This window comes from Helianthus annuus, chromosome 4, assembly GCF_002127325.2.
Source record: "Helianthus annuus cultivar XRQ/B chromosome 4, HanXRQr2.0-SUNRISE, whole genome shotgun sequence".
NCBI classification, from domain to species: Eukaryota; Viridiplantae; Streptophyta; class Magnoliopsida; order Asterales; family Asteraceae; genus Helianthus; species Helianthus annuus.
In genome coordinates this window covers 11,983,222-12,044,221 of record NC_035436.2, presented here as the reverse complement: position 1 = coordinate 12,044,221, position 61,000 = coordinate 11,983,222, and the positions used below count along the sequence as shown (strand labels likewise).

The 61,000-nt window shown below is 36.0% G+C and overlaps 2 protein-coding genes and 3 long non-coding RNA genes across 6 annotated transcripts; 3 read left to right on the top strand and 2 right to left on the bottom strand.

The window, feature by feature from the left end:
- Window positions 1-1,197: 1,197 nt before the first annotated feature.
- On the bottom strand, window positions 1,198-4,375 carry LOC110934388. Its single transcript, XR_002588291.2, has 7 exons — window positions 4,063-4,375; window positions 3,585-3,797; window positions 3,135-3,275; window positions 2,969-3,035; window positions 2,356-2,461; window positions 1,436-1,532; window positions 1,198-1,351 (listed from the first exon to the last, which is right to left on the bottom strand). It is a non-coding gene; the product is annotated as an uncharacterized LOC110934388 (long non-coding RNA).
- A 1,763-nt stretch (window positions 4,376-6,138) lies between these two features.
- Window positions 6,139-13,574, bottom strand: LOC110935780 (deSI-like protein At4g17486). Its single transcript, XM_022178131.2, has 4 exons — window positions 13,294-13,574; window positions 12,340-12,570; window positions 6,802-6,858; window positions 6,139-6,512 (listed from the first exon to the last, which is right to left on the bottom strand). Exons 1-4 carry the CDS (start codon window positions 13,430-13,432, stop codon window positions 6,253-6,255), a joined length of 687 nt encoding a protein of 228 aa, XP_022033823.1. The 5' UTR covers window positions 13,433-13,574; the 3' UTR covers window positions 6,139-6,252.
- On the top strand, window positions 6,865-12,272 carry LOC118491715. The gene is made up of 2 exons (XR_004892081.1): window positions 6,865-8,168; window positions 10,357-12,272. It is a non-coding gene; the product is annotated as an uncharacterized LOC118491715 (long non-coding RNA).
- Window positions 13,575-27,532: 13,958 nt separating the features above from the next.
- On the top strand, window positions 27,533-28,897 carry LOC110934390. Of its 2 annotated transcripts, XR_002588293.2 has the most exons (6): window positions 27,533-27,864; window positions 28,055-28,106; window positions 28,182-28,260; window positions 28,432-28,507; window positions 28,595-28,689; window positions 28,768-28,897. It is a non-coding gene; the product is annotated as an uncharacterized LOC110934390 (long non-coding RNA). The 2 variants fall into 2 exon arrangements; XR_002588292.2 differs by having other exon boundaries at window positions 27,533-28,106.
- A 13,841-nt stretch (window positions 28,898-42,738) lies between these two features.
- Window positions 42,739-44,438, top strand: LOC110935781 (deSI-like protein At4g17486). The gene is made up of 3 exons (XM_022178132.2): window positions 42,739-42,984; window positions 43,703-43,990; window positions 44,129-44,438. The coding sequence occupies exons 1-3, from the start codon at window positions 42,846-42,848 to the stop codon at window positions 44,356-44,358; spliced, it is 657 nt and encodes a 218-aa protein (XP_022033824.1). The 5' UTR covers window positions 42,739-42,845; the 3' UTR covers window positions 44,359-44,438.
- The last annotated feature ends 16,562 nt before the right edge of the window (window positions 44,439-61,000 follow it).

Below are 61,000 nucleotides of genomic sequence, written 5' to 3'. Positions count from 1 at the left end.
CTTTAAGTTGTATTCAAATTCTATGAAGTACGTATGTCCATAAACAGTTTATATTGTCTTTTTGGGTAAACAGATAAATTGTATGTGATTGATATATTAACCGATAATCTATGTTTATAGTTGTCTTTTAGCTATAATAGATAATACGTTTTGGTACAATATCTATGCACGTATCTACATGTTCTATTAATATGTGTTATGCATGCTTGTCTAAGAAACGACTCGTGTTTGCAGCTCTCATTTTTAATGAGAGTACTAAATTCTTTGTTAATAACATTATTCTCTTAACATCTGTTTACTAACCTTTGTAATTTCTGTTGACTGACCTTTTTAACATAGGTTAACTAACATGCATATCTGTTTATTATCTATCTATCTGGCAAGCTCTGTTGGTGATAATGGATAACATTTTTTAGGAAAGTCTGTTGGAAAGCAATAGAAGTTTTTAACAGTTAATAGACAACAGTAGTTTGCTATCAACATAATGGAATTGTTGTTGAATAAACCTATTGATCATTAATTTATATCAATTATGTAAGTCTGCAGTAATTAGTTTTTTACTCTCTGTCAATATGAGCTATGCATGGTTTTCTAAGAAACGACTCGTGTTTGCACACGGGTCTTACCGCTAGTCTACTATAATAAAAGAAACCAACTTTTTGACACGTGTCATTCATTGAAGGCATCCTCAAATATATATTTATTTTATATTAACTAAATAAATAAATAATAAATTAATATTAAATCTTATCATACTTTAATTAAATATTATCATCAAATCTAAATTGTTAATTTAATATATTTTTAAAACAAATATCTCTTTCCTACTTATCTTATATTAAATATATAAATAATAAATTAATACTAAATGTTATCCTAATTTATTAAAAACTAGATGGAGCCCCCGCGGGCGTTGCCGCGCGGGCCATCATGATTAACAACTTACACCGTCATGTGAATGTTTAGGACTAAATAAGCTTTCAATAACTGTGTCTAGTTTTTTTGGCTGCTCGCCTCACATGTTTTATTGCGCCCAAATGAGATGAGGTGCTCGTCTCTCCTCACCCGCAAGCAGCTCACCTTGTGTGCGTTCAAGGGGCCTATGCTGCACCTTGGTTTACCTAAGCAAGCTACTACTAAATAAGCAGTGTACATAACACAATTAGTATAAGAAGCTATAACTGAAGACATCAGATCAAATAAAAACATTAAATAGCCTACCATAATTTAAGGTACATGGAAAACATGTGATTGAACAGATTCATCATCAAATTCATAGCCTTTCGCAAAAATCAAGACATCATAGAGAACACCTTAGAACCCAAGCCTGGTTCTGCGCTTTGTACCGTACCTGAGTTAAAGTAAACAACTCGTTAGCTGTTAATAAAGATGGTATCTTTCTTTAAAATCAAGACTGTTACAAAACAAATTTCACCGGATGGTATTGTCGGTTGACATACGAATCTAGCGAGAGCAATGGGCTTGTTCTCCTTCGCGAGCTTCTTCTTGATCATGAATGTCTAGTGGAGCGGCTGAATTAAAATAAAGACATGAACAAAACATCACTACTTGTTTCGTGATCATGTGTTATTAGTAATCCTTTCAAGACTCTGCTTATGCCACCTAAAAAAACATAACATGGTATAATTTAAGGTTCAAGTAATTAATCACAGAATGGTGTCTTGAGTTTCAGCTCATTTTTTTGCAGCCTCAAACTCGCTAGTTATAGAACCACTACCAAAAAGTCAAAACAAATAATTGTACATAGAGGTAAAAATATAAAAAGTTTATTAGAGTAGTAAGACGATTGGATTGGGCGGGTTGGGAACAGATGAAAATGGGTTCTGGGTTGAAAAAATTTATTGTTATGTGCAGAGTTGAAAATTGCAGGGTCGGTTCGGGTTAACCCATACATAGTTTTCGGTCCATGTTATGACTACAAAAACAATAGTATTGCAATAATACTCTGAAAACAAAGTAAATAGGTCAAAATCTAAAATGGGTACAATTGGCGATTCTATACACCCCCTCAAAAATAAGGAAATTATGTTAATATATAAATTTCAATGGGAATAGTTGACAATAGCATAGTTATTAAAGCGACGCGCCTAGGCGCAAATAAAACCCCGGGCCCAACAAATCGCCCTGAGCGCGCCTCATGCCTTTAATAACTATGCTTCAAGTCATAGTTATTAAAGCGAGCGCCCAGGGGCGCCTAGCCGCAAACAAAGCCCCGGGCCCAACAAATCGCCCTGAGTGCACCTCGTGCCTTTAATAACTATGGACAATAGCTTAATCATTGAAGTAATATACTAAAATGGTATAGGGAGAATGTGGTCATAAAACTCAAAATACCTTCTCCTCTTGTCCTGCATATGATCACCAAATGGACATTTTGTACTTGGTAGCAATAGAGTTGGATTAATGTATGTTCCTGATGTGAACCCTAGTTGAAGCACACCTGTTATTAAAAGAAATTTAGAAACATAAGGGAATTGAATGTGAAAATAGACTAAACAGTTTACGAAGGTAAGTTTTATGGTTATATATATTAACAACAACTTTATCATATAAACAAATCACCATGTCTGCTGCCATGTGTTTTCCAGCCACTGTTCCGCATTCTTGATTAACTTATTTAAGTACAACACTAATGTTAGCTAATAAATTCACAAAAAATGGGTTTACACACATGGCTTACGTATTTGTGGGTTTACACACATGGCTTACATATTTGCGGCCAACAAAAAACCTAACTGTGTATATAATAATTACACTTACACACATGAGTCTCTGTTTTAACCTTTTATTTGTACATGAAGTATCAACTCGTTTGACAGTTAACATAATAAGGCCACTTATAAACTTTCTAAGACTAAATGCATCAATGATAGAATAGTTTTTTCACTAACCCTTTCATGGACATTAATATTGCAATAACTGGTGACGGTTTTGTGTTATAACGTACCTGTTGAAGGAAGAAGCGATTTGCTCCATACAGTAGCTTCGACAAATTGATCATCAGTCACAAATCCCTAAAATCACCAAAAGTTATATCGTTCAAATTTTCCTTACCAGATTTCTCAATCTGAATGTTCTCGTATTCACCCGAAAACGAAACAAAAGGATCTTACCTCGAACCGGCTCGTAGTTGCCGAGTCAGAAATCAAGCATCGCCGGAGGAGCCTTCTGTCGTCACCGGAATCATCATCAGAATCCAATCCGCCGTCGCCGGAGGTGGCGGCTAGGTCTCCAGACCACTATAATCAGCCTCGCTAACAAAAAAGCAAAACACGGAGGGTGGTTGGCTTAAGTGATTTGGATTAATAAATGGTTACAATAAGTTGGTCGAATATATATGACAGCCTGATGGTCAGATGCATGCATATTATGGACTATCAAATTAGTATCAAAGACAGGTGGCGGCTGTGGACCTTCGTCCCAAACCTAGCATTTAGACTTAGTAACAAAACGAAGGACAAATAATATATTTAATGACAAATTGCAAGTGTATACAGATCTAAACACCCATGATTCATATGAACGAAAAGCAAGCTGCAACCAAAAAGATTTATGTAGCATACCTTCCTCCAAGAATAAGGGCAACTTTTCTTCGTCATCTGAGGTTCGAAAGTACGTTAATAAAATTTGCGAAAGGCGGGTGAAGCTGGTCTACCCTTGAATGCTACGGTTGTGTAGCCTGTTATCTTCACCACCGCGGCGATGTCGCCGCCCAAGAACCACCGCGTCGGAACCCTAACTTTCGGCTCAGCCGCCTACTCTGTAACGATGTCCTCCTATAATCAACAATTCGACACCATAATATAAAATTAACTGTATGATTCAAATGTAAGGGCCAAGCACACTGATACCACTTCATATATCACAAAATCTAGTTAAAAACGCCCAATCTTTTTGATTAATTGACTTACCAACTAAAACAAACAAACAAAACATGTATATCCTCTCCAGATTGAAGAACAAAAACGTTAAAATATCAAATAACATATCAGATCCACGAACAAAATTTGAAAAAAAAAACGATATCTTTAGCCTACGAACCTGTAAGTGCATTCAGATTTGAGTATTGGTAAACTATACAACAAAAAAGACCAAATCAGGTTAGCGGTGGTGAATAGAATGCAATTGGGGTTTAGAGCAACTTTCGGTGGCACAACAGCGACCCGTGGTGTTTTCTGGTGAAACCCTAGCCACCGCTGGCGTCATATGGTATAATAATGGTCTAGCCGGAGAAGAAAACGGTGTCGCTTTGATTCCTCGTCGTGTTCGTCGGCAACGATGGACGTTTCTTTAGCGTGTTGACAGAGAGAATAGAAAGGGCCAGAGGAAGAAAAGATGATGTGGTGTTTTGGGGAAGAAGGAGAGATATGCAGTGTTTGGCACGTTTGTGAAGCAGAATCACATATCCAAATTTTTTTTGAAAAACACCCAAAGCTATGGGTACAACTCATCTAAGCTCAATATTGTTGCTAATTTATAGGTTTTAATATAACATTTTTATTATTTGGTATACAAAATTATACTTATTCAACTTGTGTAAAATGCGAGGTTTTTAAAAATTTAACTTTTATTATTTACTATACAAAGTTACATTTGTATAACCCGTGTAATACACGAAGTTTTTAAAAATATAACTTTTTATCATTTGTTATGTAAAATTAGATTTATTCAACACGTGTAATACACGGAGTTTTTAAGGATATAATTTTTTTTATTATTTGGTAGATTTTCCAACCCGACTATACCAAGGGTTTTTTAAAGATACGACGTTTTTAGTATTTAATATACAAAATTACATTTATTTAATCTGTGTAATACACATGGTTTTAAAGATATAACTGTTTTTTAGATCTATTCAACACATGTAATATACAGGGTTTTTAAGAGTGTAATTTTTTTCTCATTTGGTAGATTTATTCAAGCAGATTATACACGGGTTTTTAAAAGATACGACGTTTTTAATATTTAGTATACAAAATTACATTTATTTAATCCGTGTAATACACATGGTTTTTAAAGATATAACTTTTTTTATTATCTGATATATAAAATTACATTTATTTAACCCGTACAATATGCGAGTTACATAAAGATATAACTTTTTATTATTATTTAATATAAAAGTTACTATATTAAAAGAGAGACTACGATGTGACATTAATTAAAATCTTTTATTAGAATTTAGATATACATTTTCTTTAATTGTCATTTGTGGTGGTAATTGAAAAGTTGAATACTTGATGACCTCTATTACTCCATATACATTATCTTAATACGTAAAACACAATAACATAAAACTACAATTACTTTATGTACATCACTATAAAACTTATCTATCATTTCACTTTTATTTGTTTAGCGAGCGAGTCGAGCCATAGAAGTTTTGGCTCATAATCGAAGTCAAAAGAGTTGATTTGGCTTGGCTCGGTCATTTTTGAAGTTAAATAGAAAGATACATATTTTATTTAGATACAAAAGTTATAAAAAGATTTAATACGAGTCAGATGAGCAACACTTCGAGTTTAAATTGATGTAAAACTCATAATATTAATGTCAACTATTTATATGGGTTATAAATTTCAAAATTAAGTTCAACTTTACCAAGTTAAGCATGCATTCTATGCTACACGAGCAAGTTTACATTGACTCAAACTCGACTCATTGAAACACCATATCTCATATATTCATAATTGTAGAATATTCACATTTCATCCATCGAATCTTTCCCCTCTTTAAGTTTTAATTTTTTTTTTTTCTAAAAACACACTACATCTAATCTCCTATTTCTTTTCCCCAAACTTAAATTTTAAAAAGTTGCTATAGTAACTATTTATATATAAAAATTTAAAAACTACTATTCATCATGTATCAAATTCTTGTGAATGTATAAAAACGGAAAATATTCATCATCTATCAAATTATTGTGAGTTTATAGAAACAGAAAATATGATAAAATAAGTGTATACGATAAAGAAGAAAACGGTGGATGAGTTCATGTGAAAGGTTTATTTAAAATAAGATCAATTTTTGAAAAGTATGGTTTTTAGTTAAATTACACCTATGAATCATATTTTACAACCTAAATACCAATTTAATAAAATGCGATAGCTCATCTTAATGTCAGGTTTAATGATTGTTATTCTAGTTCTCCCATTCTTGTTACAACAAATTTATTAGTTTTTTCCTTTTTTATTTTTATATGAACAAATGTCATTCCCTAATTTGATACGTTTAAGATGAAGAAGAATATTGAAGAAAAGGTGAAGACGGAGGAACAAAACTTCTGGTTCCAAAGCTTCTAGTCAGATAAACCGGAGTTGACTCCAACGTTGACTTCTCCGACGATGATGAAGAATTCGAAGATGAAGTTACACTACTCGAACGCCTCATCAGTTTCTCCTTCATTTCATATTCATCACACGTCTTATTACTTCCTTTTCCAACTTTACACGAACTTATACTCGCTGGAATTAAGCAATTGCACAATAAACCTAATAAACGCCAGTAAAATGTTAGGAATCTTATCAGCCGTAATTTTAAATTTTCTAATTAACATTTTTATAAAGAAATGGTGTGTTTAGCAAATCTGATAATTTGGTATGTGCATGATTACTGAAACTCGTTTGGTTTATGTGGAGTCTGTGGAAAAAATAGACTCCGCATAAACCAAAATATATTAAAAAAATCACTGAAAAACCAAATTATTAACGCTAACTCCACTATTTTCTAAAAAAAAGTATTAAAACTCCGAAACTAATAAAAAACAAATTGGTGACTTACCGATTCTCGCGAGACGATTAATCCAACTCGGTATAGGATTTCCGGTGAGTCTGATACTGTTGAAATGATATGTTTATGGGCTCTCATTCTATTGGGTTCAGCCATATATTTTGGGCCTCTTGTTACTAATTTGTTTCATATTGCTAGTTTGTTGCAACAGTTTTTGATGTGTTGGATATTTTGGAGGGTGTAAAGTGGTAGTATCAGGGGTTGAAATGGGCATCTTCCAATTCTTATGGTTCTTTGTGTAACCTTTCAAGTGCAGCCATATATAAGAGTTCTCTCTCTCATTCGGTTATTAATTCACTACAGAAATCATTATCTTCTATATATTAAATCTAGGGTTTCATTATCCTTCATCTGGTTTTGTATGCGTATCAGTCCATATGATGAGTTGATCTCTTTCAAGTTTGGTTGAAGCTACTGAATCGTTTTGGAGTCACTGTGCATCAGAGTTTCTACAAGTCTTTCAGGAGATTAGTTCTTTCTACTCTGTTATTTATTTGTATCCTTTGTATTGTAGTTGTTGTTGTTAGATCTTTGATAGATCTGGTGATCATTGTTCCTGAACATCTGATTGTTTGTATCAGATGTTTATTGTTCTGTATTCTGTTAACAGATCTTACTATTTGTAAGATCTAGGGTTTTGGGGGGTGTTTTTCGGTTTGGGTAAATAATAAAGTTTTGTCACCGTTTTTGTCGCTTCTTTGTTGTTCAGTATTGATTGAATGTTTGGATTGTTGTTTTCTCATACCATTTTTTGACATGGTATCAGAGCCTAGGCTCCGATCTATGGTCGATATTGATTCTGGTGTTCTTCCGCTATAATTTTTTGACGATTTTTTTTTGGTTTGTAGATCTGAATCCCTTGGTTGCTTATTCTCTATTTCTTGACAGTTTTTTTTTTGTGTTCATTGTGAGCTCTTGCATGATACTTTTCTTTTTAATGATTACGGCAGTTATTGTGTTGTTAATCTGCAGCTAGAGTTGTGAGAGTTTTTTTTCTTTGTATTTGGTTCATAGATCTGTTGATCTTAAGTGTTGATTGTCAAGGTTTTGAGTATATAGGATAGTTTCTCGTTATTGGTCTTTAAGTTTAAGAGATTTAAGTGCTACGGATTAGGGTCATGTATTTTGTGTTCTCGTGTTTTGGGTCTGAATCTATTTTTTTAATAAGTGTTGTTCTGTTTTGATCCTTTGCTTGAAGTGTGCAGATTGGATTTGATTAGATCTATTTGATTATTGACTGTAGCTAATCTGATCTTTTGTTTGGAGTTAGGATTTATGTTCTTAGAAACCGGTTGGGTTATTGTACGTGTGATACTGAAGTTGTAACCCTAGATCAAGGGTTTGATGTGCGGCTGAAGGTTTGTTGCGGTTAAAAGTGCTGTGAAGACTCTGCGTTGGTCTTTATAATCGCTTGTTGATTATAGGTCAAACTGACCAGAGGTTGGTATATTTCTTGCTGATCTGTGATATTGTAATCCTAGAAGATTACATACTCAGATTCTTTTGAAGGAAGTTATAAGCACCCACTGTAAGATCGTTCCTACCCTCTCCTTTTGTTCCTGTTGTTGATTAGTTGAAGTCGGGGTAGTGAGGACTCGCATTATTATTTGTTGGTTATAGTTGATTATATAACTATTCTGTGTTTCTTGTGGTTTTTTTTTTTTTTTTTGTTATGTGTCTTAGGTTTTGGCTCCTGTATTAAGACCTGTCCAGGCACTATAAGTGACGAACCTGGAATCTGGAAACTGATACAGCTTCGCCTTAGTTTTTTTTTACATCTAGTTGATTATTGTCTGTTAGAGGTTTTTTTGTTTCTTGGCTGTCTTTATTTCTTGTCTTAGTTTTACAGTTTTTTACATGTTAATATTTGTAAAAAGGTGTTTGTCATATGGGTTGTGTGTGAGTGTTCCCTCTGTTTGTGTGGTTTGTGGTAAAGAGGTTGTTTAAAATTCTTTCATTATATGACTATTGAAATTGCTGAATGGAACTTTGTTTTAATATCATAAAAGGTTTATAACAGAGTTTTATTTTTAAATTTAATGGTCATCTAGGGTCTTAAAATTGTGTTATAAGAGCTGTGTTTTTTTTGCATGATTGGTCGCTTGATTTTCATGATAGAGGCTGTTGTCTAAGTAAAAAAATTGGTTCCTAACTCTGTCATACGTTGTCTAGTCTATAAGTTTGTCTCTGATAGTTGAATCATGTGGTTCATTGTATTGGTTCAAGATAGTTTCTTGTTTGTTATTATGGCCGTGTTTGTGGGATATTAAGTCACTTGTTTTTTTGTATGTTATTATTTGTTTAGGCTGTAATTGTTGTTTGGTATAGAAGTGTGTACTTCTTGTTGTTATTGATCTTGGTTCTTGAATCTTGTTTCTCTCTATAACTTGTTGCTTCTCTGTACTCATCATAGACTTGGATTTTTTTTTAGTTAGAATTCTGTTTATTTTGAGTAGAGTTGCTCTGTATCATGTTAGAGATTCGTATTGTTTGTTCCCGGGAGTATCTACTGTTTCTTGGATTTGCTTGATTCTTGTAGATTTTGTATAGGTTATCGTGCAGTAATCAGTAGGGTTGTCTTGTGAGAGTTTATTGCTGCTTCTAGTTAAAGTTGGTTATTGTTGGTTGATACTCATGTTTACAAGTCTTGTCTTTGTCATGAAAGTAGTGTGATTTTATGTTTTTCAGATGTGTCTGACTGTAATATGCTTGATCTGGTTCATATATGGTGTTGTCTACATTTTCCACAAGATGTAGTATGATTTATACAAATGAACTTCATTGTCTTGGTAAGATAAAGTGTTTTTTAAGGAACAAGTGTGTAACTAGGATCCTGTCTATTGATTATGTTGTTCTGAAGTCAGGTTTGTTTGAATTGTTTTTTTTTTGGGTATGCTAAATAAGATTAGCATATGTTATGTGTGGTTCAAACTTCAATTTTTTTTGGAATATTCAATAAATTTGTACGTGTTTTCTTGTTTTTAGTGAACCTTGTATCTATATGTCTTGATAATAGAATATTGTATGTTCATTGTATGGTTCAGTATTTTCAGTCATGTTTAATAGGTTGTTTCTCATGAAAAATTCTATTTCTGTTGTTATATGGTCTTCTACTTTCATTAAGTTTAAACCTGGAAATGTTGTTGGTTTGTTCAAGGTTATACCGGATATTATGAGCTTAGTTATGTGTTCTATGTATACTGAGCTTTGTTCTTGATTAAAGTTGCTAGTTGTGATAATCTCAAGATTTTAATATTGTTCTCTAACCTCTGTCTTGGGTTATGCAATTCATCTTGTCTTGAACAATGGTAAAATGTTTTTCCGACTATAACTGTTTTTTGATGGTTCTTAGTTCTTTAAAACTGCATCAGGATGGTTTGTTTGACCGTGTCTTCATGATCTTGAATGTTTTTACAGCCTTGTATCTTTTCTCGTGTGTGAGATGTTTTTTTATTGTAAAGTCATGTGACATTATTTCTAAAGAGTTGGTTTTGGCTGTTATGTGTATGTGTTTGATTTGGATCATGTGATCCTCAGTTAAATCAGGTTTGTTGTTGGGTCTTGTGATTCAATCGTAATGGTGTAGATGTTTTCTTTGTTCTGAATCGTGTGATTCAACTCTGTTGTTTGGACCGTTGTAGTGTTTTCTGAATATTGTCCGTATGTCTTATTGTTTTAGTGTGGTATGATTAGTCGAACCTTGTGGTTTGAGTGTTCTTTAATCTGTTGATCTATCAAGATTGTTCTTGATGTCTATGTCTGCCTTGCTTGAGGTCTATATGTTGAGAATCTTTGTCTTGAATGTTGTTAAAATGTCTTTGGTTTGCAGTCACTATGTCTGCTTGTCTATAGTTTTGTTTGTATGGTTAGTTGAGCTGTGTGGTTCATGTTTAACCAAAGTTTTGACAAGATTATTTTGTATATGTGACAGCCTTGTATGTTTTCTCTTGTGAGAAATATTGTTCTGGTTGCAAATTGTATAACTTTGTGATTAATCAGGATTTGTATGGCTGTGTCTTATAGTCTTGTGTATGTCTTGATATTCTCAGTCTTGTTACTTGTATGTATGTGATGTTAGCCTTGTATATTTCTTTTATGTAAGAGATATTTTTTTTTGTTGGTTATAAAAGCATGTGACTGTGCATTTTGCCAGAGTTTGTGTAGGCTATCATTGTTGTCTAGTGTTCTTAGTTAGAACTGTTTCTCTGTCTTGTTGACTGTTTTTTATAGAGAATTCTTTGATTTGTTGTTAGTGTTTGTGTTTTCTTCAAAGGATCTCTTGTCTCGTATTGTAATTGTCTGGATTCCTTGTATATCTGAGTTGGAATATTGTTTCTTGAATTTCTATTTTCTTGGTTTATTTCTCTAGGTTGTTGTGAATATGACTGTTACAGGTGGATCAGTTAGTATTCTGTGTTATATAGTTCTTTGATAAAAACTTGCTGATAACTTTGTTTTACCTGTTAAAGCTTAGTAAAAATATCATATCAATTTGTATGTATCCTAATTTCATGAGAGGTCTTCTCACTTTGAAATAAATATGCATATTCTGTGAAAAGGTTTTTTGCTAGTATTATTGAACTTGAAAAGGTTCATATAGATGTTCAGGTTGCGTAGAAAGTGAGTGTTAACTGATGAAAGGAACTTGGTATTTTTAGACGTGTTTGCCACCTGGATGAAGGGGGCATGTTAAAAATGTTGTAAATGATATTTTCAGGCTGTCATTCAGGTTGCAAAATGGGTATTATTAACATGTATAGTATATGAATGTTGGGTATGTTTGATTTGTTTAGACCCAATTGAATGAAGGGGGGATGTTGAAATGATATGTTTATGGGCTCTCATTCTATTGGGTTCAGCCATATATTTTGGGCCTCTTGTTACTAATTTGTTTCATATTGCTAGTTTGTTGCAACAGTTTTTGATGTGTTGGATATTTTGGAGGGTGTAAAGTGGTAGTATCAGGGGTTGAAATGGGCATCTTCCAATTCTTATGGTTCTTTGTGTAACCTTTCAAGTGCAGCCATATATAAGAGTTCTCTCTCTCATTCGGTTATTAATTCACTACAGAAATCATTATCTTCTATATATTAAATCTAGGGTTTCATTATCCTTCATCTGGTTTTGTATGCGTATCAGTCCATATGATGAGTTGATCTCTTTCAAGTTTGGTTGAAGCTACTGAATCGTTTTGGAGTCACTGTGCATCAGAGTTTCTACAAGTCTTTCAGGAGATTAGTTCTTTCTACTCTGTTATTTATTTGTATCCTTTGTATTGTAGTTGTTGTTGTTAGATCTTTGATAGATCTGGTGATCATTGTTCCTGAACATCTGATTGTTTGTATCAGATGTTTATTGTTCTGTATTCTGTTAACAGATCTTACTATTTGTAAGATCTAGGGTTTTGGGGGGTGTTTTTCGGTTTGGGTAAATAATAAAGTTTTGTCACCGTTTTTGTCGCTTCTTTGTTGTTCAGTATTGATTGAATGTTTGGATTGTTGTTTTCTCATACCATTTTTTGACAGATACACGCATCGTTACAAAAATGATTGCAGTTTCTGGTGATTAGTTTATACGAATTTCCTTTATAGTCTTGAGCGAGTTCTTCCATGAATCCTCTGATCTCCGCCAGACTCATCTCCGTCCATCCGATCAAAATCTGTTTTCTGAACGTGAATCCTTCGCACTGCCTCGGTTCTCCTTCATAGATTCCAGTCGTCGGTTTTTCGTGAGCTCCAAATGCATACTCAACTCCATGAACTATAATCATCAAAAAACTAATCAAATTCTTCTGTTAATTTATAAATATATGAAGCTCATCAGTGGCGGACCCAAGAATTATTTCTTGGGCGTATAGATGAGGTGTTCAACCATATTTTCAAGGGTGCGTTCGAGTTTTTTGCCTAAAATATACACTATTTTTTTTTCAAGGGGTGCGGCCGCCCACCTTGTCCAAAGGGTGGGTCCGCCGAAATTCTTTTGATAATGTATAATTTTCAGAAATAATCAAATTCTTCTGTTAATTTATAGATCTATGAAGCTCATAGATTCATTGAATGCATATTCAATTTCATTTGAACTATAATTTTCGAAAAATAATCAAATATTTATGTTAATTTACAGATCTATGGAGCTCATACATTCATCAAATACATACTCAAATCTGTGAATTATAATTTCCAAAAAATAATCACAATCATCTGTTAATCTATAAATCTATGGAGCTCAGCTCACACATTCATCAAATGTGTATTCAACTTTGTGAACTATAATTTTCAATAATAATCATCAAATTCTTTTGTTAATATATAGATCTATGGAGCTCATACATTCTTCAAATGCATATTTAACTTTGTGAACTATAACTAACAAATTATTCTGTAAACTTATGGATGTATGGATCTTAAACATTTTAAGATCTGTGAGCTTATAAATTCATCAAATGGTTCAAATCAAGTAGAACAACATCTAGATCAACCAAACCTTGAACGCCGGAATGATAAACACCGAGACCGAGCCAATACGCGCATCCGTTCATGGAGGTAAGATCATAGACATTCAGGTATACCGGAACCGATCCAGATTTTCGACATCTTGTTGAACTTCTTCCTCTGCACAGCATATGTATATGCTGTTGAGATTTAAATCCAATTGAAATTATTGATAGTTTTTTTTTAATTTGTATGAAACTATATGAAAGTGAAAAGAGGTTGAAAATGGAGTTAGATATATGAAAGTGTAGGTTTGAAGTTATGTGGATGAATGAGGTGAAGGAAGGTGAGGAAAAGGATGGTGTCACCACCGAAATATAACCGCCGCATCGTATCTTTTTGGCGGACCACCACCATTTTATATGTTATTTTAAGTGTACTTTAGATTCCATAGTATAAAGTATTAATTGATTGAAAAATAACTATATATATTTTTTTTTTGAAAAAGGCGATTATATTAAAAACTCAAGCAAGGTGCTCAAGCAAAACAGTACAAACATGAAAAAGACAGAAATTTAATACATGAAACCAATTACACACTAAAACTCCTCCATTTCTCCCAATTGATCTCCGATAGCCCAGCCCGATGTTTTATCCAAGAGTGCGAAGTAGCCTTGATATCCCCTATCAGTTTTGACATGGAGAATGGTTTCACTTTGAAGATCAAGTCATTTCTCATTAACCAAATGCACCAACATGTGGCCGCCACTACTGCGTATGCAGCCTTCTTTTTGTTTTTAGAGCATACCTGTGAGTGAATAACTTCCAGCAGTTGTACAGCACTCAAGATATAGTTTGGCAACGGTATTTTCAGCCATTGGAAGATCGTGGTCCATACCAGCTGAGTCGTCTCACATGTTATCAGGAGATGATCTACCGATTCTCTCATGCTGTCGCATAGGACACAGTTTGTAGAAGGTAGCTGAATATGTCGAACCTGAAGTGCATCCCTTGTTGCGATTCTGTCCAGCACCACACGCCACATAAAGCAATTGACCTTCTTCGGAATCCAATGTAACCATCTTAGAACTTTGGTTTCTTTTATAGTGTCGATTTTATCGAACTCCTTCCTAACCGAACTCACCAGAAAGTCATCCACCTTTGATCCCGATCTCCACAGCCAGGTATCCGGTTTACGGTGAATAGTTACCTTATCGAGTTCAATAATGCATTCAGCCCATTGCCTTAGATGCTCCTCAACTGTGAGTGCGTTGTCGCTGCCCCATTTCCATTCGGTTACATTTTGAGAGAAGACGTATCGTTCCGAGACCTTGCATCTTTTGTTGGATTCCTGTGCAAAGATATCGGGGTATCTCGTACTGAGTGGACCGTCCCCAACCCAGTTATCTAACCAGAAAAGAATCTTTTCACCATTGCCTATAATCGGAGTAATTCTTTCTTTTACATTTATTAATTGGTTTTGAGACATGCGACCCATATTGACTATACCCTTCCATACACCACCAATGGACATTTTCAATGGAATATATGATAAGCACCTACCCCTTCCGTGAATGGCATCGATTACTCTCGCCCACAACGAATCCGGCTCGTTCTTGAAACGCATAGCCCACTTAATCATCAATGCTTTATTTATTGAGGCCAAACTACCAATGCCCAATCCCCCATCGGTTTTTGGTGCTATCACTTTATACCATGGAACCCAACTAACTTTATTTTTTTCAGTACAACCCCCCCACAAGAATTTACGTCTAATCCTTTCGAGGTGTTTCAATACTTGAATCGGTGCACCAAAGAGTGAAAGATAGTACGTGGGAAGGTTACCTAGAACCGCTTCAATGAGAGTGACTCTACCTCCGAATGAGAGTGTACGAGCTTTCCATAAACTGAGTTTTTCCTCAAACCTATCGATTACCGGTTTCCAGTTTTTGATTCGTCCCATGTTCGACCCAACCGGAAGACCAAGGTAAACAAAAGGCAGCGATCCCGTCTTGCAGTTTAGAATAGATGCCTTTTGTGCAACCTCTTCCATATTTACTCCAATGCCGAATAACTGGCTTTTATTAAAATTAACCTTGAGACCCGAAGAAAGGTTAAAACATCTCAATAATCTTGAAAGGTTTTTGATGTTTGGTTCCGACCACTCTCCCACAAATAACACGTCATCCGCGTATATAAGGTGGGAGATAATAGGACCATTGCATGGTAAACTACACCCCTTGAAGATCCCACCCTCAATTGCCGAGACCGTAGCCACGTGTAACGCTTCCATAGCAAGAATGAAGAGTAGAGGAGATAATGGATCTCCTTGGCGTACACCACGCTCAATCTTGAACTCTAGTGAGGGGGTACCATTGACTAATACCGAGGACCTCGCGGAAGACAAGATACCCATAATCCATTTTCTCCATAAAGCCGGGAACCTCATTTGTGACATAATAGAATCCAGAAAATTCCAACTGACCGAATCAAAAGCTTTCTCAAAATCGACTTTGAGCAACATCACCTTGTTTTTTGATTTTTTACTCCATGAGATAAGCTCATTAATTGTCAAAGGCCCATCTAGTATACTCCTACCTTCAATATACGCAGTTTGCGTTCCACTCACCAAAGAATCAATCACTTGCTTAAGTCTTTTAGCCAACACCTTCGAGATAACCTTAGAGATGCAACCGATAAGATTAATCGGACGAAATTCATTAATGAGCTGTGGATTAGATGATTTAGGCACTAGAGTAATGAAGCTCGAGTTGCAACCCCGGCTTAACTTTCCATGAACGTAGAAATAATCTAGGAGTTTGATGAAATCAACTTCTAGGATATTCCAGAATCGTTTGATAAACCCGAAAGTGAAGCCGTCTGGCCCCGGCGCCTTGTCTCCACCACAATCCCAAATCGCCTCTTTGATCTCTTCTCTGGAGAATCTTTTCACTAGCATGGCTGATTGATCCGATGAAAGGGACTTGAAGCCATTATTGATAAAATTCGGCCTGTTGTAATTGTCTTCCTTGAAGAGCTTCTCGAAGTAAGTTTTAATTTCCTCTTTGAGAGAATCCGGTTCCGAGACCCATATGTTGTCGAAGCTGAGACCATTGATCCTGTTATGCTTTTGATGGCTTTTAATAATTCCGTGGAAAAAGGAGGAGTTTTCGTCTCCTTCTGTCAACCATTTGATTTTTGCTCTTTGTTTCAAATCCTCCAGATTATTGTCTTCTATTTCCGATAGAGTTTTGACCCATAACTCTCTGTTTGAAACTTCCTCTTCAGTCAAGAACGTCGATTCGGCTTTGGTATCTAAGTCCTCAATTTTTTTACCAAGGTCTTGAATAATTTTACCGTCTCGGGCCTTTTTCTCCCTACACCACATCTTCAAAGCTCCTTTTACGGCCTTCAGTCGATGACTTACAAGTTTATCCGGTGGGTGCATATGTTGAACTTCCGTGTATGCTTTTGTTGCAATATCAAGCAATCCATCTTCATTTAGCCAAGAGTTGTAGAAACGGAAAGGAGGGTTCCCGTATGCTATCTTAGCACATTTTAAGAGTAACGGTCGATGATCTGACCTATACCTCGGCAAACCATTAAGGACAGCTGATGACCATTTAGAGAGGAAGGATTGACATACCAGTATCCTATCAATTTTGCTTAAACGCTTGCCATCATCCGAGCGATGAGTGAAAGAACATCCAATCATAGTATATTCCGATAAAGCTGCTGAACGAATAAAATGGTTGAAGGAGTCAGCAGCTTGGGAATTAAATTTCGAGTTTTTCCTTTCACTTGGTTCACGTACGCAGTTAAAATCACCCAACAGGATCCACGAGCCACTATATAGATACATTAGGTTGAGTAATTCCAACCACAGTTCTTTTTTAAGATTGTTATCATGCGGAGCATAAATGTTTATCACGTTTAACTCCCCATCCCCATTCTTTAGTTCTCCCAGTGTGGCCAGATAAAATCTTCCTGAGACCGATGCTTTGCGGACAAATAACAATGGATCCCAAATGTTTAACAAACCCCCTGACCTCCCCGATGCATTCACAAAGTCAGACTCAAAGACCGAATTGCCCCAGAAAGTGTTTACCTGAATTTTTGAGGAGTCTATAAACTGCGTTTCCTGAATGGCGATGAAATTAATACTATTTTTCTTTTTCAGTTCTTTAATGTGCTCCACCTTCAAGGGGTCACCGGCCCCTCTGATGTTTGCTGTGAGGAAATTCATTGGGGAAGGTTTGACTCCTGTTCGGTAATGACTTGCTTCCTGATTTCATCCTCTTTTCCATTTAGCGTGAAACCTAGAAGTTCCCCAATTTCTTTAGTGCGAGCCGCCTCCTGTTCGATCTCATTGGTGCTACTACTCTGCTCCGAAGTGGTCGAAGGTGAATGTTCTTCTTCCGATTTAGATTCCGATGATTTGTTTCTATGTTTCGATCCCTCACCGTTTTTAGGAACCCACAAAGTGTCTTTCATCTTCATTGATGGAAACCTAAACTTCCCTTTCCTTTGATTGCCCAAACGAATCGATTGTGATGATGATTGATGAGGAATAGCTGCGTTTTGATTTGGGGGATTATTCAGATCGATGGTGAGGTTTTTTGTTTTAACCTGTTGTAACAGTTCTCTGAGATTGAAGGGGTCAGGGGAGGCTTCTAGGTCCTGATTATCGTGATTGTTGACTTGAGTGGGGGGGTCCGCACCATTGGGCTCCTCACATGGTGTATCCAAAACAGCTTCATCAAATAAATTATTTAGGCCCATAGCTGATTCCTTGGCCCAAATATCTACAGACTTATTACGTGGTGGAGGAGGAGGGGGTGTGTCATAAGGGCCCAGTTGTGCATCCTTTGAATCTGAGGCTGACGAGGCCCATTCATTGGAACCGTTATTATTGCCTTGGGATTTGCTAGAACTGTTTGTTGTAGCCGCCAAATTCATTGCTGATGAATTAGATTTGTCTCCAACTTTTCGATTACCCACCCCCTTTCCAAGGTCATCATTTCTCGATGCAGACTCTTCACCTTCTACGGGGCGTGTGGTGGAACCTGAATGGACATGAACGAACTTTTCACCTTCCATATTTTCCGGTTCACCGGAAGAAACCGGAACAAACGGAAATCCAGCATCGATATCTTCCGTGATCAAAATCTCGTGTGGAAGCCCATGCCATGCGATCGTCAGCTTACTATTAACCCTAGCCACATTCTTAGTGATAATACCAATGGAACTAACCGAAAGATCCAGATCTTCGTTACTGGCAGCGGACGGCATTACTACCGTACCAATTAAACCTCCTATTTGATTAAAAATAGACGGACCCCAGAATTGTATCGGTACCCCTCTGATAGATAATTTCGCTAGTCGTTGAAATGGTATGTGCCTGCCGTCCCACTCGTGAATACTTTTGAACCATTTCTCCCAGTTTTCTTTCTTGTGTATTAGGAAATCTCGAGCATCATTCTGACTTGGAAATGTTAATAGCAATCTTAGACCACCCATGTATCTGATTATGAAGCTCTTCAAACCGTCTTCATCTAACAGTTGTTTTAGACTTTTGAGATCATATGGGTTTTTGATTTCAGCCACTAAAGAGTTGCTTCTCCATCTTTTCGATGTTTCACTTTCCACCACTGAGATGTTCATAGAGTTCTCTGGTTCACTGGCATGTTTGATTCCTGTAACAACTTCAGCATAGGACCTATTGACGTTTCCATGAACCGGGTGTTTAGCATTGTTATTACCCATCCCGTTACCAACATCAACCCTATGGGTATGTTTATTCAGATGCACCTGATTGCATGGGTGGTGTTTTTTATAATTCTTTTCTTCATACTTACCGAATTTCGCCGGTTTCACAAACAACCTTTTGTGGTCAATAGATGCTGTGCTCAGGTAACCTGCCATGTTATGAGCGTCCCTGACTTCTTCAAATCTCAGAAATCCGAAAGTGTTACCTCTTTTGTCCTTTTTTCTAGGGACATATGCATCCGTCATCAAACCAAAATCTTTGAAAACATCCCATAGTAGGAAGCTGGAGCAATCGTCCGGTAGGTTGCCGATGTAGAACGTCGTCTCCTTCGTTTGAGGCCTTCTGTGTTTCTTTTCACCAACAACCAGACGTTTACCTTTGTACCTTGCCACACGCCACTCTTCGTCTTGTATATCTGCATGATCCCAGCCATTGTAATGTTGCCTGCCAGACTCCATATTAAGTGTGCCTATGGAAAAAAAGGAACCACAACCCGTATGCAAACTCCTTTGCCCCTCCAAATAGACAAATGAATCAGTAGCTCCTCGACCTTACGGGTGTTAATGGGATTCGAATCGATCTAGCTGAACTATTCTCAGATAGCCGCGACCAATATCAGACCCACTAAGCCCCAAAGTAATCCAGGAACCACTGCGGGAAGTGAGGGTAGAGGAGATGCCGAAGACAAGAAAGGAAGACCGGAGAAAAACAAACCTAACCCGGAGCGAGTGGGAGAGTTGTCGAGTCGAGATAGAAAGAGAGGTACAAACCGGGGGGAAGGGGTACCGGGACCTGTCCTGCTATTCCGACGGAGCTATCTCCAACTTTCCGGCGAGGGTTTTTAGAGGGGAATCTCAAACCTTATTTACTGCAGTTTTTTTAAATAACTATATATATGGGTGTGCATATTTGCACACCAATGTGCCTATATGTACACCAAATCCTAGTAAACCTTAGTTTAAACTGTTTTTACCTACGCATCGTATAACTCTATACGCAGCGTATAGGGTTACCTCCATACGCTGCGTATAGAGCTATACGATGCATATAGTTTGCATGTGTTTCAGAGCCTGATCAACAATCATTACACAGAAAACAAGGGTTTATATACGCTGCGTATAGCTCTATACGCAGCGTATATAATCCATCAGACTTTTTGGGGTCATTTTGGTGGGTTTGAAGCATCAGATTTTCACAAAGTTTATATACGATGCGTATAGAACTATACACAGCGTATATAACCTTTCAGAATTTTGTTTGGTCATTTGGCATATTTGTGGTATAAATTCTCACCCGGTTACAACGTTAACTCGCTTAAAATATATAACGAGTTAAAAATATATAATGTTTTTTATTATTTAGTCGATGTCGTCGAAAAGCGTATAACGTTAAAAAAAATTTAAAAGCGTATATACGGTTCAAATATATAATATCGTTATCGAGGTTTTGAAATAAATTATTATTCCAAGTCTAGTGCCGTTCGAATACTATAAACGTTTAAATATTATACCGTTAATTATTTTTAAGTGCGCGGTTCGAATACTATAACGTTAAAATATTATAGCGTTAAATAATTTGAAATACCCGGGTACTGTTCGAATATTTTACACCGTTTATAGCAAAAGTTTTATATATATAGCAAAAGTTTGATATATACAGCAAAAGTTTGTACATACATAACAAAATGATAAAATACTATGGCAGTGAATCCTGCTGCTCCTCCTGCTCATGCCATTCCGCAGGCGGAACGAACAGTCGTGGAGGTAACCCCTCACGTTGTGAAAGCCTCTGCAGCTCAACAGCCATCTACTCCACCACATACGTCAGCTTGTCAACGTCGCGACGTAGCCGCTAATATGATGGGGCAGGACCGGGCCCAACATATCGTGGGAACTGAGGTGCCCCGGGTGGTCCACGCGGCTGTGGTGGCTCCAGAACGTACATGTCCGGCTCATGCTCCTCCGGCACCTCCGGATCGCGCGGGGGACATACCAGCTCGAACTGTGTCGGCAGCTGCGTAGGCGCATAAGGAATGTCGTCCGCACCCTTAAACCGCTTCCCGCATGGGAATTTTTTGATAACGTGCATTCCCAATATCGTGTTCATCCCTATCCGCTTCGGTTGTATCGCTGGGCCTACACGCGGGTGATCAGTCTCCGGGTGATAGCCCAACGAAAGGGCTATCCTAGTGACGTAGGCGCCGCCGTATAACTTTTCGCGCTCCAGTCGATGATGCGCGGAGGCGAAGTATTGTGCCAACCCGTGTGCGAGAGCGCACGGCCTCTTGTACAAAACGCAATATAAGAAAAATAAATTGTGAAAATACCTGCACAAAAGGAAACCAGTCAGTAAATAATAATCAGACGGCATCGACTAAATAATAAAAAAACAATATATTTTGACTCGTAATGGATTTCGATGCGCGTAACGGACCTACGCTCGTAACGGAAGACGTCGACTAAATAATAAAAATACAATATTATTTTGACTCATTACGGATTTTACGGAATTTGATGCGCGTAACGGACCTACGCTCGTAATGGACGACGTCGACTAAATAATAAAAAGATTATATATTTTTGACTCGTTACAGATTTCAACCGCGTACGTCTCTAACGATCGTCGAAACTAAGATCGTGGTTAAAATATATTTTTTTATTATTTAGTCGACGTCGTCCGTAAGACGCGTAGCTCCCTAATGAGCTTCGAAACTAAGATCGTCGCTAAAATATAATTTTTTTATTAACAATAATAAAAATAATTATAATATTGACAATAGTTACATAATTTTAATAATAACAATAATAATAATTATAATAATTATAATATTAACAGTAATAATATAATTTTAACTATAATAATAATAGTTATAATTTTAACAATAATAATAATAATAATAATATTTATAATATTGACAATAGTTATATAATTTTAGCAATAATAATAATTATAGTATTAACAATAGTTATATAATTTCAACAACAACAACAACAACAAGGGTTATTGGATTTTATCACCTCTAATTATTGGTTATTGGCCGCTACCACCCCCAATTATCACTTTGACCCCCGTCACCCCCAACTTAACACTTAGTGTGTTCTGTCACCACATCATTAACTAATCACTAACTTTTGATCATGTTACTATACTTTTGAGGTTGTCATAGGGATCTTAGGAAGGTTTTAGGGATCTTAGGACACCCCAAAAGTGTAGTAACAAGATCAAAAGTTAGTGATCAGTTATCGACATGGTGACAGAACACATTAAGTGTTAAGTTGGGGGTGGCGAGCGTCAAAGTGATAGTTAAAGGTGACAACAGCCAATAACCAATAGTTAGGGGTGATAAAGTCCAATAACCCTAACAACAACAACAACAACAACAACAACAACAACAACAACAACAACAACAACAACAACAACAACAACAACAACAACAACAACAACAACAACAACAACAACAACACAACAACAACAACAACAACAACAACAACAACAACAACAACAACAACAACAACAACAACAACAACAACAACAACAACAACAACAACAACAACAACAACAACAACAACAACAACAACAACAACAACAACAACAACAACAACAACAACAACAACAACAACAACAACAACAACAACAACAACAACAACAACAACAACAACAACAACAACAACAACAACAACAACAACAACAACAACAACAACAACAACAACAACAACAACAACAACAACAACAACAACAACAACAACAACAACAACAACAACAACAACAACAACAACAACAACAACAACAACAACAACAACAACAACAACAACAACAACAACAACAACAACAACAACAACAACAACAACAACAACAACAACAACAACAACAACAACAACAACAACAACAACAACAACAACAACAACAACAACAACAACAACAACAACAACAACAACAACAACAACAACAACAACAACAACAACAACAACAACAACAACAACAACAACAACAACAACAACAACAACAACAACAACAACAACAACAACAACAACAACAACAACAACAACAACAACAACAACAACAACAACAACAATGGCAATAGTTATATAATTTGAACAATAATAATAATTATAATAATTTTAAAAATAATAATAATAATAATATTGACAATGGTTATGTAATTTTGACAATAATAATAATTATATTAATTTTAATAATAATAATAATTATTATAATATTAAGAATTATAACAAAAATACGAATATTAACAATAACAATAACAATCTAATTTTAACAATAATATTAATAATAACAATAACAATATAATTTTAACAATAATAATAATTATTAAAAGAATAATACAAATATTAATATGATACCTCCGGTATTTGAAACGGATTGCCCGGGGTAGATGGTTCATAATCATCATACAGTGGTTTGTTACAAGGCTCATAACCGTATCCACCGTATCCTCCGTACCTATCCGAACTATCTTGTTGCACGTAAGAAACTTCACCCCCGTATCCGTAACCCGGATACGATTGCTGCGTCGGGTAATATGGTTCAGCAACAGGTGCATTCTCAGCACCGTATCCTATGTATTCATTCAGATTACCTTGTTGCACGTACGGAGATTCGTACCCGTATGCGTAATCCAGATACACTTGATGCGTCGGCTAATATGGTTCATCAACAGGTGTAGTCGAAGTCTCGTTCAAGTCTGGCATCAGTATTTTTTGATCAACAGGGACGACAGACACAACCTCCGCCTCATTAGCATCATTTACTCCTCATGTGTCATTAGAATAGTGATTAAGGAAATAATTCCCGTCCCAAAATGATGACATTTTAACAATACTGGAAATGAATGTATACAGAGGAATTGAAATTGTGTTTGATACAGATGAATCGAAAGGAAATGAATCTGTGTTTGAATTCGCAGGCAGAGATGTATGTCTAAATACACTTTTGAATTCACGATCATACGCCTCGTATAGCTCTATACTCTGCGTATAGCTTTATTCACGTGCCTAGACAACATCGTATCAGTGTCAAATCTTTATGACATACGCTGCGTATAGATCTATACGCAGCGTATGTTAGACTGATTTGACATGGTACTAGGTTTGACTGTCTGGTCGTGTACCTACCCCTTACCTACGATGCATATAAACCTATACGCAGCGTAGAAGGGTAACCCTATACGCTGCGTATAGACCTATACGCAGCGTAGGTAAACCCTAAGTGTGTAGATAGCCAACCAAGGTGTGCAATTAGTTTCTCCCATATATATATATATATAGGGTTGGGCTATATAGAAAACCCTAAATATTTAGGAAACCCGGGAAACTCAAAGCTCCCGACTTTTTTTTTTTTTTGAAAAAATAACACATGTAATATACATGTTTTTAAGATTTTTGGGCCAAAAAAAATCAAAAAAGCGCCGAAGGGTTTTTTTTTAAAAAAAAAACAAATTTCAGAAACTTTCAGCATTTTTTGTCTAGCACATGTTAGTCAACGAAGTTTTTGGAACTTGTTTATTTTTTTTAAAAAAAAGTACTCGGCGCTTTTTTGTTTTTTTTTTTTTTTTGGCCCGAAACTCTTAAAAACATGTATATTACATGTGTTATTTTTTTCAAAAAAAAAAGTCGGGAGCTTTGAGTTTCCAGAGTTTCCTAAAATTTTTAGGGTTTTTTGTCTAGCATTACCCTATATATATATATATATAGGATAAGGATCATGTGAGAAGTGATAGGCTAGTTGAGAAACTTGAGAAGCATTCTGGACCACACATTTTTCTAAGCCTTTCGTAATATACACATATGTATAGTTTAAAATTGACTATATACATATATGTATATTGAGTTATACACATATGTATATAGTCAATTTTAAACTATACATATGTGTATATTACGAAAGGCTTAGAAAAATGTGTGGTCCAGAATGCTTCTCAAGTTTCTCATATAGGGTGGACTTCTCTTAGGATCCCTACCCTATATATATATATATATATATATATATAATTTTACATGAATTATTATTTATAGTTTGAGGTGTAGTAAACTATCAATAACATATAGTTTGTTAGAGCACTCACATCGCGGATGACGTGACTGGCGTATGAAAATTCAAACACCTCCCTCCCCCTCCCCTTCTGAACGGCTAGCGTTGTGAGGGAGGTCCAGGGTGAAGTCCAAAAATGGCGTCCATAAGTGTAGGCAAGGTGCTGATGAGTTTGTGAGGGGGGTGGAAGAGAGGAGAGAGAGGAGAGTGTGGCGAGTTGAGCGTCCGGAAGAGGAGCACCATGTGGATGCTCTTAGTCCACTAGTGGGTCTGTGGTTGCTACGGACGAGCTTGTGGCACATGAAGTACCGATTTCCTACACACGGGCCATACGGTTTTTGGAAGGAAAGTTGTTGTTGATGGACACCTACAGACGGGTTGGGTTGCGTTTGATTTACTTATTTAGTGGGATATTCAGATTATATGTCGCTAAAAGTTGGTCGGTATTACTCGATTTTCTAGCAATAAAACATAAAAGGATATTGTTATAAAGTTAACAATTATATATCCTTAATTTCTGGCAATAACACATAAAAGGATATTTTTATAAAGTTAACAATTATATAATGCGTTTTGCGAAATTTGATAAACTATAATATAATTTGTTCTATAATTTGTTCTTGAATATTATGCGTTCTAGAATTCCTACTCTTCGAATCCTCGGAAGGGTTCATAAAACATGTGGTTGAAACGATTCTGATCGACTCTTGTGACATCGTCATTCCGATCATTGTTTTCTCAACAAATTATGCTCTTTCCTTTGCAAACACAAGGGGTTTTTAGTTAGAGCAATTTTGTGTTGACAACGTGTTATGAAACTAGCCAATAAGCAAAGTAACATAGAAGAAATACATGGAGAAATATATTCATACCAAACTTACATATATGTTACTAATCATAAACAAAATTGAATTCAAAATATAGGCCCTTCGAAATTTGTAGTTTGAATAAATTAAATGTTTCTTTTTCTTTAGTTTTGAAAGGGAGAGGAGCATGGAGGTCATATGAAAAGTAAACGGATTTCGGCCCTAGATAATATTCGCTCAAACTTCTAACTAAATATATTAGACATGGTAACATATTTTAGAAAGTGTAGGGATATGTGTGGAGATGACACTTGTATTATGTCTTTTAAGAGAATATGCTACAAATTAATAGTAATAAACATAATGTCATCTGTATGATTTTTTTTTTCTATTAATGAATACCACTAGTTAAGGTTCCAATACTATTCCAATCTTGTGTTTATTTAATGATTAGGTTTTTCAAGTTTAACCTAAAAGCAGTTAGTTGTGATCAATAAGAAAAATCATCAAAATAATAACCAAGTTTCATGGTTGTTTAATTTCAATCAACTTGAAAAAAAAAAGCATCAAGTAGTAATCAAGGTTCACATTTCCATTAAGGTCACTTAATACTTTTCAAAGTTTAACACTTGGTAAACAAATTTCACAAAGTTGGAACAATTTTGAATCTTGAGTGTTTTTTTTTTTTTTTTTTTTTTTTTTTTTTTTTTTTTTTTTGCATAAAGTTGTGACCGAATTTTAGAAAAGAAAAAAAAACACTAAAGAAACTTAATTATTTATTATTTTATTATTTCACTTTTCTAATTACTAGTATCTTGATAGTTTTACATGTAAAATCACCACTTTGATTCCTTCTGCGTCTCTTGAGTCATAAGTCATAACTATGACTACACGATATGCACTCATCTAATGCCTAGATATTAGTTTGATTCCATGCATAAGATGCTATACTTATAATATATTATAAAAATAAATCAAATTGTTAATAGTCAAGGTCAATGTGGTAAAAATCATTTAAAATATAATAAAGTGCTCATAATCCACTAAGTTATTTTATTAAAACAAACTAAATCTATACTATATTATAATGCATGAGTGAGGGGTATTTTAAGATACCCAAAAAATAAGAATTTTTCCCCTCCTTTATTTATAGATAGACCCCTAAATTGAGGGTAATTTGGTCTTTTAAACACTATTTATTTTTTAGCCCCTAATCTTATTACACTTAAATCCCCGAGTTTTAACAAAATTATAGATAATTAGTTACATTTTTCCCCTCCACTATAATTCTTTTATGTATTCTTTTGGTATATTTTAAACTATGACGTTATAAAAACATTTGAAGGTATCGTGATGACCTGCTCATTTTTTTGTCGACGTTTCGATGGTTGTCTTGGTCAATATTGACATGCTGATTAAAATGTACAAGTAAATGATGCCTTAGTTTACAAGTGATTAAATCTCGCTAAAAGCACCAACATTTTTAAAAGTAAAACTATTGTTAAATAATCGATTAAACTTTTTTTTTTACACTTTAATCAAATATCAACAAAACGTCCTATTTTAAAGGTAACAAAATTTTAACCGGGAAAATCTTTTTAAAATTTAAACTCTAAATAATTTATAGTAGAATCAGTTGAAAGGTGGATAACCTAATGCTATTTCAAAATTTAAATGCTTCTTCCCTTCTCTCTCTCTCAAAATCCCTACTCCCATTTCAAAATTTAGAAAATGATGGCCGTTGTAACCACATATTTGTGAAGATGGCGGCCTCTGTTCAGGTAAGACGACGACAATGGAGATGAAGTCTAGGGTTTGCAGCTGCGCTACAGGCGGTAAAAGTCGTGATTCTGAACCAAAAGTGAAAGTAGAAGATGGTGTACGGACGAAACCAAACACAACCTTCATCTTCCTCCTCAGGTACCAAAATCGTCTCTAGGGTATTGAGCCTAATGTGATGAATCGACTGATCTTTCACCACCATCATATGTAAACTACGCTGGTAAGTTTTCCAATTTTTAGTTTGTAGATTGGTTACATAAAGTGACATGATGCTAAACAACTAGCTTTCCACCAACTTTGACCAGTTAAGCAACTTGGCTACATCACGGTGCTTATGCAGATGTATATGATGCTCTTATATATTTATATATGAACCGATATTCATTTTGTATTTAACTAATACTTTGTAGGAATGACTCTCGCATCCGTGGAGTGTAGTTCATCATACAGTCTATAGTAAAGGTAGACACTTTATCTTATTGTGTTTATACGATTGCGATGTATGAGTATATGACTTGACCAATCCCGTTTTAACAGGGCCATAAACATATCGACTAAAGGGTTCAAGTATTACTTGAGATGTTTGAGAGTAAACTATATGAGATGCCTGACCGAGGTTGATTTTTTATTTTCTTTCTTTAATTCTTAATTATTTTGTCTTGATGAGTTTTTGACAAGTCGGTTTAATGTAATACCTGTATTAGGTTTTCTTGGTTGTAAACCGGTGCAACTTCTTTCTTTGATACCACATAAGCTAAAATTCTGACCCAACTCTTGTGTTTTACAGGTGGTCGTGTGGCTATGGTGGTTTTATCAACAGATCTTGATGAATCAGACACACTGCACATGATGTTGCTACTGTGGTACAGTTATTCAATTTATTTTTCGTGTTTTGTATTGGTTATTAATGCTATTAGGAGTTATTTATGTAATTGTTCTTTATTTCTTAGACTCCAGCAAACTACTAAAGTACAGATTTTCAGACTGGAGCATTTCAACTCATTTTGTTGGATTGAATTTCATAAGTTATGTTTTCGAGGTCTAGGTATCGATTACTCTGCATTTCATGTTAAATACACGTATTATACACTCAAAATTTCATTTTAGGGTTACATCTCGGCAGTTTCCTTAAGTGAATGGGAGTAAGCAGCCATGTACTTTGACATTTGAAGCTCTTCATGCCTCATCTTGTGATGCTGGAATCAACCATCCTAACCAGTACATTAGTAAGCCAAAAGATCCTGAAAGAAAAGGTAAATTAGTGATACCGATTGTTTGTTAAATATGGTTAGAAAAATTATAATATTACAATTAACCAAAACCGGTTGTCAGTTTTTTCGTGTACCCTCATTTACCAAAATTAACTGAACCGAGTGGAGCCATTTTAATTTTCATATATTTCTAGCTTTTAAACCTTTAGTTCATGTATTTCATATTTTATATCTTTATTGCATGTATTTATACTTTAATTTCATGTATATATACCTCAATTTCATATATTTCTAAGTAAAAGTTTTAGTCCAAGTTTGTTTTTGTCTATTAAACGAATCAAACAAAAATCCGTCGATTAAACCGAATAAACCGAAATGATTAACAAAAAACCGATTGGTTAATAAAATAGAATAACCGATGATTGCGGCTTGGGTTGAAACAATAACTGAACCATGCAAACCACAATGAAATGAGCTAACCGATGACTTCGTTTAAGACGTATATCTACCAAACTAATGCTACAATAAATATTATACGAATAAGAAAACTAGCCGAAACAAGTACCACAGTGCAAAGTGTCGCTCCCGCCGCATCGCGCGGGCACCCTACTAGTAATTATATTATTAATTTTTTATAATAATATTTAATAAATCTATATCTATAAATTAATAAATCTATAGCTATAATAACAACAATAATGTCATCTTTTCTATACATGGGAACTTTATTCTAGGTTACTCAACATGATGTTAGATTATTCTTGCTGTTTGGTTTTGAGTACTAAAAGGTGGTCCAAAGAAAGATTGTATAGCATCACATAGGATTGTTTTGTGGTATAAAGATGCTCAATCATTATTGGCAATTCAGAATAACCCATAAAACACACTTTATCCCCACCTGAAAATTAAGTACAAAATATGTCATTACTTTTATGGATTTATTATAACAAAAATGTTATAAACTATTATCAAATTATAATAACTTATAACTTTAAGCTTTTAGTTAACACATTTTACGTATATTACAATTTGATAAATTGGCACATAGTTCTCGCTATCATTGGCGGTTGACATGGCACTGTTGTGACAAGAACGACTAATCGATGAAGAATGTTTTTCTGAAAGCATTTTTATCACCATTGTTATGAAGAACGTGGAATGAGATCTTGCAAACTGTAAATGGCAAGAAAGAATATGCTCTGCCATTTTAGAAAACACCACTTGCGTCAGCATGATCGCGAGTGACCATTACCCTTATCAAAACCCCCACTAGCTAAAGACTTATATGTGTCCGTGCGGGCACGCGCGAACACAGAGGTCGAATCCAATCTGCCCAAAGATGGAAGAGAACTTACCTGGAGTATGAGAATGGTATAGTGATGCGGCGTGGCACCGCATCTGGTGTATGAAAACGATGTACACATAGCGATGCGGCCTAGCACCGCATCCTGTGAACACTTCTATCAATACAAGGGATCTGGATAACAATGACAGTTATCACAAGGGGGGATGCGGCCTGGCACCGCATCCCACAGTCTTTTCCAGAAGGACAACGCGGCACCGCATCCTGCCCACAAGGTAAGTGGGACTGACAGTACAGAGCAAGTAGCACCAATGACAGTCGCCTGCCAGGCCATACGTAAGCGACAGACTGACACTGCAGTAGGACGTGGCTTCACCTCCACAACCGACGAGCCTGACACACCTGCATAAGGGCTGCACGTCGTCAGTCTGTTCTTTCAACTCCTCATTCACTCCTCGGCTATAAATACCAACCCCAAACCAGGTTCGAGGTATCTTTTCGCAACTCTCTCACTACTACTACTATCACACTTTGCTTCCCAAGCAAATTACTAATTCTCACGCCGGAGAGTGGTAACAAGGAGCACCCCCCACTCCCATCCTCTTTGTTACGAGTCACGGTTTGTTTCCTTGTGCAGAAGATCAACCGGCGGACGATCCAGCCATCGATCCTCGAGAGGAAGGGATTAACCCTTCTTGACAAGACCAGTGTGTTAACCCTGCCCGGTTAACCATTGTTTCATCACACCACTTTGTTATTCAACATGCAAACATTACTATCAAATTATAATATTATTATTATGAAAAGGTTTCAGGAAATTGAAAGGTTCGTGAGGTCAATCAAGTGTTTTGACTCTTAACGTATTTGGTTTCAGTTATACTGTTATACCAAAAACCGTCTAGAACTGTTAAATTGACTCTTTACGGATTTTGTTTCAGTTATACTGTTATACCAAAACCGCCTAGAACATGGCAAAAAAAAAAGTAAAATGAAACAAAGACGATCATGTATATATTGAATCTTTGCGTCATGGTATAATCCATAAATCATATTCTCAATAATTTTATAAGGATATTTTCATCATTAGGTTTATTTCAATGTACGAAGAAAAGCTGAATATATGGGTAGACTTTATATACATAATTTCAAAACAAAATTATATATATATTATGTAACACTGTAAAAATATAATGTTGGTAAAAAACACATATTATCATTGTAAAAGGGAAAGTGCACAAAATAGAGATAAAGTTCTCCTTTTCCCCAAATTTAGCAACCAACTGTTAAATGAATGCCAATTAAATTCCAACTCACATTTTCTTAACAATTTAGGTTCTACAACTGGTTCACATTTTATTACCAAATGTAGAAACAAATGACCCGTTCGCATAGCATGTCATTTTCGCTAAACTTTCACAGTTTCACATCAACTTTTTGGTATATGCATGCTATGGGCTGTACTTGAACGCTTGGATTACTGACTAGTCCTGGACTTTATCGGGGGACGGAGTCAGTGTCAAAGAAGAAGTGTACGTGCCTAGTCGTGTCTACGACGAACGCACCATATTTCCTTGAGGACCAAAATAGTAACTTACTTTCTTCTTCTTTCCAGAGTATGCAAGAAAACACATGGTTTCCGTTATACATAACATACTTTCGAATTTTAACGGTTGAGTGTTAGTAACCTTCATTAGCTAAACTAAATTTACAAAACCATATAAGAGAAGTTTGAGATGCTCTGAGACACTTAGGTCCTAAAAGACAAGGCGCTAGACGCGAGGTGAGAGTTTCACGTACGCGCGAGGCACAAGGTATTCGCATCATGCTTAAAAACTAATTAGTTATAATAGTTCTACTTGTTGATCCTAAAGCACCAAAAGTAAGATAATAAAAAGAAACACGCACATAACTTATTAATATCAAAAACATGAACAATGTCAATGTAGAACAAAAAAACTCAATGTACAACTATAGAAGCTCTTGGGAAACTTTTTAAAAAGAAACAGAAAATGTATGTTCATTATATTCATAATTTTAGTATTATAATATATATAAATAAACATCAGAAAATATTTTAATAATTTCATATTAAACAATAAAAACAAAATAAACACAAACAAAATATATACAAAAAAACCTCCTTCTCGTCTGAAGCGCTTACGCCTCTAACAGCTCAAGCCATTCGCTTTATTAAACCAAAGATTTTGCAATGTAAGCACATATAATTAAAAAAAAAAAAAAAAAAAAAAACTAGATGATACAAGGGACACCAGCCCAAGGGACACCAGCATTTCATCAAACACCAGGTGGACAACAAAGTACACAAAGCAGTAAATATACATACAGCAGACCCCAAACTCAATTTCTAACGAAAAGGCACTACCTCGCTAGAAACCATGTATGTGAACTGGCGAACCGCCTGCATACTTTCTAACTACGCAACAAAAAACACAAACCCTAAATCACTATGATAACATGAAATACACGAATAAAAAAAAAAGAACAAATTTATGCTCAACTTAACAAGTCAAAGAATTCAGTTATCAATGAAAATCCAAAGAACTTAACAAGTTGAAGAGCTTTTTTTCTAAAAAAAAGAGTAATTATGTACGACTTTGCGAAATTAACCGTGGGAGTAGTCAACCTCCGTGGGTAGTGTGGTGGCTTGCTAGACGGGAAAATATCGCCGGATTTAGTCGGATGAGATAAACGGAAACCCTATGATGTTTATAGTTTATGCGAACATAAATTGGCGGGAAAGTTCGTTAGATGAACGTTTTGTGAGGAGCGGGAATTAACGAGATTTTATGGGCCGTCTGGTTTAGTTTAGGCCCAAGGCCCATAATTTAGTAACGAGAGTGTTTGGGCTCAATTTGATGGTTTGGAAGTCCTACAAATCAATTTATTATGATTGGAAGTGGGGATTATAAATTTATAAGTTAAGAAAATACGCTATGCTTTTATAAAAATAATATTTATAAAAGGTTAAATGTATGTGGTATGTGACGATGTGTTCGTATCAGCTTGCATCATTATGTGCTCGAGTTAGACTCGCCCGTATCAAGCATTTTTTCGTGTATCATGTAACATCCTAACATTTCCAAAGTAACATCGGGAATGCTTTACTTCACAAAATTTAATAAAAGTTTCATCATCTACAAATTACAATGTATAGGCATGTGTGTAATTTTGATTATTGCGAAAAGTGAGACTAACACTGTGTTCCAGAGTTTACTAACAGAAGGAAAGGAAAGGAAACAAAGAGAAAGTAAAAAATATTTTGTGTTCAAAATACCCATTAACTGGTAAGGGAGAAAGGGGCACTCAAAGGTAAGTACCTTAGTTCTGACCAATCATCACTCGTCACATCAAAAAGTATTCAAAATACCCATTAACTGGTAAGTGATGGTGGCGTCTACTTATGCCAAAGTCTTAATTTTTAATTTGGTCAAATGGGTATAACTAGGGTTGAACATTTGGTACCGGGCATCGGTACCGAACTGTACCAAGTATATTCGATACCGGTACTTTCGGTCAGGGGCGCAACTTCTATTGGGCGGTAGGGGGATGCCGACCCCCCGAACTTTTCGCTCAATAGTGGACAGTATGTAATTTTCGTATAGAAATTTTTTGGTATATACGTTTTCGACCTCTCGGTTTTACAGAAATTTTTGGGTATATACGTTTTCGACCCCCCCGATCGGAAATCTCAAGCTTTGCCATTGCTTTCGCTACCAATTTTCCCCGTTTTCAGTACCGGTATTTACGGGTAACACACCGGTGAATAACAGTATCGGTACCGAATGGTATATCCGGTATAGGTACCAAACCAGTATATCCGGTATCGGTAACAATTTCCCCGTTTTCGATACCGGTACTAAACTACTGTGCTCATCCCTATGTATAACGGTCAAAAAAGGCATGGAAGAACATAAATATGAAGCGAGTACCTGTGTTAGCCAAGCGAACCCAACCAGAGGTGATGGCGGTGTGCTCGCATGGGTACTTACCCTTAATTCCCTACCCTGGGAGTGCCATGTCCCCCTTAAAATGGCATCAACTATCAAACAAGGGTTAAACGTCCAAGTTTTAAGTTTTGAGTGACATTTTTTAAGTAATTTTCATTCACACAAACTCACACAAACCACCCTTATTAAAAATAAGTGGGGCAGCATAAAAAATTAAACTATAACATAATTACATCAAATCAAAATTACAAAAATTTTCCACCACATGGATTTAAGCTTAGATCTATTTCTTTAGCCAAAGAAACCTAATCGACTTAACATCTTCAATGATGGGTTATTGACTAAACTTGAAGGGTAATTCTTGCCCTTTGACCATAAAGGTGACCCTAGTTATTTATTTATTGATTGCCTTAGGTGAGGTTAGTTTTCTAGGTGAAATGAACACAAAAAGTTAAATTGGGTGTGGGTGTGTTTGTTCGTGAGCCAGAAAGAGAAACAAGTCATTGAAGCATAGAATTGGAGGTTTAGAGAGCAGTATTTGCTTGTTTCGATCATCATATATAGTAACTAAAGGCTACAAACTTGTTAAAGAATTTTGTAAACACGGATAATCAGAAAGGCATGTGATCACTCTCAGATCAAATTTTTTCAGTGGTTTTTTCGAATAATTCAATCAGATACAACTTTGATTGAGAAATCAAACAACAGTATGTGTCTGTGAAATTCATAAAGAACCAGAAGAATGACCAAAAAAACCCTAATTTCGAATTTGGGGATGATCACTGTATCTGGCTCAAGGCATTATTTTATTTTAAAATTAAACTACCTCCTAAAATACCTTGAATTTTTATCTAAAAAATTATGACGATTTTTAAAAAAATAATTTTTCTAAGGCATTTTCAACATAGCAATAATATTAAAATGTGCTATAATAGTCACAAGTTCGTAGGAATAACTTATACTCGTCATTAGTAGTGATTAGATCATAGTAAAAGATGACTCTAGAAATTGATATTGACCCAAGAGGGTGATTACATGAATCCATGACCTAAAACGGGTAAATAATAGATTTGTATGATCATTAATCCATCCTAATTGTGTTGAAACTTCAAATGTATATGGGAAGTGACCAAACTATGATAAATTTTATAGATAACAGGGCGGTTTGATAAAACAAATTTAGTCAATAAGACTCAATTCCACTTTAAATTATTTAAACAGAATTATCAAGCAAAAACTATTGGGTTGAACTTCTAGTCATATAAGACATATCTCAATGCATACCCACAACACAAGGTTGTTGGTTGAACTTCAATATATTGATGAGTTGATATTGTAAGGATCTTGACAATGAAAATGTAAAGACGGCGGGATGTCGCTGGATGATACAGGTGATGAAATGTGCTTGGGAAAAATAGTGACTAAGATGCGGTGACTATGGTGCTCGTGGTAAAAAACCCACCTAGAATACTCGATTTAAAAGAATTTTTATTTGAAAAATAAGCAATTGTAGAAACAAGCTGATAAAGTAACTAAGAAAATGAACAATTATACATGACATTAAGATAAAGAAACAATGGGTATAATACGAAATTTCACTAAGAAAATCTTTTAGTCTATGGTACATACATATGAAAACCTAAAGGAGGTGAGTTGTGTAGTAAGTTGGTTTACATTTTATTAAAATAATAAGAATCATAAAATATATTATAGCGTTGCTCTCGTTATTTGTAAGAAATAAAATACGAAAATATCAGTTACAAAACTACATGAAAATGCATAGAAAATTACTTATATGTGCCGACTTGACTTAACCGCGTCTTATATGAATACTTCAACAAGCGTACATTCTTATAGCATCTGTGACTTGAGTCTTCATCATCTTGAGCCTTCAACCATGCTCCATGCCTGCAACAATGAGTAGACTAAAATATTGATTGTTTATAGTTGAGGATCATGTCAGACGCGGGTCATTTAAAACAGATTTCACACCTCTTCTCAAGACTAATGCATTTGTACCCGTGATACAAAAATCGAAACAATAGTTGTATTATCAGAGATAACTCTTAAGCCCGAGATTACACCTGTTATGATTGTGTTTCCAATTTATGTGGAAAAACAATAGGGTGAAGTTGATCATGGTGGAAGAATTTGAAAGTACTACTTTCTAAATTATATGAAACTTTTTGACACAATAGTTCTGTAGTATCTCTCTTTTCCCTTCTTTATTTTCACCCTCTAAAATGAATTGTGAGATTCCTTTTATAATCAAAAACAAAACTCCATAGTCAATTCATTTATTTGAAGATAATTATAACAATTTATGACTCAAATAGAATATTAATTTGATTCATGACACGTTAATGTCATATTAAATAAAATAATAAGAAATAATTAAAACGCTCATCATGATTTTTGAATAGAGATTAAGAGTCTAATAAAACAACTAAATTAATGACAAAGATGAATTATACTAACGTCAACAAAGTTTATATATTTTCACTTCAACCACTCAATTTCGAGAATCAATATCTCATTCATCTTAGCTCTTATTTAGATGCGGTTTAGTTCGTTTGTGAAACTCTCACATCATATAACACAAATTAATAAACAATTATCTATATAACTCGTATATAAATACAATTATTTATTGTTCAAAATTAGTGAAAAAATGTTAATATTTTTCCAACAATTTGTAACAAAAAAAATGTTGAAAACTTGTTTTCCTTATTGATGTGAACTTGTTGCATGTTTTAGCTTATTTAGGCCACCCACAGTGGTCTCGTGGAACGACAAACCATAAGCAAACCATATGGTGAACACCATTCCTCTTCAATGTGGTTGTCAAAATTTGATTCTACATATGGTTTAAATCACGAAGTTGGTTCAAGTGATAGGGGGAATTTGATTGGTTTCGGTAATTCTCCACCAATCAAAAAAACATTCAATTTCATACCCACTAATTTCACATACCTCTCCATTACACCATTTTACCTGATTTTCATCATATGCTGATGTGTACGTTACGTATCATTAAAAAAAAAAGAAAAAAAAAAAGAACCAAACCACATACCTCACCATACATATGGTCTAATTATACGAAACACATTATGCCATAACACCAATCATCTTGTTATGCCACCCATAATGGTCTCGTGAAATGGCAAAACACAAGCAAACCACATGGTGAACATCACCCCCTCTCCCATATAGCTGCCAAAATTTTATTCCACATCTGGTTTAAACCACGAGGTTGGTTCAAGAGATATGAGAAAGTTGATTGGTTAAGGTAATTCTCTACCAAACAAAATAATTAGTTTCAATTCTAAACCCACTAACTATTTTCAATTCTTATAACACATAACAAAATAACTGGTTTTTGTCAAGAAACTTGTTTAAAAATTTAAAATTAAAATACCATATTTTCAGGGTGATATGTTCATTTTGAATTCGGATTACACTTTGGATAATAATCATATCGTATCCTTATGTATAGTTTTACGTGTCTTTTTAAGTTTCTTTTCTTTTCCGTAAATATTCACTTATGTCACATTGTCATTCTCTGTGTAAAAAAGAAAAACTTAACTAAATCTACATCAAAGCTCTGTAAATGAAAAATTTAACTAAATCTACATCTAAGAGTACCAATGACATAAACAATGTAAATCATAAAATGTTCTTATTATATTATTATTATATTATTATACTATATTTTTTTTTATTATCTAATCTTCTAACTATTATAATAAAAGAAACCATCTTTTGGACACGTGTCATTCATTGAAGGTATCCTTAAATTTATATTTATCTAAATAAATAAATAATAAATTAATATTAAATCTTATCATATTTTAATAAAATATTATCCTCAAATTTAAATTGTTAATTTAATATATTTTAAAACAAATACCTCTCTTATCTACTTATCTTATATTAAATATATAAATAATAAATTAATATTAAATTTATCCTAATTATTTAAAAACATAATTTTTTTTTATTATTTGGTATACAAAATTATGTTCATTCAACTCGAGTAAAACGTGAGGTTTTTAAGGATACAATTTTTTTATTATTTGGTAGATTCTTCAACCAGACTATACACGGGTTTGTTTAAAGATACAACGTTTTTAGTATTTAATATACAAAATTACATTTATTTATGATATAATTTTTTTATTATTTGGTAGATTTTTCAACCCGACTATACACGGATTTTTTAAAGATACGACGTTTTTAGTATTTAATATACAAAAATACATTTATTTAATTTGTGTAATACAAATGGTTTTTAAAGATATAACTCTTTTTTATATCTATTCAATACGTGTAATATACGGGGTTTTTAAGGGTGTATTTTTTTATTATTTGGTAGATTTATTCAACCCGATTATACACGGGTTTTTTTAAAGATAGGACGTTTTTAGTATTTAGTATACAAAATTACATTTATTTAATCTGTGTAATACACATGGTTTTAAAGATATAACTTTTTTATTATTTGATATATAAAATTACATTTATTTAACCCGTACAATATACAAGGTTCATAAAGATATAAGTTTTTATTATTTAATATATAAAATTACATTTATTCAACTCGTGTAATACACGGGGTTCTAACCTAATACTATACTAAGTGTTAATCTATGAAATAAGTGAAAAAATGTTGCTTACTGTTTTTGTGAATCAACATATTCTCTTTAAAGTTACAATATCTGATTTAGTGTTTACCTTGCTTATTTTATTCCAATATGCGAACTTTTTTTTAACTTTTTTTTTCAAGTGTGCAGATTTTTTAAGAGTCTTAAAATATATAAGAGAACATATGAGTCAAAAGTGTTTTGTATATTCCAAAACATTATAACAATTAACGAATAGAATAAAGTTGCTTGTAGCATTAATTTATATAATGTTAATATTTATTTATTTGATACAAATTTTATGCCGCACATATATTTTCTTTTTCTTTTTTATCTAAAGTTACATACTTACAAAATACATATCACCCAATCATACACCAAACTATAATTCAAAATGCTGATATTATAAAACAAAAAGATTATTATACTGCATTGCTCCACTAGCCACAATGATGAGTGTTTCCTTGTTATACTTTCTATAATATCTCAAAAGAATTACCCCATTAACTAAAAAATAAATATTTTAAACAAAAAATGCTTTATTTCCTTGATATGTAACTTTTAACTTAATGCAATTCTGTACTAAGTTATTGAGTATCAGAATATTATATAATTATCAAATTTTGAAGAAAAAAGAAAAGTAGACAACCAAACAGTTGATCTTAAAATTACCTTGTAATTATTAAAAATAGACAAATAAGTAAAATTAAAAAGGTAAAAGTGTGTATTTCTCAAATAAAGTCTAAATGATCTTATATTGATGACCGGAAAGAAAAAAAAACATTCTTAGAAGGGTACACTGTAAGTAATTGTCTCTTTGATAATGATAAAGGTCTTTTGCTAACAATGTGTTAGTAGCTTCAAACTATTACCTAAGTTATATTTTAGTGTTAATCATGTGTTGAGAAGCATATGTTTATGTATGACTCATTGATTCATGTTGCATAAACTGGTCATATAAAGACAAGACACTTTAATTAAACTCGAAGACTTTGTTGAATGATAGAAACTCTATATCATCGCTAACGGGTTAGTATAAACATTTACAAGTCAATTGGTTACAACAATAGTACTCTTAAGAAATTAGGCAAAGATTTCTTTGAGTTTGTATGTGCAACTAGAATACGATTATGATGTTATCACTCCTAATTGATTGTTCGAGAATGTGTTCATTCGTTGCTGCTTAAAAATTGAAGTTCAACTTGTTCATTTGGCCCGACAATGACGCGCTATCATTTTTTGTTATATACTTGTTAAATTATTCAATTATTTGACACGTTTGTTTTATCATACGCCTAAAAACTACCTATCTACAATTGTGTTGTGAATTGACAACATTTTTTGCGCACTATTGATGCTCTCCATTAACGTAGAATATTTTTAGATTGTATTTTTTTTTCCTTTTCTCTTGTCCAAGTCTATCACGTTTATTGTACCATAAAGTCATGTATCAACTACATTTATTATATGGGGTGGGGGTTTGGGTCGAATTAGGAAAGTCATTGGACTTAATGTGTTGCTCCCCGAGGTCAAGTGACGGGGCGGAACTATAGTTATAGGAGCCGTAGCACGGGCTACGGCTCAACCCCGTATTCGTAGTTTTATTTCGGTTTTATACAAAGGATACTCTTAAAAATTACGAGGATATTCCTAACCAAAAAATAGTATACTTGATATTACTAAAATTCTATTTTTTAAGCCCAAACATTTTTTATAACCAGGAAACTTGTAGAATAATTGAGCCCAGATGATAAAATAAGACCAGATTAACAATAATAGAATCGATAGGAGACCCAATTGGTAAATAACAAAGCTTAGCCCAATTGGTGATAGAATTGAAAGGAGCCAATTTGAAAAACTAAACGTAAAAGAAGTATTTGTGTCGAACAGTAGCCAGCGACTCTGCTGGAATCGTCACGGACCCTGTTGTTTGATCGTCCCTGCTGAAGCCTAATATTTGCACAAAATCGTCCCCGCTGAAGCCTGTTATTTAATCGTCCCTATTGAAGCCTGCTGGAATTGTTCCTGTTGTTAACTATTTGATCGTCCCTGTTGGTTGACTGAAATCGACGTCGTTGACAGCATTGACTGATTGGGTTTGACGTGATTTGTGAGTTTTCTTGTCTTTTGATATCTTGTTTGGTGTTATAGTTTATGTAGAAAAAAAATTATGATTGCATGATTGCACACTAATTTTTTTTTGTGATACCCCTAAATTAATGGGCTAGCTCCTCCACTGGTCAAGTGTTAGCCCTGTCGAAAACGGACTTGATGCAATTTAAGTGATTAAAAAAACTATGCGTAATTATTCTTTCACTTCAATAAGCGAATTTTACTAGACCAGGATCAGTTGATTCAAAGTTGAACTGTACATCGACTATATTCTTTTCGTCTATTGGTTATTCTTTTTTACTTATTTAACGTTTTAAACATTTATAGTTGATGTTTTATAGCATATAACAGATAAAACTAGATACAGTTGATTCAAAGTTGAACTATACATGACTATATTCTTTTTGTCTATTGGTTGTTATTCTTTTTTACTTGTATAGCGTTTTAAACATTTAACATTTATAGTTGATGTTTTAGCATATAAGAGAATATTAAAAAATGCAGTTTGAACCAACAAGAAACATTAGTAGAATTTACTCTTATGTTTCTTTTTTTTTTTTTTTTTTTTTTTTGTTAGTTAATTATAGTTTTGGTTTTATATCATTACTTGACACCTCACATGTGAAATAATTTTTCGTTATTTTATTTATTAAATCTGTACCAGTTACAGGGAGGATATTTCAATTCTCATTTATTTAATGATCTACCTCACATTATTAATTTATTACTTGTAAATTGCTTTCCACCGCTTTATTTTATAAGGCCACACGGGGTGGTTCACTAGTGATGGGTTCTAGTGATGGGAGCACCCAATCAAATCATGCCATGTCAGCACCCAATATTCTAGTGATAGTGATAGAAATGTAGTGGGGGTGGTATCACTAGTGATGGGGATTCCAATGTACAAGTATTAATGCACAATGTACAAGCCATATCCTATCAAACTCAAAAGTTCAACGCGTGATACACTTGACGCGTTAATAATATAACGCGTTTTCATTTGAGTGGCGGCGGTGTAGCTTTGCAAACAACGCGTGATGGGGTGGCCGAACACGGACCACCCCGGGTCCCCTAACTCGTATTATATTTATCAAACACATTATTATTTTGTTATTTGTTCTTTATCTGTTAAAAAAAAGAAACATTTTTATAACTTTAGGATAAAGTTATCCTACAAAAGTCTTCTAAATATGGGAATGGTAAAAAAACACAATAAATCGCAAAATATAAAACAAAATACTGAGAAATATAAAACAATGTAAAGGAAAAAAGACACAAATGGTCACAAAGGACACAATGACGCCAAAAGAAAAAAAAAACTCTGACAAATAAAAAGAAACAATGATCTAAACAAAAATTATAAAACCTACAAACTAATAATCCAAAAACGAAACCTAAAATCTTATATCGTATAGTTCAACAAAACGTTTCCAAAGCCGTTTGAATGAGTTCAAATAGAGTACGTTTGATATATTTCCTGCAACTGCCTATTTTTAGAAAAATATGTGTTAAAACATTTTTCATATAACTTTATTACTATCTATTTTTAGAAGAATATTTGTTTAAACATTTTTCATATAACTTTATTAGCTAAAGAAATATAATAAAACTTCACACCAATAAATTAATCAAGCATCATAGAGTGGTTACTTTAATATAAAGTCGTAACAATAAATTATTAAATATTCGAGTCAAATTATATAACCAAATACACTTTAAAAAAAAAACAGCTTTTGAAGTAAAAAAATATATAAATTATCCTATCTTTTCAAAAATTTAAAAACCGTGGGGTCCGCGATAAAGATGATCCGGTGCTTATATGTCGCGAATGGAACCAACAAGCTTCACCTTCATTCATGCACTCTTGTATTTCTTTTTACTCTCTCTCCCACATTCATATCTTTCAAATAATTATGATTCATATTTGATTCTTTCACCATATTTTCAACCGATTTCAACGCAAGATGCTGTGTCGAGGAAGTAAGTCGGTAAAGTGTCGAAAAGCGGGATCGATTCCGGTGTACCTCAATGTTTATGATCTTACTTCCATGAATGAATATGCTTATTGGCTTGGTCTTGGCATTTATCATTCCGGTGTTCAAGGTTAGATCTCGAAGTTGCAATGGTTAATTTGTAAAGTAACATAACAATAATCGTACCCAGGAAAATCTCATCCATATCTAGTGGCGGATGTAGCAAATGATTAGGGGTAGCCCGTGCTGCCCCTCAACTTCCTTAGAAACTACATTTTTTAGTGCAAATATTTTCTTTTTTTCTTCGGTTTATGTATTGGTGTATTGGCTACCCGTGAAAAGAAATGTAGCCCATGTCTTTTAGATCCGTCATACCAACCTACTGTAGAGTCTAGTGGGTTAAGAGTGAGATGTAGGCAAATCATAACTCTATCCTAGACAGAGAGACTAATTTCATAGAGATTTCCCGGCTTCAAATCCACCCCTTAACGTGAAAAGTATATTAAAAACATAAATATTATGTTTCTAATATAGTTTTCACTCTTATGTCCATATATGTTTTTGGAGTTGAGATTTTGTTAGAAGCAGTCTCTATATCATCTGGAATGTATAGTCAGCTTACATCTTAGTATCTTACGCTCCCCTGACTCCATCAATAACTTTAAGTGAGATTTTACATTTTCTTTTCATAAACATTTTTTTACAATATTACACTTGTAACTTTGTAAGGATTAAAACCTATACTACTTTATGAATGATAGAATTATTAATCTACCAATAATAAAAAAAAATGGTTTAACAGATAAAACATCATGTAGGTTATTTAATGTATGATTTGATGATTTCAGTTCATCGAGTCGAGTACGCTTTTGGATCTCATGAAGAAGCGACGACTGGAATTTTCGAAGGAGAGCCGAAAAAGTGCGAAGGATTTACGTTTAGGAAGCAAATTCTAATCGGATGGACGGATTTGAACCCGAAGGAGGTCAAAAGAGTCATGGATGAGCTTGCTCACATATACAAAGGAACTTCGTATAGCCTATTCACTAGAAACTGCAATCACTTCTGCAATGATGTTTGCATTCGACTAACCGGAAATTCAATCCCAAGTTGGATCAATCGTCTAGCTCGAATCGGTAATCCACAAACTAGTTTCAACTATTCCAATTTATAAACGTTATCAGATTCTGGAGTGCGGTAGACTAATACAATAAAGTTGTCGTTCCAAAAAAAAATCAAATTCCTAACAGTTTTTTAATTTATTTATTTTATAGGTCTTTTGTGCAATTGCATAGTTCCGGCGAGTGTAAATTCGACTAAAGTTGGAATCGAAGATGATAAATCGCGTAACGAAGCAGAGATCAAGGCGAAATTGAAGAGTCGTTCAAGCCGGTTTACGTCATCTTCGAGCTCGCCTTCGCTGTCTTCTGATGCATCATCTCCGGTTCGTGTCACCCGCGTTGATGCAAGAACTTCTTTCTCCTTCGACTGTTATGATTCTTAGATCTTAATTCTTGTTAGGTAAACTGGTCATGTGTAATGGTAATTACATCTAATTTTATTAATCTTTGTTTCTTTCCATTTTATTTATTTTTAACAAATTGATCAAGTTAGAGTTTCATATATTTTGCCTAAATTTTCAAAAGGAGATCAAAAGAAATTTAAACTTTTAGTTAGCTTTACACAATTTTCTTTTAACTGTTTTCACCTTTAAAAACCATAGAATCATCCTATGCTAGTAAAGATTTGAACCCACGTCACATTTCTAAAGACAATCATTAATGCAACTAGATTATAAGACTATGCACAATTTAAGTTTAGTTAATTAACAAACTTATAAGTAATATACTTTTAAGAGAAAAGGCATAACTTTTTTTAATCTTAACAATATATTATATCAATATATTGTAGGAACTGTTCGCGTAATTAAATAAATAAACAAATTTTATTACTGATTACAATACAATGAAATAAAGAAAGCAGAAATACGATACAAATTACAACTGAAATAAACCAAAATACAAGAATGGGTAGAAGTAGATTACTGAGGCACGTGTTCAACACGCTTCTCTTAAAACAAATTCCAAGTCTCCCAAGAGTACTCATTTTGTTTCCCAGGGTACAACAGCCGGAGCAGCAGTACTGCCGGAGTTCGCCTACAACCCGATGTCTACCTTGAAAGCTGCAAGAAAAGAATCAGGAAACTCTAGAGAGAAAGTTGAATATGTTGTTGTGTTGCTGGGTTTTTCGTAGTACCTCTACAGCAAGTTATGGAGCTGTATTTATACAGCTCCCGGTTTGAAACAGCTAAAAACGAATTAAATGAGAGGTTTAAATTGCATTAAACGTCTTCAATGCAATTTAATACGTCATTTAATTCTCAGTCAAAGCCTATTAACTCGTCAGTTATAAAGCTGGACTGAAACTGCACTGTCATTCAATGCTGGAAGCTTCTGCGCGTGCGCGCGCAAGTCACCCTGTTGCGCGCGCCCAGGTCTGCACGCCCATGCGCGGTGCGTCCTCTTGGCTCACTGTCATGCGCGCATGCGCCACACTGGCTCAAGTCCATGCGCGCGTGCGCCACGTCACCTGTGAACCCATACGAGCGCGCCGCGCCTCCGTGCCATGTGTACTCGCGCGCGCATGCACATGACTGCCACGTCATGCGTCGCATCATCTACCACTTGGTCGTTGCAACCCTTGTGCTCCACCACACGCACGCGGTCAAAAATACAAAGGCGGCTCTCAAGCGGGCGAAGTGCAAAGTGCGCCATCAAAGCGCCACATTGCGCCTTATCGCCCACGCCACGCGCACGCGCGCGAGCGAGCGTGTGCGAGTGCGAGTTAGGGTGCTCCGCCCCTTCGCGAGGACACTAGTGTGTGCTTCCATGAAACAATAGGATGGAGAGTTCCACCTTAAATACCCATTTAAGTTCCATCTCTCCTCCTATGTGGGACAAGGTGCTACTTTCCCTTTTGTTTCAGCATTCAATGTTTCAAACACCCAACTTTGAGCATCGATATCTCATTCATCTTAGCTCGGTTTTGGACGTGGTTTAGTTCGTTGCGAAGCTCTTCCAACATAGAACACAAACCCACAAATAAATATATAAAACCCGCTCATTTTATTATATTTATTTCTAGTCCAAAATAGGAAAAAATCATTTTCCTATATTTGTGAAAAATGCTATTTTCACCTATTTTTTCAACATATATAATATGGAAAAAATATTAATATAAGCAGGGAAGATGAGCATAAAAATGTTCAAAAAAAAAAACAAAGTCTCATCTTAGATTTCTTTTTCTTAGAATGGTTAATCTCATACACCCTTCGATCTACTATTTATCAGGCTAAAATCCCTTTGGTTGTCTCTTTAGATGTAAGACACGATTATTCTCTTTTTTTAAGGGTGTAAATTATTCGTGAATGTCGAGAGATCTAGCAATAGTTGTCTTAACCGGGTCCGCGATAGAGAGCCTCATCGCATAATAGATCCCCAATTTAAACCCCTCAATGAGAAATTCTTATCACCCAGACTCGAACTTGAGACATGGATATGAAAACTCACCCGGGCCCACCATAGATGGAAGTTAAATACTCTGTCATGCAATTGTACTTCAAAGAGAAATTTTGAATTTGATAAAATAAAGTGTATGATAAAATCATAAAACAGTTATGATTATGACTATCTTGATATATATTCTATACAGATTGTAGTATGTTAGTATATATATATATAATATAATCTAAAGTGGATAGATTTGTGATTAGGTGAATGTGCAAATAATAATATGAGGGAAGCTTTGATTGTAACAACTCAGAACTAGGCCTTCTCCAGCTAATTGATTCTAAGATACAAATTATTTCGAGTCATTGAATTTTAAAATACTGTAAGTGGATTATATTTTTATTAAGAGCAAAATAAAATATACGAGACCCTATACTAAAAAAATCAATGCTATAATTCTTCCCAATAAAAGTGTCACAATCTTTGACGGGTAATCACTAACCGAACATTAATTAAAGAGGTGATGAAAGATGCAACGATAACTTTATGTGGTTTAGATTTAAGGATTAGTAATTTAGTACCTTTAAATGTTAATTATTATATTTTTTAATCATTAAGAATGATGATTCTATCCGATGAAGTTGCCCCAGTGATAATGGAGGTGAGAAGGTTTACTACCTAGTAGGTTCCTGTCCTGGAGTTTTTAGGTTCGAATACCTCTTCAACTGATCTTTCGCCATGTATAGCCATGGCCGAGATGTTGTTCCCAAAAAAAATGGTGATTCTAACTTATTTATGTGATAACTAATCATCCGAGTTGTCTAAGGGGCTGTTTGTTTAGCTTTTAATGAGTCTCTTAATGATTCAGATCTTTTATTGGTTCAGCACTTAATGCACTTAATGGTTCAGATTGTTTGTTTCCTAAGCAGATGTCTGAATGATTCAGACATTTGCCTGTGAATGATTAAGCATTATACTAAGTCTAAATAGTTAAGATCTCTTATCTGAATTGGTTAGACATTTGTCTCTGAACGGTTAAACATTATACTAGTTCTTAATGGTACAGATCACTGGTTCAGCACTTACTCATTCAGATGTTGCTAAACAGCCCCTAACTTATTTATGTGATAACTACTCATCCGAGTTGTTTTGTATAAATATGGATAGTTTTGAATAATTATCTATCAAGGTATTTAAAGGTATGTGAAGAGGTATGGTCCCAATTCCCTACCTACATGGCAGGGACCACACCACTTTTGAGCATACATGGCGACCACATCAGCAAAGCAATCCAGAAGCTTCTGGAATATATGCAGGTGGCACCAAAGATGCTCTACCAGACAAAAACGACAACACGTGTCACCACTCGCAGAACGCCACATAGGCCTGCGGCAAATCAGGGGGCAGAGCTGACAACACCGGTACAAGGTTTCCAGCATGAGAAAATGTAAGAACGCCACGTGTATCACTACACCTGCCGTGACAGAGCAGACCAAGAGGATATTCCCCTTGGTTGGACAGCTGGCACGCGCCCACAGCTGGCACAGCTGCTCCTCCCATCTTCACCCTCCGGCTATAAATAGGACCCTTCATCATTCAGGTTCAGGAGCTACTACTCTCTCTACTCACTCTATACACACACTGTTTTATTCTCTCAGAACAGTACTTATTCTCACGCCGGAGCCTGGTTAAGAGGGAAACCCCCCATCTCCCCCTCTTAACGAGACTAACGGTGTTACTGTTTTGCAGGATTCGAGCCGTTGTCACGAGTCAAGAAAGAGGTTGAACCCACAGAAGAAACACCCCCACAGATTAACCTCAGTGTTAACCTGTGTTTCATCATTGGCGCCATCCGCTTTTTTGCAAAACCAACCTCACCTCTTTTCTTTTCAAGAAATACTCGTAAAAATGGCTGAGCAAAACCCTTCACACCATGTAGATGGAGAAGTTTCTTCCTTTGAACTCGTTTCGGACTCAGCACACGTCCAAAGGGGTCAAAGGAACGAAATCATCCAGGAAGGGCAAACAAACAACGATTTTCCTAGCATTTTCGGAAGTGCGTCCAGGGTCGCTAGCCAAACCACAACTGGACCCATTTTCCAAACCCCCACCAGGATAATCACCCAGACCACAAACGGAGCCACTTTCCAACCTCCACAAGGGGTAGTCCAACAAATACCTCCACCCGGGTTGGTTCAAACACCTCCACCGGTGCACACATCAAGCCATGGAGCTGGCCCCTCAGCTCCATCGGAACATGCACAACTAAATTTCTCTGCACTATTAGGGCTACCCGAAGGAAAAACTCTGGCTTCCTGGTACGCCGAGCAGATGGCATCTATAAACCTCGTTTACACACAACTGAGCGCACAACAAGCCCTGCTCCAAGCACAGGCTAACCAATCGGCGTTCGCTACTCCACCGCAACGATCTCTGAGCACACACACGACTCAGCAGTTCAATGCGTGGACTTTACGCCCAGAAAAAGGACCTGCAAGAAACATTAGAAAACCCAGCGCGCACGACACGCGCGACACTTACGGCGAAACAGAAAGCAATTATGTGCAGCACTCCAACTTATAACGAAAGCCGATTCAAAGCCGCCTGGGCGCGCGCAATATGAACAATGAGTGGGAAGACGAAGAGGAAGACCCAACGTACAAGGAAAGCACAGTGTTCAGCAGATTACATCCGGAACACGCGTCGTACAAGCCTGCTAAGCGCGCAGGGTACAACCCAAAGGCAGAACATGATTATACCTTAAGCTATCGTCCAGACGACATGGCCGAAGATTCAAAGTTCATCAGGGAGATCGCCACAGCTGCTATAGACAAAACCAAGCTGCCGCACAATGTGGGCAAATACAATGGCCTGACAGATCCAGATGACCACCTCCAAGTTTTCAAAGGCGCAGGAGCAACAGGTGGATGGAACCTACCAACTTGGTGTCATCTGTTTGCACAAACATTTGTGGGCGCAACGCGCGTCTGGTTCGATAGCTTACCAGAAGGAAAAATTAAATCATGGGTCGACTTCAGAGAGAAGTTCCTGGCACACTTCTCTCAACAGCGAAGACACACCAGAGACCCGGCCGATTGTCTGAATATATGGCGTTGAGATCATGAAAGCATGGAAGATTTTATCACAAGATATAACAAGGAATGTCTAGAGATCGGAGACGTAGGTGAAAAGATGATGCGTGCGCACTTCATGAGGGCAGTCAAGTGTGATGATCTAATCAAGCGCGTGAAGGGAAGAGACGGAGGACCCAAAGACTGGGAAACCTTCATTGAGGCAGCCAAAATAATAGCACAAACAGATAAACAGTTGATTGGTGACGACCACCGTCAATGCGCGCATAACTCTAATGACCGACACGACAGAAAAGGCAGAGGCCAGCCATGGAAGACTTCCAGTCACAGAGAAAGAAGCCCACCAAGTGAAGACGCGCGACACACAATCAATCAGATAGCCCACCGAAAAGAAGTAAAAAGAGAAAACAGAGAGAAACAGTGGACGCCATTAACAAAGACCCTTCAGAGGTCTTGGCCACTGAAAATCACCAATTCAAACCACCCCTGCAGATGCGCAACAAAAGGGGTCAAGATCCCAATCTCTACTGTGAATTCCACAAAGACACGGGTCACCTAACCAATGATTGTTTCAGTCTAAAGCAAGAAATTGAAAGGGCCCTGAGAGATGGAAAGCTCATGCACCTGGTAAAAGGCGGAAAGCGCGACTACCGCCAAATTCAAAGACGAGAGGAAGGGCCAGATAACGAAAAACTCAGAAAGTTAGAAACCCACATGGTTCAGGGAGGCCCACGAAGGCCAAAGAAAAACTACAACAAGCGCACACAAGACGACTCATGGCGCGAGAGGCAAGTTATTTTTCCAGTTGTCAGAGGGGGCCCGAGGGAAAAGCGACCAATAGTCATTCCAGGTGTGATTGGTCACTACCAGACAGACTACATTTTCATCGATCCAGGGAGCACCGCAGATATCATATACGAACAATGCTTCAATCAATTTGACCAGAAGGACAAGGCGCGCTTAGAACCAGTTGATTACCCGCTAACTGGTTTCTGCAACGAAGCCGTCTTTCCCCTGGGACAGATATCATTCCCGATGTTACTCTCAGATGGAAGAAATTCAAGAACAGAAGAGGTCACATTCATGGTGTTGCCAGCACCCATGCGCCATGCGTCCATTTGGCTCACTTTTTACAAAGGCCAAAACCCATGTGTCATGCGTCCATTTGGCTCACTTTTTTACAAAAGGCCAAAACCCATGCGCCGTGCGTCCATTTGGCTCACTTTTCACAAAGGGCCAAAACCCATGCGCCATGCGTCCATTTGGCTCACTTTTTACAAAGGCCAAAACCCATGTGCCATGCGTCCATTTGACTCATTTTTTTACAAAAGGCCAAAACCCATGCGCCATGCCTCCATTTGGCTCACTTTTCACAAAGGCCAAAACCCATGCGCCATGCGTCCATTTGGCTCACTTTTCACAAAGGGCCAAAACCCATGCGCCATGCGTCCATTTGGCTCACTTTTCACAAAGGGCCAAAACCCATGTGCCATGCGTCCATTTGGCTCACTTTTTACAAAGGCCAAAACTCATGCGCCATGCGTCCATTTGGCTCACCTTTTATAAAAATCACCAAACTCCACACGCCATAAAAGCCACCACTCTTATAAGTCCAGAATCTCTCCTAGACGATCAACTCAACTAGAAGGCACACTGGACTGAGGGGACTTGAAGAGGTATGGTCCCAATTCCCTGCCTACATGGCAGGGACCACACCACTTTTGAGCATACATGGCGACCACATCAGCAAAGCAATCCAGAAGCTTCTAGAAGCTTCTGGAATATATGCAGGTGGCACCAAAGATGCTCTACCAGACAAAAAGGACAACACGTGTCACCACTCGCAGAACGCCACATAGGCTTGCGGCAAATCAGGGGGCAGAGCTGACAACACCGGTACAAGGTTTCCAGCATGGGCAAATGTAAGAACGCCACGTGTATCACTACACCTGCCGTGACAGAGCAGACCAAGAGGATATTCCCCTTGGTCGGACAGCTGGCACGCGCCCACAGCTGGCACAGCTGCTCCTCCCTTCTTCACCATACGGCTATAAATAGGACCCTTTATCATTCAGGTTCAGGAGCTACTACTCTCTCTAATCATTCTATACACACACTGTTTTATTCTCTCAGAACAGTACTTATTCTCACGTCGGAGCCTGGTTAAGAGGGAAAACCCCCATCTCCCCCTCTTAACGAGACTAACGGTGTTACTGTTTTGCAGGATTCGAGCCATTGTCACGAGTCAAGAAAGAGGTTGAACCCACAGAAGAAATACCCCCACAGATTAACCTCAGTGTTAACCTGTGTTTCATCAGTATGTTAGTTTTTCCTTGAAAGAATGGCTACAACAACCTTATTCAATAAAGTAACAACTTACATTCTCTTTTATAAATAGTATGAAAGAAAAAGTCTTGCACGTTAACCCCATCCGAGATGTTCTAATACACTCCTAAACTTCTAATAGATCTCTTATCTTAATTGTTTGTAATGCCACTTCTATGGTTTCTTTTAGGGTGAAGGGGCATCTTTGGGATTGGGTTCATTCGGTACACCGCCACAAATGCTTCAAATTATGATCTAGGATCAATTTTTTGGTTCACAAACATTTCAAAGTGTTGGAAATTTCGTGTACCTTTTAGCAAATAATTTTAATCAATTTGTCAAACAAACTGAACGCAGCGGAAAACATGTACACGAGGTTCGGTTCTAAACCGATTCCACCAGTGATCTCACTACAATCAAAATAGGTTATATAGAATTAAAGAATCATGACATCCAAGAAAGACACATTGGTTCAACGAACGATCTCGCTAGATGATCGTTGACCACGAAATCATATTTGTTCGTTTGAAACAATTTCAAACGAAACCTTAAATCTAAAGAAAATAAAGTTCAAAAATTTTACTTACCTTTTTGCGTAATTGAAGAAACACGATCTTAAAGAATTAGGATCAATTAGAACTTCAAGAATTGCTCCTCTTTCTCAACTTCTTTTTATTTTGCAACGAAAATACTCCTTTTTCTTTCTGTTTCTTTCGTGACTTTTGAAAAGCATATATCCATTTACCAATTAAAGTTCCATATATATACTTTCAACTAATTAAAAGTTACGTAACCTATATGGATTGAGAGTTATATGGAAGTTAATATACAAAAGATATACATATATATCTTTTATTTTAAACCAATTGTATTCTAAATACAACTCCTTCTTTTGTTTTAAATCAATTGTATTCTAAATACAACTCCTTCATAATTATCTCATAATTAAAACAATTATCCCTCTCGTTAATTATCTAGATAATTAACAATATATATATATATATGTGTGTGTGTGTACGATTTATTATAATTAACAAATTAATTATAATATTAAATCGGCTCTCCGTAATTATTCCAAATAATTACCCGTTTCTTTCATTACGCTTATTGTTCGTGATCCGATGATTAACAATTTAAACACCGTTGCATGTTCGTTGCCCAAAGTGTAACTCTTTGGGTCGTACCTTGACGACAATGTTGAATTATAATCGACAATTGAACATTATATCCAACAATCTCCCACTTGGTCGATTGGCCGATTAAGTTTCAATGTAGACAATAGTGGGTGCCTAGCTGCATCATATTGCCCCCGGTAAGGTATGACAAATTTATGTCATCTAATTCTTTGCACTAATCAATTCTTTGGTTATGCAAATACTATAGCCCCGGTTATCGACTCATTTATCCCTCTGTATTAAACACTTGTTGAACATGAGACATGGATCCAATTCATTCTCATATATCATTCAACCATTTCTAATTTCGTTCCTGATTTGAAGCGGTTTATCAAACTATTACTAGTTCAAGCGTGGCCACGCGTTTAATACCAGTTCAAATCAACGAAAGGCGCCAGAGTGTTCCTCTTCTAAGTATAGAAGCACAGATCCCTTTGGCTACAAACAACTCCCACTAAACTTCAGATCATTCCCAAAACTATCCTTATTACTGCCAGTTACGTACAGCGTTAGATAGAATCAAAGAGCAACCATTCATTTAGGTTAGTTCTAGTATGCACCGCATGTCTAAGGATACAATGATCGTACCTATTCAAAATGTCTTATGACTAAGATCCATGAAGATCATTTTGAAACGAGTTACGCCCAATATGATTCAACTAATCATATTAGTGAATATGGTTCTTAACACTTTGAGTATCCATTATATAGATCAACCATCTAATTCACAATAGTCTTTTACCAGATTGGTTCTCGCGAATCTGATAGACTACGGACATTTTAGAATACAATATTCATAGATACTTAACGTACTAATATTTGAACACAGATATAATAGTTTAAAAGGCATTCAACCATTAAATTCAAATAAACATAAAAATACTGTTTACAGTTCAAAATGCACCAAAATACTAAATTACAAAATCAGACCCACTGTCTAGCATATCTAAGACCTATACAATTTGCATGCTTCTCGTGTTTCACTTGAGGCATAGGCTTAGTAAACGGGTCCGCTAGATTCTGATCAGTATGTATTTTCTATACTACGATGTCTCCTCTTTCCAAAACTTCCCGTAAGTAGTGGAATTTTCTGAGAATATGCTTCGTGTTGTGATGCGACCTTGGTTCCTTTGCCTGAGCAATTGCACCTGTATTGTTGCACAATATCTTGATAGGCTTCTGTATGCTTGGTATAACTCTGAGATCAGCAACGAGCTTTTTCATCCAAACAGCCTCCTTAGCGGCTTTTGAAGCCGCTATATATTCTGATTCAGTGGACGATTGGGCCACCACGCTTTGCTTAGAACTCTTCCAAGTTATAGCACCACCATTTAAAGTAAAAACATAGCCTGTCTGAGATCGTGAATCATCACGATCCGTTTGGAAGCTTGCGTCAGTGTAACACTTTACTTTCATCTCTTCTTCCAAGCCGCCAAATATCAGAAACATATCCTTAGTTCTTTTTAAGTACTTTAGGATATTTTTCACAGCAATCCAGTGACTTTTACCAGGATTCTGTTGATATCTGCTAGTCAAGCCCAGAGCAAACGATACGTCCGGTCTAGTACATAACATGGCATACATGATGGAACCGATAGCAAAGGCATATGGAACCTTTTTCATATCCTCTTTATCTTTGTCCAATTTAGGACACTGATGACTATTCAGTACGGTTCCTGTCACACCCCGATTTCCACGTGTCTCACCAGTGGGCCCGGTGGGGGATTACCGTGACGTAGTTGGCAACAATATAGTCAAACCACACAATATATGAATGCACAGCGGAAGCAAAAGATAAATATATTTTATTCCGAATAAAAGTAATATCCAAGTATTACAACGGAAAGTAAGGGATCCAAAGGCAGATCTATAAACATTGTTCTACAGACTTTAGACGCCTAGAACTTGCAAGATTCCTTATTAATGTCCTGAGCAGCTTCCAGCCTATTACGTACTTGTACCTGTCACTTAGACTTTTGAAAATACGTCAGTTTTCACTGGTAAATACACTCAACTGACTCATTTGAAAAGAGTTTAGGAAAAATTGATTTAGATGCACCAGGCACAAATTATTTTGACACTTTGATTAAAATGCACAGAGGCAAAATTAATCTTTTATAACTTGAGACAATCATAATTATGATCTTGTATACAGATTTACATGTTCGTTGTACGTTCAGGGCCCGATGTAGAAACCGAGTCATGATTAATAGACACATCACAAGTATACGCCCACTGAGCGTGAGATACCGTTTCCCTTATGCAACTGTCAGGTGTATGCCTACACCCCGTGCATAAGACGTGACCATTTTATAATACAATGATGTCAAGGATATCCGGGACATGGTCATTAACCCCTAAAGGCTTTTATTTCAAACAATACAGATCAAACCGGGTTACCTCAATAACTTAATCACAATCCGATTAAATATTCAATACCCGACCAAGCGGTATTATTATACCGTATCCCAAGCCCGTATAGGGAAATAAGTTAAGAGTATTTACCTGAGCTAGCTCCTGTCTTAAAATAGCAAGAATAATAACTCAGCCGTATTCACTCAAGTAAGCGTAGGTACAATTTACCGGAAGGCTCTAGTCTGGAACGATGGTATAAATAACCAATTAGAATGCTAACGGGTCTTTAATTAAGCCTAAGCTTAGACCGGTTAGTCTTAAAGAATTGTTACGGTTTAATCGCGTGAAAGGCGAAAACCGTGAATGGAGTGTGATTTTGACCCAACAAGTTTGAAGACTTGTTTCATATGGGTATAACAATCATACTCTGGATTTTGGGGTTAAAACAATATAGTTTGACCCGTTTCGGCTAAATTATGTAAACCAGTTACATAAGCCGAACCGTGCGCGCAATAGGCGCAACGGGTAACCGTGAGAGTCTTACGCTTATTTCCTAAGTCAATATGCCTTAAAGAGGTTGTGGTATCAGTAGGATACCTTCCGTGATGCCCGTAACGAGTTTAAGTTAATATTATGCCCCGTAGGGGTGTTTCGGTCATTTTAAAGACTTTTAAAAGGGCTTTTCGAGTTCTACAGGAAATCTGAGTTTCCCGACCAGTTTATAAAGTCTAAAATACTTTAATTATTATTTAAAATCAGTGGCAACTGGAATCGGGTCAAAAGACCTTGTAGGACTCATGTTTTGGCCGAAAAGGGCATATTCGGTATTTACCGAACCGTAGCCATAACCGCAGGTTATGAGCAAGGTAAAAATTATTAAAAATCTTTAAAATTCCCAAAATATTAATTTATAACAGTGGGTAAAAGTTTTGGTGACGAAATCTTGGTTTAGATGGGCGTTATGCTAATTGCGCCGTTTATTACAAAAGTTTATTTTAATTGCGCTAATTAGCATAACTCTCATTCTAGACCTCGGATTGACGTGAAACTTTAAGGACATGCTTATAATTTATTAAGCAAGGTTCTGGTCCGTTCACGTATCCGAAATACTCGTTTTAATTTCAAAAGGCCGTTACGGTCAACTTTTAGGCGAATGACGGGAATGCGCAAAAGACTCGGATAACTCATGAACCGATCACAGAGGTTCATTCCAATATGTGACCTGGTCCTAAGAGAGTCCTAAGGCATATCTATACCTCACTAAAATGGGTCAGAACTGAAGTCAAAACAAAAGTCAAACTTTTGCGACATTCGGCTCCGAACCGGTTCAATATAGCAAATGGTCGATTCAAACGAGCGCAAACAAGTTTATATACTTATTATCATGTTTTATGATTATCAAAACAGGTTTCATATCATTTATATCATAGATTATGCAAGAATCGTTAAAATGGAATTCTGTTGACTTTTTATGCATTCGTTTGACTCGATTTTTGACATAGTTAGAGTGGTGATCGTGGGGAACCCTTTCAGAGGTTTATTACCCACATAATTACCAACACATAACCATTTTTGATTCGACATAAGACTGAGCTATTAAGGATTTATCTTGAAGTCAAACCGTAGTTACGACGGTTTGATTTTTAGCTATATTACTAAGTAAAACTAAACCACAAAGGATTTAAACGACTTACAGAAGCTTGAACACGAAATAGGATGCTAGAATACAGCTTGGAAGCTCCAGAGATGATCAAGAGAAAGTGTTTGAGGTGTGGTGAAACTTATGCACATAACATGCCTATTTATAGCAAAGTTTTCATCACAACTTTTGACACACAGGTCCCCCAACTATCCACAACCTTCCAACATGAGTTCCTAATGCTTAGGGGTTGTTTAGGGACCAATTGGCAGGGTTTAAATGCATCTCATGGCGTTTAGAAGGCTGAACAGCCAATTTGAGCATGTTTCTGCATCTGGGCGCCTGACGCGGCCCGCATGGAAGATCCATGCACTTTGTACGCGGGTCGCCTGAGTTCAACATCAGACGCGTACAATTTAGGAGGCTCGCGGCCCGCCTCAACTTAACCCAAAACGCAACGCGGCCCGCGAGAGGGTTATTTTTCAAAGATTTTAAATCTTTTGTAATGATGACTAAATCTTTGTAATAAATAACAAAATCTTTAGTAATTATTAATGAAATCTTTAGTAATCATTAACTTGACCTTTCGGGTTTTGAAGGGGTAACAAAATCTTTAGTAATTAATAATGAAATCTTTAGTAATCATTAACTTGACCTTTCGGGTTTTGAAGGGGTAACTTTGCGATTTGGCCCTTGATTATTTACAACTAAGGGCCTCGTGTTATTTACTCGCTTAGTTAAGTCCCTGGTTAGTTTATTTAATTATTCTGAAAGCCCTAACTTTCATTATTGACGCTTTTAACCCTTCTCATACGAATTCGATCGTAATTTCTCGTTTTAAAGCGGAACTTCGCAGAATTTATACAATATATTCTAGTGAGTGTATAATACTGTTACAAAGCCTCGGGAGCGTTAAAGGGTCACTCAGAGGTATAATTAAACATGTTGACACGGTTAACCCCTGTAGCTTGTAATCTCTCACTTTCTTCCGCGTTTCGTTTCCGTACGATCCATGATTTATTCGTTTAAAGGTACAAGCACCATTTAGGGTTACTACACAGTATATTTACCCTTGCTTGACATTTATAACCCTCGAATTTATATATTTTCAAGGTTTGTCAACTTTAGTCCTTTATTTAATATTTAATGCCACGTGTAAACTTATGACACGTGTTAACACATTATTGGACCCAAAATTTCGAGGTGTTACAGTTCCACTTGCCATTGGCAAGAGACCCTTCTTGGAATCTTGCATTGAAAAACGTCGAATGACCTTATCAATATATGTACTTTGACTAAGTCCAAGTAGCCGCTTAGATCTATCTCTATAAATCTTTATTCCTAGAATATAAGCAGCTTCTCCAAGATCCTTCATTGAGAAACATTTACCAAGCCAGGATTTAACGTCCTGAAGCATCGGGATATTGTTTCCAATGAGAAGTATGTCATCTACATACAGGATTAGAAAAGTAATAGAACTCCCACTTGCCTTCTTGTAAACACACGGCTCATCTTCGTTTTTAATGAAACCGAACTGTTTGATTTTCTGATCAAAACGAAGATTCCAGCTTCGAGATGCTTGTTTCAATCCATAAATGGATTTATTCAACTTGCAAACTTTCTCAGGATTCTTAAGATCTACAAAACCTTCAGGCTGCTCCATTTAGACATCTTCTGTAAGGTGTCCATTTAGGAACGCGGTTTTGACATCCATTTGCCATATCTCGTAGTCATAATACACAGCTATGGCAAGTAGAATCCTGATAGACTTAAGCATGGCTACTGGCGAGAAGGTTTCCTCGTAATCAACTTCTTGAGTCTGAGTAAAACCTTTAGCAACCAACCGAGCCTTATAGGTTTGCACGTTTCCATCCATGTCTGTTTTCAACTTGAAAACCCATTTACTTCCTACAGTCCGACATTCGGGAGGAAGTTCAACCAAATCCCAGACTTGGTTGTCATACATGGATTGCATCTCGACGCCCATGGCTTCGAGCCATTTTTCAGATTCATTACCTAAAATCGCAGCTTTGTAGGTTGAGGGCTCTTCTTGATCAATTATCAAGACGTACCTATCAGGTTAATATCTATCAGGTCCATGATGATCCCTCGTACTTCTGCGGACACCTAGTGTTACATCAGATTCCTGAATCCTATCAGGTTCAGGTTCAACAATATTTTGTTGAGAGGTGGATTCGACTATTGGTTGATCAATTTGTGGTTCTCGAATTTCCTCAAGATCCACAAGATTATCTCCAATTCCTCGCGCCATAAGCTCATCCTCTAGGAATGTTCCTTGACGCTTAGTGAAAACTCTATTTTCAGTAGGATTATAGAAATAATAACCAACCGGATATGCATATCTAATGAAAACAACTTTTTCACTGCGAGGATCAAGTTTGTCCGAAGACTCACTGGTAACATAAGCGTTACATCCCCATATGTGAAGGTAAGAGACTTTAGGTCGTTTACCATGCCACATCTCATATGGTGTCTTTTCTACCTTTTTAGTAGGAGCAATATTCACAAGACGTGTAGCAGTTTCAAAAGTATAACTCCAAAAGGAATGTGGTAAGTTTGTACGACACATCATTGATCGAACCATATACAATAAGGTTCGATTTCTCCTCTCAGACACACCATTAAGTTGTGGAGTTCCAGGTGGAGTTAGTTGGGATATAATCCCACACTTCTTGAGATGTTCATCAAACTCTTGATTAATGTATTCACCACCTCGATCGGATCGAAGTGCCTTAATCGTTTTCCCTAGTTGATTTTGTACTTCATTTTGGAATTCTTTGAACTTTTCAAAGGTTTCATGTTTAAACTTCATAAGATAAACATATCCATATCTACTATAATCATCAGTAAATGTTACGAAGTATCTTTCCCCGTTCCTTGACATAGTCCTTAATGGACCACATACATCAGTATGTATGAGTCCTAACAGGTCTTTGGCCCTTTCACTAGTTCTGGTAAAAGGGGCCTTAGTCATCTTGCCACTTAGACAACATTCACATAAATCATAAGTCTCCTGACCCGTGGATTCTAGAATCCCTGCGGTCTGAAGCTTCCTCATGCGATTGATGTTAATATGGCCAAGACGACAATGCCAACGATATGTTTGATTAAAGCTAGTTTTAACACGTTTAGAGGAAAGAGAGCATACTATATTATTTGATCTACTGTTAGAAGTATCTTTTTCATAGACACCATTGTGAGGCTTAGCCTCAAAATAGAACACACCATTTAAAAATGCAGAAATGCTACCATTAACAATATCAAAAGCATAATTAAAACCTTGTTCTCTTAAAGCAGAAACAGATTTATTCTTAGTCAAACTAGGAACATAAAAAACATTGTCTAAAGTAATAGACAATCCAGAAGGTAATTCAAGAATAAATTCTCCAACTGCCTTCACAGCAACATTCTGCCTGTTCCCAGCGTGCAGCTCTAAGTCACCCTGCTTCAGCTTCCTAATCCTTTTTAGTCCTGCAAATCATTACAAATGTGAAAACCACATCCAGTGTCAAACACCCAAGATTTGCTCGAAAAGGAAAATAGATCAATAACATGTATACCTGAGGATTCTCCTATCTGCAGCTTCTTAAGCTTCAACTCAGCCAGGTACTTGGGACAATTCCTCTTCCAATGCCCGATCTCATCACAGTGAAAACACTTGGCATCTTTATGAGGCTTTGCCTTCGGAGTGGCAACCCTTTTGCCTTTGCCCTTGTCTTGCTTACTCGCCTTGCCTTTTCCCTTGGATTGCTTCTTCTTGGTAATTCTTCCTTCCCTGATCGCCAGCACTGGATTGCCCTTAGTTGGGATGTTTGTCTCAGCAGTTTTTAGCATCTGATGCAACTCTGGGATCGTTCTTTCCCACCCATTCATGTTATAGTTCATTATGAACTGATGATATGAATTGGGTAGCGAGTTAAGGATCACATCCGTAGCTAACTCATTACTAAGGGGTGCGTTCAGACGCTCCAGTTGATCAACGAAAGACTTCATTTTTAGTACATGAGCACTGACTGAAGTACCTTCCTGC

What these genes read in the sequence shown, in the direction of transcription:
- LOC110935780 (XM_022178131.2), bottom strand. Translation starts at nt 13,432, where the DNA reads ATGCTGTGCAGAGGAAGAAGTTCAACAAGATGTCGAAAATCTGGATCG. An exon ending in TTATCATTCCGGCGTTCAAG is followed by an intron (nt 12,571 to 13,293) that starts GTTTGGTTGATC and finishes TGATGATTATAG; the next exon opens with TTCATGGAGTTGAGTATGCA. An exon ending in TAATCGTCTCGCGAGAATCG is followed by an intron (nt 6,513 to 6,801) that starts GTAAGTCACCAA and finishes GGCGTTTATTAG; the next exon opens with GTTTATTGTGCAATTGCTTA.
- LOC110935781 (XM_022178132.2), top strand. Translation starts at nt 42,846, where the DNA reads ATGCTGTGTCGAGGAAGTAAGTCGGTAAAGTGTCGAAAAGCGGGATCG. An exon ending in TTATCATTCCGGTGTTCAAG is followed by an intron (nt 42,985 to 43,702) that starts GTTAGATCTCGA and finishes TGATGATTTCAG; the next exon opens with TTCATCGAGTCGAGTACGCT. An exon ending in CAATCGTCTAGCTCGAATCG is followed by an intron (nt 43,991 to 44,128) that starts GTAATCCACAAA and finishes TTTATTTTATAG; the next exon opens with GTCTTTTGTGCAATTGCATA.